This window comes from Trachurus trachurus (genome assembly GCF_905171665.1).
Source record: "Trachurus trachurus genome assembly, chromosome: 24".
In the NCBI taxonomy this organism is placed as follows: Eukaryota; Metazoa; Chordata; class Actinopteri; order Carangiformes; family Carangidae; genus Trachurus; species Trachurus trachurus.
In genome coordinates this window covers 8,695,826-8,767,914 of record NC_139910.1, presented here as the reverse complement: position 1 = coordinate 8,767,914, position 72,089 = coordinate 8,695,826, and the positions used below count along the sequence as shown (strand labels likewise).

General features: G+C 42.4%; 2 protein-coding genes across 2 annotated transcripts; both read left to right on the top strand.

The window, feature by feature from the left end:
- Positions 1-28,385: 28,385 nt before the first annotated feature.
- Positions 28,386-43,624, top strand: tfap2d (transcription factor AP-2 delta (activating enhancer binding protein 2 delta); the record flags this gene model as incomplete). The annotated part of the gene is made up of 8 exons (XM_084000730.1): positions 28,386-28,424; positions 29,198-29,731; positions 33,389-33,449; positions 38,474-38,639; positions 40,404-40,522; positions 40,624-40,765; positions 41,681-41,794; positions 43,408-43,624. The coding sequence occupies 8 exons, from the start codon at positions 28,386-28,388 to the stop codon at positions 43,622-43,624; spliced, it is 1,392 nt and encodes a 463-aa protein (XP_083856856.1).
- Positions 43,625-52,285: 8,661 nt separating this feature from the next.
- Positions 52,286-64,700, top strand: tfap2b (transcription factor AP-2 beta; the record flags this gene model as incomplete). The annotated part of the gene is made up of 7 exons (XM_084000349.1): positions 52,286-52,358; positions 55,021-55,479; positions 57,138-57,192; positions 58,319-58,538; positions 58,809-58,927; positions 59,931-60,072; positions 64,406-64,700. Exons 1-7 carry the CDS (start codon positions 52,311-52,313, stop codon positions 64,698-64,700), a joined length of 1,338 nt encoding a protein of 445 aa, XP_083856475.1. The 5' UTR covers positions 52,286-52,310.
- Between the last annotated feature and the right edge of the window lie 7,389 nt (positions 64,701-72,089).

Here is a 72,089-nt window from a genome sequence, read left to right as displayed (position 1 = left end):
TGGTGCATGATTCACATGATCCAGAGCCGACCTTGCAGAAAGTTAAGACACGTTAGCGTGAATGTGACCGTGTAAAATCACGCATGATGGAGGAAGATTGATTAAACTCCAGAGACGACATCAGTCTGGGCCGTTCCTGGACTGACAGACTTTGTTGTATTCTCAGTATGGATGCACGTTGTGGTGTTTGGAGGTTCAGAGCCTCTTCTTTACATCTCAAATCTTGCAGGAACCTATTTTTTTACGTTATGATGAAGATAACCCGGGCCAGATACAGAAAAATACCTTAGTCACGCTCTTGTGAATGAGGTATCTCAGTTACAATGTGAGGGAATCTCTTCAAATTTAGTACAAACATTAATGTCAACTTGTAGATGAACTGATGCAAGTGTGATGGCACAAAGGTCAAAAGTCAAAGTCATAGAGACCTCACAAGAAGCAGTGATATCTTAGTAACATGAGAAAATTTCCTCAAATTTGTTTTTGTATTGTTTTTTATTTAAGTTTAGTTTAGTTTATTTCAGTCTTTGGTTTGACGCAGCACCTCATTGTGCAAAAGAAATTGCAACTCAACATAAATACAGCAGCTAGACAAGGTCCAAGAAAAGATGACAACACAAAAATAAGCAAATGAAGGTAAAGAAGAAAGAAAGAAAGAAAGAAAGAAAGAAAGAAAGAAAGAAAGAAAGAAAGAAAGCGTTCAATGGACATGCAGACCGGAAAGGTGTAGGATGAAGCAGAGCTTATTTCACCTACAGGTTATGTTACACTATGCATCTACTGTTTCATTTTTATCAATAAAGTCAGAAAAGCTCTTCAGCATAGAAGGCACCACCGTTCATACAGTAGTTCTTAATTATATAAGTTGATCATCCTACTTTTAAGTGTTTTTTTTAATGTGTTTATTGTATTACATGTTTTGGGGTCATTTTCCAGATTATTCCATAAATTAATCTGAACTCAGGGATGAACTGATCAGATTTCTATGGTAAAATAAAAAAAGGTCAAAGTCATCGTCACTTCACAAAACATGAGTTTGGCCTCTCTAAAGCAGCATCTTGAGATCTCCTGAAGGGACTGTGGTACAAATGTTGCCATGGACTCAAGGAGAAAATGCTTTTTTTTTTTTGCCATGACTCAAGACCTCACACATCAGTCATGACAAACTTTCACAGTAATAGTTAATATTTTATGTGATTCTTGGTGGAGCAGGGGAGGGATACAACTGTGAGGAGGAAATTATATCGCGTGCATTGTGGTGACAATGTGGACATGTTTGGGGGTTTGATGTTGAACCTCTTCGTCTAAACTGCTGGCCTGGGAGCAGAAGATTTGGGACAGTGAGGTTGGAAAACAAAGTATCACATCCATCTTTCAGAAGACAGGAACTAATGTCCTTGTTTATAGCGTCCCTCAGCCTAAACAAGGGGTCTTAGTTTTCTAATTTAGACTGTATCATCATTTCCAAGGACAAATATAGTGGAAAGGCTTTTAATACAGCATCACACGAGAAAAAATGAATTTAAAAAAGGGACTCGTCTTGAGTTTTATGCTGGGTTTTGCATCTTATATCAATGCTCTGTGTGGCCATAGGGCTGCAATGTGTCTGGGAGAAAGTGAATTTGAGAACTAAGCAGAAATCTTTAAAAATGCATAAAAGCAGCTCTAAATGAATCTTGGGATGACACCTGTTGTTCCGTCTGCATCCATTTGCTAAATTAAAGATTAAAATCTCCTCATGAACTCCGTCAATAGCTGTGTCCAATAAAATGTATCAGTGGTGTCCAAATGGAGTTCAGATGTTTTTCCTCTCTTGCCTTCTGTCAGCGTTTTCTGTCCCTGCACAAGTTTTCTTTAGCTTATAGATGAAGAAAAGTTTGAAAATGTTTATGAAGAAAAGGATGTTTTTGCATGGCTGCAGAACTGATGAAAGTTATAGGTACAGTAGCCTATAGGTAGCACAACTTGGCTGCCTAATGTCCAAATATTGATCAACTTAAATATATTTTGTTACTATATCGATATTCAAAATCGATCGATTTACATGCAAACTCTCAAGGCGAGTACAGGACTATGGCTCATTGCATGCTCAAGCGTTAGCTCACAGCAGTCAAAAAAGGAAAAAACTTATCGCAATGTATCATATTGTTGCCCCTGTGTCGTGATATGTATCTTATCGCCAGATTCTTGCCAATACACACCCCTAAGAGCGCCAGTAAAATACTTTTAAAGGGGACATATTATGGAAATGTCACGTTTTGAAGGCTCTTTAACATATATTTAGGTGTTTGTCTTGCCTTACGGCCCCAAAAATGTGAGAATTGACAAATCAATCTGTAATTTTCAGGCTCCCTAGGTTGAAATCCACATGGTTTTATGAGCTGTTCCCTCAGTTGTCTTCCAGTGATGTAAATAGGATTCGAATTTGCATAATACCACCCCTAACTGGTACCAGTAGAAGGGGGCGGGGCAAGCAGTGGTTCATTTGCATTTAAAGGGACAGGCTCTGAAACCAGCCGTTCTGAACATGGCTGTTTTGAGAGGATGAAAAGAGCTGTGATGTTTGATCCTTGGGGTATTTTGACCAAAGCATGTCACAGACATGTCTTTAAGACATGGGAACTATGTTAATTTGTGGAAACGGGGCATAATATGTCTCCTTTAAAGGTTCATATGAGATGTCACCTCAGTTGAACAGAAAAATGTGATAAACCTGGAGTTTTAGTGGGGAAAAAAAGTTATGCTTGCTCCTCCATTGATGTGATTGTCTCACTTTAATCTAGCTGTCGTCGTGGAGATGGTTACAAAGGGCCACAGTTTAGCACATCCTCCAGTAACAGCACCAACAGTGTGAAGGTATCAAACTGTGGAGATTGGTCCGTTTATTGATGGTTAAAGGTTTTGGTTCTTCTACCACACTTTCTCTTCCCAGTTGTATTCATAATCATTTAATAATTTAAGTTATAAATGGAGGCTTTAGTTGTTAGTTGTAGGCTTTAGGTGTGAATGTCACCGTAATTTCTGATGCACTTGTGCAGGTACAACAATTAAAGATGCGTCATCTTTCAACTGTCCATGTTGGTGGTGTTTGTCTCACCTGAAGAACTCAACCAACCATCAGGATTTAAAAATAAACTAATGATTAGAATAGTTTTAAAGAACCAGTACTTGAAAAGCAGAAAACATACCAAACTTGGTCTTGGTTTGTCTTCGTGAGGAGAGAAAGAGTCCCACTGCAGGCCCGACTGGAAAACAACCTGTTACATGAAACGAGCCTCGTGCTTCTACACAACCTGTTCACGCTGGATGTCGGTGAATTGCAGCAAATGAAAAAATAAAAACGCTGAAGATATTAAAGCAGCGGGAGCAGCCTGAAGACGACCCAGATGAGGCAGAGAGGAAGAATCACAAACAAGCACCGACTTCAAAAAGCATTGTTGGAAACTATCTGCGTACACACACACACACACACACACACACACACACACACAGTCCGTCATGCAGTAAGGTATGGATCTGGTAGATGTATTACGCCTGCATGTTTAATTCATAACTGTTTTCCTCTTTTTCTGATCAGAAACATGAAAGAGAGAGTTTCGCCCGGAGAAAAAACAAAATGGCTGAACTCATCAATACGCCGACAACACTCGGCTGCCTATTCAGCAGGTGCACGACGACGCAGACATGGGAGACAGAAACTTGTGGACACTTGAGGACAGCTTTATTATTATTATAATAATGGCAGTTTGTGCAATATTGTTGTATTGGTTTTATTTGTGTCGTTTTATCCTTTTATGTCAGGGTTTATGATTACATTATTTTTATGTTTCTGCCTGGAGGAGAAAACGCGGCGAATGATAAAAGCTTATCACAGATTCTCTGCATGCGAACGTCGAAAAAGAAACAAAGACGATCCATATAATGATGATGGATGAGCCAGGTTTTATTCCTGAAGAGGGTGGGAAAAAAAGAAAAAAAAATACCTGTTCATGTTTTGGACAAAGTTTTCTATTGATCATCGTTCCAAAATAAGAGAAAAATAAAGTATAATTCAATAGCTGAGACTCAGCTTCACTGTACAACATTAATACCAAGTGTTTCAGCAACAGTTCACAGACTCGAGTAGAAACATTTCTCAGTCTTTATTTGGTCTTTGCCTGCTTTTAATTCTCCTTATGCATCAAAAACATGAACACAATGTGACTTTAATAACTTAAAATCCCTTATTTATCTCCGCTTTGTCAGATCCTAACATTGTAAAATATTTGACACATTTTAAAGCAGCGATTTCAGAGGCGATGCTTCACATCTGCTTAAAAAAAAAAGAAGAAAAAAAAAAGAGAGAAGAAGTCATCCATTTGCAATCACCTCTAAATAGGTAAGAGGTTGTCTAGTTAATAGGGTTTATACTGCTTCCCACCTCAGGGCATCCGCACTACATGGCTCATTTCTCCTCCTCATCAACATGGTCGTCCACCACCGGCCATAACAACACAGCCTCCTAGAAGATTACCTTTATATATACACACACACATCTATATACGGTTATCTCCAAATACGTCTCAGATCAAATGTAATGTCGCCATTATAGAGAAATGTTTTTTGTTAGTAAATTTGGTAAGTCTAATAATATTAATACTTAATGTGTCAGTAAAACTTCCATATTTGATTTGTTACATGAGAAATATCCCCATAAACACCATGCTACTGTATATTTTATTGATATCAATAACTCAAATGACTTGTTTGGAGTTTGTAGTTAGTTAGTGTGAAGATACTGGAAGAGTGAAGAACAAGTGGCAAAGTGTTTACATTCTAGTCATGTGAGAAAAGTCCAAACAAGTCTTCAGTCTGTCAAAGTCACAGACGAGTCCAGGTCAAGTCTCAGGTCATTCGAGAGAGAAAGTTGTTTTAGAGGCAAATTCATGCAAAACAGCTCATGCGCCGCACGTTCTCATCGGGGGCAGTTTTTCATCAAGCATTCTCTGCATTTGCCTCTAACAACTCATACAGTTTTGTTATTATCTCATAGCGTGGTGAATGTGCAGGTCACAACTTGTCCACCAGAGCGTTTTGGAGTTGTTGGATTGTGTATTTGATGAGTTTGATGAGGGAAACCAAGAAATCCCATTAGCCTCCGTAGCGTAGCTCTGAGTAGCTCACAGCTCTGCTCCGCTGTTCTAAAAATTGCTTGCACCGACAATTAAAGGTAATGAACCTTACTGCTATGACTATAGGGATTATGGCAATGGGCCAATTTGCCAAAAATGTTGAACTATTAAAGTTTAAGTCTTGAGGTAGTTGAGATAAATTTAAGTCCTGAATCCAGAGTAAAGTAATTTGAGACATGTTCAAGTTAAGTATTGAGTCATTTATAACTCCAAGTCCAAGTCCAAGTCCAACTCAGGTCTTGAAATCTCCCTTCTGTGGGTCAAACTCCTAAAACACTAGATCCAATGCTTCTATAATATAAAATGGTAACATCTTTTGTTAGACCTCCCTGAATAACAAACCAAACACACACACACACCTGACATGTAATCTGCAGCCTCAGGAAGCCTCATCTGAGACACCTACAGTACTGTACATGTGGGTAATTTTCTCCTGCAGTTTTACAAATGACATTTAGCCTAACATCTGCACTTAACAGTTCTTCTACATAAAACCGATATAGCTGTTTCTGCTTGACAATCGCATGTCCAACACCTAAAGCTTAAATGTAGGTAAAAATCTATCAGAGATCAGAGCCTCGGCCGTGTTCAGCAGCTTCATCCTCCACACCATGCAGGCTGAGGCCGCTCCATCCTCTCTGATTACCCCGGCGCATCGCCTCCGTTACAGCCGATTAGCAACCGGCGAAAGCCAAAGTGCAGGAAAACTTCTTGGTCGATCTAACTCATCATAGCTCGCCAGCCAGACAGCCGGCCGGCGTTTGGCCTCCATGTGTATGTGTGTGTGTGTGTGTGTGTGTGTGTGTGTGTGTGTGTGTGTGTGTGTGTGTGTGTGTGTGTGTGTGTGTGTGTGTGTGTGTGTGTGCGTCTGGCTGTTATCGTAAAGTCATTAAAAGTTAATCAGAGATGCACCATTGCAGCAGAGAGGGGAAGAATTGCCTCTGTCAGTGGCTCCGGGCACAGGAAATCATACCAGAGGGAGAGAGAGAGAGAGAGAGAGAGAGAGATGGAGAGAGAGGCAGTGATAGAGACAGAGAAACACAAGGAAGCTGACAAGCTGAAAGAGAAAGAGAGAGAGATTCATACTAATGAACCATCACTTCCTTGTCTCTGCCGATGCCCTCCGAATCCCAACATCTGTCCCACCAAACCAAGCCTCATTATGACACCACCCCTCCGCTAACCCCCACCTCACCTCACTCCACTGCACACACACACACACACACAGACACACACACACACACTTACACACACTCACATCCGCGGTCACATCCCGTGGAAACGCATGCAGGGCGATGGTGGGAAAGTCTCTGCACCACTGTAGTTGTCACATCAGATCTACAGCACGACGGCCGAGGGCATATGCATGTGGGGTGTGTGTGCTTAACTCTGTGTGTGTATGTGTGTATGTGTGTATGTGTGTGTGTGTGTGGGTGGTGGTAGTGGTGGTGATGGTTGTGGAGGAAGAGGAGGAGTGGTGGGGAGGGGGGTCTAGGTCTGGGGCTGTGCCTGAGGGCCTCGCCTGCGCTACAAAAGACTCCACTCAACTCCGGTTAGTCGCCCTCACTAGCATATCAGCACTGACGGACTGCACACACACACATACACACATGCACATACTCACACACACATGCACATACACACACTACACTTTAGCTTTAGTCACCCTGATTAACACGTCCCCGCTAACTGATAAGTAGCCACACACACACACAGACAGGAAGTGGCGGCGGCGGCTGCAGAAACGCAAAACGGACGCTAAGTAAAATAAAGTGAGAATCGTTGTGTTTGCGTGGTGGTGGTTTTTTGCTTTTTTGCATGTGTCAATGTGTTATGTGCCACTTTGAGCTGGTGAACACATGGAAAACCGGTGATGAATGTGTGTAAATGTGTCTAGCAGTGTGTATGTGTGTGTGTTTGTATATGTGTGTGTGTGTGTGCGTACTATCACTCTCTTGCTAGGGGTGACAGGTTGGTTGGGGACTAATGCAGCGCGACGGAACTGAATGTGGCCTCGAGCAAAGCAGCTGCCTGCAGCCAGTCCTCATCTGAGCTGTCAGATACACACACACACACACTAGAACCCATTCCAATGGAGAGAGTTTAAGATCCGCACACACGCGCACACACTTATAAACACACTCATGAGCATTATAACCCCCGTCACCCCTGCTTTTCTGCTTGTGTGGCTTCCAGACAGTAATGGCTGTGCCTAGTCGAGGTGCTGGACACGACTTCCTGGGTTCTGGCTGCTGAGACTTCCACTGCTACGCTCGCCAGGAACCACAGCAAGCTGGTGCCATATAGGCCTACCACATGGATGAACGAGTGAAATTAAATGATGAACTACGATATTTGACTCTTTAGACACCTCAAATCTGATGATTACTTGGATAAACATGAGGTTGAACTTTAACTTTACTTTATTTGTTTATTTGAATGGGACAGTGCACATTAATGGACATAACATGTAGGGTAAAGCGGGGTAAGATGCTCCCCTTAAGAACTATGTCCATTTTCTCTGAAAATATAAATCATTTGAATGTCTTTTACACTTTCACGTAGCCTATTGCAAAAAAAGTAGGCTATTTGGTATTTTTCATGTTCAAACTAATAGATCACCCTCCTCAAGACTATCATGTTAACATTTTTAAAAAGTTTGTGTATATATCCTTCCAAAAAAACACAGAGGCTTATTTTTAGCATCAAAATATTACATCAATTTACCCCAATATCTGCTTTCCGGTTTCCCGCCAAAAAGTAAAATAATTTCAATGCTAATAGCAAGGCCACTACGATCTAAGGAAAGAGCTGAGATGAAAATTGTCGCCATATAGTGGTCAGGAGGGAAATTAAGGGGGAGGGGGGCCCTTCTTACCCAGAGGGGCGTCTTACCCCGCTCTATCCACAAGTTTCAGAACGTCATCTATGGTCAAAACCGGAAGCGGGTTTTGCATTTCCGGTGGAATTGTAGCTACGTTTCCATTTCCACGGTTTTCAGTCGTTGTCATAGTTGCGGTAAATGCATGGATCTATTAACGCTGGCTTTTAACACGGATTTGTGTGATATCCATTGTTAAAAGCTGGTGTGATGATCGATTTTGACGTTCGGAAAAGGGTCGATAGCAAGATGCTAATTTCCGTCCGTATTCCCAATAACATAACAACAGTTCAACAGCAGCACACATTACACATAATATAAAGGAGAAAAAAAAGTAGACAACACAAAAAGGCAACAATAGCAATGAAAAACATTGAGGTCCGTCCTCAAGCTTTTGGTCGTTTTAAAGACAACCTGAGACATGAAGATCTCATCTCACAGCTCAAAGGAATAAAAAAAAAACTTAAAAAAGCATTTTTTAGGTGTTATCGGTGCAATTTAAGGTGTCACAAGCCTAAAAAGTTGGCACCAATGGGTAATTGAGTAGTAGTTTCTCTCCTTTAATTTGAATTAGGCTATATTGCCAATAACTCAACAGAGGAAGTAATTTAGCGCTCACAAATAAAGGAAACAGATTAATGTAAGAAAATGTTACTTGAATAAGAAGAATATCACTCAACGCTGGAGCCTGGTCACTTAAATCCCAGAAACACCAAAAAAATAGAAGAATCTGGAGTTATATTTTATATCACACCTTAAAGAATAATGCAATCTGACACAATACATGGCAAGTGTCAGTGTTGAGATACTTAACACAGTATGATAACACTGATGCAAGTATGATCAAATGGCACAAAGTGGAAGTGTTGGCATATCATGAGAAATACTGCAACATAGGAACCTTTTACCTGTAGACAATAGATCACGCCAGGTTTCCTCTGCGTTTTTGAGACAAAAAATAATGGTTAGAGTTAAAAAATACTGAGTTGTTCAACATCTTGTGCTTCATGTGGTTGATGCAACTGGTTGACAGGAAGTGAAGCTGCACAGAAATGACCAGGAAGGAACATACTGTATAACCTGTGAACTGGTTTGTTGTTTTGAGCCGATATAATTTGTCGCAGTAATTGAACTCTCCATCAACGGATGAAAATGGGACAGACTCGGTGTGATTACCGACTCGACGCTCGTGGTGCTCCAGAGGAACAAACGCATAATGAAAAACACACTGTTGGTCACAGTTGCCCTGCAACGTCGCCTCAAAACGTTGCCCATGGCCACCAGCACCTACTCCTCTCTTAGCTTTACACTCTCTGCTGCTGCTGCTGCTGCTGCTGCTCGACCTATATTTATCCCCGGTGGGACCTGAGTGATTATACTAATCTCTCCAGAAATCCAGCGCGCTCTCTCCGCAGGCTGCCAAAAAGTTGGCAGCCGTCTAATATTGTATAACAAAGCCTGGTTCCCTCAGATGTTAACCAGGAAGTGAACGGCTTTGTTGGAGGGTGTGTGTGTGTGTGTATGTGTGTGTGTTTTTTTCTGCTTCTTCTTTACATTGAAAGATTAGAGATTAAAAAGATTTTCCAGGGTGATGGAAACAAACTTCTCTGTCTGTCAGGTTCAAGATGTTTATTTCATCCAAAAGCTTCACGTTGAGGAATAGATGTTGGATTTAGGAGAAAATAAGGAGAACGATTTGATCAATACAGCAATATATTTCAAAATAAATAAATAAATAAAAAATAAAACTATCATTGACCTTCGTTTTAACCCGCACAGTCCGACTCTTCGCTTCTTTAAAGACACAGTGACATTTTTTACACTTTGGTTTGTTGTTGTCTTTTATTGTCTGGAGAAAGAGTGGGGGTTAGAGGGGGGCAAATCTTCTACTTTATTGGGGCTGACGTTCAACTACCCCCATGTTTACATCAGAGCCGGGGTGGTTGCCATGGAGACGGAGTGCCCCTCTTAACTGGTGCACTCAGGAATAATGCATTGTTGAACAGTGCCTGAGGCTACGCACACACACACCCATACACACACACTAATCCTTAACATCTGCTATAGCGTATGTGTATATGCCTGTGTGTGTGTGTGTGTGTGAGTGAGTGAATGAGTTTGTGGTGCATGTGCATTTGTGTGTTTGTGCACGTCCATAAAATGCACATCAGTGCTTCACCCAGAAAATTCATTGATAATCAGAGCTAAGGTGGACTCCATTAGGTTCAATGGTATTAGCCTACAGCAGTTATGTACATATACTGTACTCTCTCTCTCTCTCTCTATGTGTGTGTGTGTGTGTGTGTGTGATGGTCAAAGTCATGGTGGGGGTAAGTGAGGACTGACATTTGTGAGCTTTTTCCACACTACTGGTGCTCCCTCTAGTGGCCGGTGACCCTCACTGCTCACATACACACACATGCATGCACGCACACACTAAAAAAAACCAAAAAAAAGGAGGTAAAAAAAAGAAAAGAAACAATGGTGGACAATTGGTGACCACTCCTCAAGTCGTTTTTCACACCCAAAAAGATTGTACTTGAGCTTGGAGGAGCTGCAGATTCGCCAAGCGTGGTGTTTGGTGAGGTTTGCTGTGGTGGAGCAGCAGCAGATCTCTCCACCACCATCACCATCATCGACACCACTACTACCGCTGCTGCTGACTCAAGATCTCGGCTTATTCAGGAGTCCAGACCGATCCTGTTGGGAATCAGGTTCTCATCCTGAGGCGTTGTACCTGCAATAATTACCCTGCTCTGGAAATAAGTTCATAAGGGACTCACAGCCCCAGCTACAGTGAGAAAGCACCCACAGCAGCAGGGAGGCAGGCAGTCTCCTCCGAGGACACAACCACCCAAGCAAGCACCATTCATTACTTTATAAGTTTCAACTTGATGAGACAAAGTTTGCGTCCACCGACTGCAGAGTGTTGAAGAAAAAGAGAAAGAAGAAAGAAAAAAAAAACTCAATATGAGCAATAAAAAGCTGGTTAAAGAATAGTGAGATGTTTTAAAAGTATAATTGGGGCATCTGGAGCTGTGAGTGTCGGTGTGTGTGTGTGCGTGTGCGGGGCAGAGCAAATTAGAAACCTGAGTCAACCTCCACTGATGGAATTAGACAAAAACAGCAGAAGATTCCTGCACAACAAAAGCTTTTTAACAAGGGTAATTGCTGCTTGAAATTTGCAAAAATCAGATATTTTATGCATGCACGCTACATTTAGGTGATGCATTCCTTGTTTTTCAGCCTCCCAGAATCAACAAAGCTATTTTCTTTTGTGTGTTGTTATTGCTTTGCCAACATTAGGTTGCTCCTTTCATGGCAATGAACCTTGTTTAAATTTGAATGTGAATTTGAATTTTAGAGGATAAATGAGGGAGGGAGAGGAGGGGATGGGATGAAGGGGGGGGTGAGAGAAAAAAAAAGAAAGTGGGGAGAGAGAAGGAGTGAAAGAGAGAGAGAGGTTGTCAGTTGCCTGTCTGTGTTTAATGGAGGTCCCTGGTGTCGCCCTCAGGCTCCTTCACTTCACAATTAATGGAGGATCTCTCTGGGGAAAGCCATGCTTCTCAATAACACCTACACACACACACACACACACTCGTACTTGTACACACATACACACCTAGCAATAAACCTTCTGGTTCAGCTGAACTCTGCACCGGAGTGATGCCAATGCCGACGCCTCAACGTGAGTTCCAGCATCTCAGAGTTTGTGCTGTGGGTCCATGAGCGGCGTCGGCTTTCGGTGTCGGTGCTGGTTCGATTCCCCGCTCAGGCCCCGATGATCTGGGTTTGGTCTGTGGCAGCAGGCAGCAGCATCACCAGGAACGCTGCACTGAAGCTCCACACGGAGGGGAGGATGAAAGAGGGGGTGGTGGTGAGAGATGGTATGGAGATGAGAGGAGGTAAAGGAGGACTGGAAGGAAGGAAGGAAGGAAGGAGCGAAATGCTTTTTCCTCAGAACTCACAGTTGATTATATCTCCTCTCTGATCTGTCCGCTTTGGTTTTTCTCCCAGATCTGCAGCAGAACGGCTCCCGGTGTGGCTCCATGAGTGTGTTTTTATATATATGTGAGTGTGTGTGTGTGAGAGAGATTATATGTTTGAACCACTCCAAACACCCAAAAACACTTTCATATAATAGTGTAATAACAAGACAGATGCTGTTGCAGGGTTAGTCGACTACATTTAATACCCTTAAATGTCTTTAAACTCAACCTCCAGCAATTAAGGACGGTTGGTCTCAACCAACTAGAGCCTGAAATCAACGCTGTGTGAAGTAGAAAAACACTCTAACGCCCACAGATGTCATTCTTGTCACCTCCGTTCATTAGAATAAGGTTGATTTCTCTACTCTGCAAACAACCCCTTAGGACCTCAAATCAAATCTCTGCCACCGCCGCCGCCTCTAGTTTCATATAGCTTCAGTCAAAAATTGAACAAAAAAAACAAAACAATAATAGTTGAAATTCTACTGATGGATTAAGATAATCACCAAAACTGAACCAAGTGACATGTTTCACCCAGATATAAATATGGAGATCCGACGGATACTGACACAGCTTTGTTGAGAAAGAGGAAAATTGCAATGAGAAGGTCAAAAGTCGCGTTGGCCTCAACTTGTCAGCAGATCAATACAAAGTATTTGAGTGATACTGGTTTTACTATTGGGGGAGTTTAAAATCTACAGTAACAACATAGATATATATATATATTACCTTATCAGTCAGCTTCAATAGTTCAATATACAGGCATAAAGCGTTTATTCATTTATTCCATTTTCTACATCTGTATTAAGCCACGATTAGCCAATACTTTAAAGTAGCTATGAACTGAGGGTCTTCATCTAAATCCAGATTAAAATCAAATGCACAATTGATGAAATTAGGAGTAAGAACAAAACACTTGTCTGTAATCCATGATATACGTAAAACTGGGATTAAAGGTCAAAGTTCAGGATTAGAAGTTGTGTCAAAATATTCTACCAACACATTACAGTTAACGTGATCAAGAGCAAACTGAGGTTAGGATTAGGATTATAATGCACGAGTCTGAGGTTTGATCTCAATAAATGCATGTAAGACATAAGTTTAAAGACGGATCTAAATATGGGGGTTAAATCAGGATTTAAAGCTGCAGAATGAGTTATTTTAGTTTAAATAAATCAGGATTTGGGATCATTTGTGATGTTAATGTCTGTAATTAAGATCCCAGCGTTAATGATCAAAACTATATGCATTAATTAAAACCATAACCCTGATGAGCTCCCGTTGATGACCCGAGATGCCACTTCCTGCCACGGCTCCCGCCCCTGGACGTCGAGCGCGTACGGCGGCCTCTGATTGGTGGAGCTGCGGCGGTGGTTCACCTGGACACCGCTGCTTTTTATTTTATTTTATTTATTTTTTATACTTTTTCCTTTTTTTTTTTATCCTCCCACCATTTGCATATTCATCAGATGGGCTCATGAATATTGATGAGCTGGCTGCAGGCGCAGTGGGTGCCCAGTGGCTGCAGGGCATTGTGGGAAATTTGCCGCATCACTAATTGTGATCCGTCGCCCCTCGAGTGTGTCAATCAAAATCAGGAAGGATGATACTTTTGGGGGCACCTGTAGCTCCGAATATGTATGCATGAAGAGACGGAGAGAGAGAGAGAGAGAGATCATCAGGGAAGAGAGAGGACGAGCAAACGCATTAGTGTGTGTGTGTGTTGCGTGTGCGCTCACACATCCAGGGCCACAAGACCACTCCGTTGCCATGGTAACCCCTACCATCAGAGCACACGAGGCTAAGGCCCAGGATCTCGGAGAGAGTGAAGGAGTGAGGCAGAGAAAGGAAATGAGACAAGGGGGCTATCTTTCTATCTATCTATCTATCTATCTATCTATCTATCTATCTATCTATCTATCTATCTATCTATCTATCTATCTATCTATCTATCTATCTATCTATCTATCTATCTATCTATCTATCCATCATTGTGTTGGTCTGAAACAAAGCCTGAGGAAGGTGAAGGACATCCCTGCTGCTGCCTCGACTCCTCTTTTAATGAAGGTTTCTCCTTGACCTCGGCTAAAGAAAACATTGTGGTGTGGAGGCGAAGAAGGAAAAGACACTCTGACACTTCCCTCCATCAGACTGGGTTGACAGCTTCATAACTCTGACACTCTGGACATCTTTGGCTGTTCAGGACATGACCAAACGACCTGAACCAACACAGAACAAGATCCTAGATCTGCTCATGTAGCCGAAACCTAATATACAATAATATCATATCATATTCACTGAGTTATAGCTAATAGCAAACAGCTTATTCACAATCTAGCTTGTCCTGTTTGAGTAACGTTTGCTTAAAACAGGGAGACTACGTAACCGCCCATTTTTCCGACTGCCCATTAATCCGACTTATTCTAGAGGGTTAGGGTTACTTAAGTCGGAGAAATGGGAGGTCAGAGAAATAGGAAGTCGGACAGACGGCCATGCGCCTGCTTAAAACTACAGTGTAAGACAACGCATGTCGTCTGCAAACTGTGTGATCTTAGACATTTTGGTGATGAAGGAACTAGCACTCAGAGGATGTGTAGGTTAAAAGGGAACTATGCAAGTCTGCAGTCGCTTTTTCACCGTTTTGCTAACCCTCCTCCTGGCAATGTGCATTTGTTTTCAATGAAGCTGGCGAGAAAGCAATCAGTATCAGAGTGGTACATAACGTTATTTATCATATGCATTACGATGTGTATATTTGTGGAGTCTTATCTGTCATAAACAAGAGATTACAGGTTACGGGCGGTTTGAGATGCTAGGTGTAAGGCAGAGGGCCAGTCTAAGTCACTTATTAAACCATCACAATTACTCCAAAGCTAAATGTAGCATAGTTTAGGTAAAAATCTTGTGTAGTTCCTCTTTAAAGGGGCCCATTTGTGAATTTTCTCAGCCAACTGATGTGGTTTCTTGCCAAAAGCAGGTGGAAGTGATGGTTGTGTCTCTTTAAAAAGCCACAGGCTATAAAAGCTATAGCTAAGCAGTGCTACAGTACATCCTTTATAGGCGGCTACAGTCAGTGGCAATCAGTGAGAAGGCTATAGCTGGTTAGGATGCCAACTACAGTGGAGAGACTGCAGCTCTTACTGAGAAAAGAAATTAAGTTTGATGATGATGAACTCCTATAGACTGATAAATAAACAACTGCTGATGCTAATTTGATGCTAACCTAAAAACAAGGAGGAGGAAATCATGACTACTTTGAAACATTTACTTTAACTAACTCCTGTTATTTTTGTTTTTTGTATTGGTGGTTGTCATATCCTGTATGCAGCTGTGATTGGCACTTTTATCATACCATATCATATCTTATCGAAAACATTACTGACAATGTGTGAATAAATGACAACATGCTGATGCCGATACTGTCTCTCCTATTAGATAAATAAACATATTGACTTCCTATATTATGAGGCTGCACACAAGAGTTCATATGTGGGACGGGCTGCAGCTCTGACACTTAAGCCCAGGCACGCCACAATAAACAATAGCTACCCTTAAATATGCATGTGAGAATCCCACATGTATTCAAAAGCTATGACTAAGAAGATACTACCATGATATATTTATACCGTACTTTCATCCATATCCCTGTTCCATTCCGGCTGCTCCGCTTTTCTCTCTCTCTCTGCGTGTGAAGTCTGTAATATTTACCCCTCAAAACAAACACATAACAACATATGATTTTGTGATTGCACCATCCCAAATTGTAATAAAAAGATATACACATCCCACAGCGCCGACACAAGACCAAAAAAAAACAAAAAACACATGACATGTGTTAAAGATGTGCTAAAATTACACGCCATCTTGCATTTTTACCACTTGATGTGACGCTTTTCGACATGTCTCTGTGTGTGTATCTCTGTGTATCTGTGTGTGTGTTCAGGGACAAAGCTTTTTTTTTTTTACTACACCTCTCTCTCTCTCTCTTTTTGTAAGTGGAAGTTTCCAGAACTGACTGTGTCTTGATGAATTGCATGGCCCAGTGTTGGAAGTGTAAGATACAAGAGTGTATTGCAGGTGAGTGAAGTCATTAATATTTCCTCTGTATCAATATCACTGGTGGAATGGTGTGTGCGGAAAAAGTGTGTGTGTGTATGTGTGTGTAGCCCAAGTGTGTATATGTGTGTGTGTGTGTGTGTGTGTGCGCGCTTCAGATTGACAGGTGGATGATCTCAGTGAGTAGCGCACCCTGGGATCGACTGCATAATCAGGGAGACAAAGGAGCAGAGGAAGAGACGAAGAGAGAGGAAAAGAGAGTGAGAGAGAGTGAGTGTGTGTTAGTGTGAGTGTGTGTGTGAGAGAGAGAGAGAGAGAGAGAGAGAGAGAGAGAGAGAGAGGGATGAGAGAAGCAGAGAAGTGCGGAATAGTAAAATTCCCAGAGGGGGGAAGGGGTTGTGTGCTCTCGTCTCTGTTTATTTCTCTGCATTCGTTTGAAATGGTTTGTGTGTGTATGCGTGCGTGTGTGTGTATATACGTTTCTGCAGGCCTGTGTGTGTGCATGTGCATGTGCATGCTGGTATATGTAAACCATCAAGTGTGTGTGTGTGTGTTGTGTGTGTCTTTTGGCAGGTGTTTGATGGTTTGCAGGAGTAAATGGGTTCATTGTGAGAACAGCAAAGGTTCCACATCAGGAGACTTCCCTGGTAATTATACAGGAGCAGTCAAGTAACCACACACACACACTCACACAGACACACACTCCTACATGGTTATATCAGTGTTGTGCGGTGTGTTCCCTGTGTATTGTGGTGTGTGTGAGTGTGTGTAATGTGGGTGCAGGTCTGTGATCTCAGGTGTTCACTGCGGTTGACATCCACGCTGGTTGCTGTTGTTACACGGTAAACAGGATTTCTCTCCGGCAGCGGACGACTTAAGAAAACAGCGTCTGAGCTTATGGACGACCAAAAGGCTCAAAGCCGGAGGAGTCTGTTATAATTGACCAACTCTGCTTTCAACTTTTTTTTTTGTTTTTTTGTTTTGTTTTTGCGGCAGCGTCTCTCTCTCTCTCTCTCTCTGTTTGGGCGTCGTTTCATATACAAATTTTTTTCCCTGTGTCAGATCTGCCTCTGCTTCATTTGAGGATAAACAAAAGCATTAGACGACAGCGTGAGGCGGTTGAGTTAAATCGATATGGCTAATGGTGGCTTGTGAGGGACAAAATGGAAATTTCTTGGTTGTGTTGAAAAGGACATATCCATACTTTTTTTGTAATGATTTGATGACAAAACTGTGTTGGTGTCACGTTGTTTAAAGTCCTGACCTGATGGGAGTCAAAATGAAAGATACACTACCCCCTAGTTTGGTGGGAAAACACTATTTGTCCATGCAGACCATAATCTTGCAAGACACCGTTTAAAGGAACATTTGACATTTTGGGAAATAACAGTAAGCTACTAAGAAACTATATGTATAGATTCAAGTGTCGACTTAACCAGGCAAGCAATAGCATCATAGCGGCACTAGCTACATACAGTGATACGAAGTACTTGTCAGGTCTTTGGAGACACTGGAATAGGTGTCTGTATGTGTTTTAAAATTAAGATGCTGTTTTTTTTAAATCTTGTATTGTATGTGTCTTTGTATTGTCTTCTTTTATTTATAATGGACCCAAATCCATAATAAAGACTATCTACAGTGTATATAGAGCCAGCAGCTTGTTAGCGTAGCTTAGCATAGAGACTGGAAACAAATGGAAACTGCTAGCCTGGTTCTTTACTTTCTTACAGCGCCGGCAAAGCTCAAAAATCAAACAAGTGTTGATGTTGATTTTCTTTTTGTTCGAGAGCAGCTTGTCAAAAACCAGTGATGACTCCTGGAAAGAAATACAGAAAATATTCAGCACACAACTCCACAGTGAAGGGTTTTCTAATTTATACTTCAATATTGGTGTGGATTAAACAAAACAAACAAGATATGACGTGTTAAAAAAGCTTTACAAGAGTGAGTGGGTTCCTAGAGGCTAACCATCTCCCCCTGTTTCCAGTCTTTGTGCTATAAGCTAACAAGCAACAAACTATCAATCTTTTCACCTAACTGTGCCAAAAAGTCATAGGCACATATCCAAATATTAGATTTTGAGGGATGAGGTGTTTGACCTCATGGCCGCCCATGTTTCCTCTTTCTCTCCACTTCTGCTGTATTTAAGCTGCTGTAGGTTGTGGGATGACTAGGACTTGAAATATCCAACTTTCACCTGTAGTTGTTTTTTTATTTTTTATTTAATGGTTATGAAACGTTCACTGGATTCAGTTCACTGGGTTCAAATGTGGATCAAGATATAAATAGCACTGCTCTACTCAGACTAACCCTGTCTTTGCGGGTCATCACTCCTGTTGTGCTTTTACTGATTTATTCTTCCTAAAATGAAAACACCAACAATTTTCTGTGATTTAACTTGAGGGTAATAATGAGGGTATAAGTTCAAGTTTCTCCCTGCTGCCAGATAAATAAATGTGTTCATATAAGACAATGGGGACAGGGATCACAGTGAGTTTTTCGTCATTGATTATCCACCATGAAATCTGGATATAACTGAAGACGGCCACAGCTGCTGATGAGCTTCATTAAAGAGACATTTTCTAATCCTTTACAGCCAAAGTTCAAGTCTATGGGGAGAAGCTGAGACTTAGAAATGACACCCAGAAACAAGGAGCATGAGCTGAGGTCACACTGTCCAACCTCTCCATCGTCTAAAAGCTGGACAACAGTGAAGGTTGTATATGATGGATCAGCACCAGAGGTTTAAATCTGGTGGGATTATTTTTCCATCTTAAATCACCATTGTTTAGTTTTAGGCTTTAATCAGACAAAGGCTTTATTTTCCCATCGCAGGGAAACAATACACCGCTACAGCTACAGCACAACAATACCAACAGTAATCTGCCTTAATACAGAAGCAAAAACAGATACTACATCATATAAACAACTGGATTAAAGCCAATTATGTGACTTTGTATGTACATCATGTGATTCCCTGGAATTAGAAAGAAAGACACCACACAAAGCTGAAAGTTAAAGTTCTCATAATCAAGATTTATTTTTGATTTACTCCACATTTAAGTGAAACTATGATTTGCTATTATGCAACAATGGTCACTTACATCACATGGAACATAAAAAGTCAAACTGAGCTATTCGAACAGTAGGCTCTTATGGAAATCCTGCCATAAAACCCTTTATTGTACTGGATTTGGTAGTAAACGTTGATCCGAACAGGACTGGTGTATGATGCGTTTAGGTTCAGATTTAGCTAAGTGAGGAGTAAAAATATCAACAGAGAGGCAGATTTGACACAGACCTAATATCTGAGGCCTGATGAGCTGCTAATCTGGTTAGATTACCACCTCCACTGTCGGTTTAAATGCAGAACAACAGAGCCCGTTCAGTTTAATGGTTGTACTTTCAATACAGAGCATACAGGTGGAATAAAGGAAAAACACGCCACCTTGAACAGGAAGTGTAAAAGAAGCTACTGTGTGTGAAGTCTCTGCCACACATCCATCCAACTGCACACATCCACACAATGGAAACAGAATAGAAACAGTAAATGATGGAGACTGAGCTTCAGTGTCTGCAGCTCTAAACTGTACTGGATTAAAAAAGATGTTTTAAAAAAAGAGCAACTGGCCAGATCGTTTGAATCTTAAAGATTTTCTTTTAGCGGTTGTCTCGGCCTCTACTTCATCTACTTAATCCGATGTACATTACGCTCAACACCACACACACACACACACACACACACACACTCTGGCATGCACACATACAACATACATTCAAACAGCTCTGCTTTAAAAGATTACAGAGATTACACAGGAATTACACGATCAAAGCCATTGAACCTGCGTCACCCCCTTTGCATGTGTATACTTTGCAGCTTTGAAAGTGAGAGAGTGAGCGATTGAGTGTGTGTATACATGTGTGTATGAGTGAGTTAGAGAGTGTGTGTGTCTGTGTGTGCACGCCCTCTCTTTTTTTTTTCCCTGAGACCTGCAGGTTAATCTTCCCTCAGGCTGTTCTGCCAGAGCGGCGCACTCTGCTGGCTGGGACAGGAACAGCAGAGGAGGGGGAACACTTTCCAAGCATGAACAACAACAACACAACTTTAAAACGCCTTTAAATGAGCAGGTGCCGATGTCACACGCAAGAGTTATCACACGTTGTTATAATGCATCTAATAAAATGTAAAAAAGTCGTCCCATTTGCTGCTTTTATTTCTCTCTTTGCAGAAACACGTTGGTTTGAGAACAAATGTGTGTTAAAGACGTGAACATGTCGACTGGTTGAACAGTGTCAGGAGCTGAGAGGAACTTTAACCTGAAACAGAGTGAGAGGAGGAAAAAGTTGGAAATTAGAGATCGAAGAACCTGAAACAGAAGGTGGTGAAGAGGAGGAGGAGGAGGAGGAGGAGGAAGGAGCCTGAGAGGGTTTCAAGAAAATAAATGACCAGTTTATGTGCAAACAGAGTTTCATTGATCTGAAGATAATGTTTATGAGTGATTGGAAAATATTGTTGAAGATTAGATTTGGTGCATTTCACCATAAACAATGATAATAATTAAGAGTTTCAACATTGTGCAGGAGAGGCTGGAAGCCATAAAGGCCAATACAGATCATCTGGACCAGTTAAATATTCATTTTTGTCTCTGTTTTATATTAAAATCACTGGTTAAACTTGTTATATAGCATGTAAACATCCCAACATTTCAGGTTTTCCACCACACCAGTGCCTCAATATGCTTTCAAGTATTTTTTAAAACACATAGGTAATGTTAAATGGGCATTTATTATGTATGTTATTATGTATGATCATAATAAAGTGTAAAAAAAAAAACATTAACATTATAACCTTCATGGCTGTATTTGAAACCTGGTAGAAAAAACATAAATGGAAACTTGTTCCTGTTTAGTAACTTTAAATCTGCTTCCACTTGGCTGTACTGTACTGTATTGTATGTCTTTCTGTTTGTCTGTAATTAACTGTTGTATTAAGTATGAAACAGGCTTCTCTTGGAAATGACTCAATGAGATTACCTATATAAATAAAATAATTTGACGACCTTTGTTTTAGTTTCGTTTCCTAATAATAAAGTGTTAAGTGCAGGTGATGAAGAAGCTGCAGAATAAGGTTGTGACACAAAAACAGAAGATGAACTACACAGTTACACATGTTGAGGCTGCATCATAACGTGCATCATATAGCATGTAGCTCTCTACACCACTGTGTTTCCCTCGTGTGTTTCCACATACCAATCTGCCAATATCCCAATTAAATTAGAGCGTCTTCCAGCCAGAGTTTGACATCAGTTGAATCCGGCTGCAGTGAGAATAAAAGTCAAAGGGTCAACTTGACTCTTGGCATTGAACTCAGCATGAAATAAAAAAAAGCCTCCATTAGAGCCTGCAGCCATAAATCTAAAACAATCACACATGTAATTCACCATCATAGCCTATAGTGTTTTTTCTTTCTTTCTTTCTTTCTTTCTTTCTTTCTTTCTTTCTTTCTTTCTCTCCACCCCGGCAATTATTCCAATAATGTAAAACCCCACAGACACAAAGGAGAGGAAGCCTCAGTCCAAGCAAAACAAATAAAAAAAACACAGTGAGATAATTGATTAATTTAAGAATCACAGCAGTCTGTTATTCTGCTGCCTGTTGCATGTCTGCATTGGAAAAAATAAAGATGGGAGATCTTAAAAGAAATAAAAACACGGAGGAAGAGGAAGAAGAGATGATGAAAATCTGAAAGTACATTTTGCTTTTTCCTCCCATCTGTGCATCACACACACACACAAACACACACACACACACACACGCACAGAGAGAGACAGAGAGAGAGAGAGGGAAAATACTGGATGGGAAATAGTCAAAAGACTTTTAGCTTTCGTGTGATCTTCAGGAGCGTTTCAGAAACTCTTGAAAAGAAGTTAATGAACATCGATCGACGCACACACACACAGAGACACATACACACACACACACACACACACACACACACACACACACACACACACTTGGCTTTACTGATCCAACAGCTGCTGGAGTTAAGTTTTAGGGATCAATTTTATAGCTTCGGTTATGGCGGACTGATGGCTGCCTGCGATAGTCTATTAAAGATATTGTTAATTATTCACCCTTAGCTAATCGATCGATGATTAATCCGCCATCATGGCTCATCGGTTTAATCTCTTCACTTCTTTTTAATTTCTTTGCCCAAGAACGAAAAGTAATAAACTCATGAACCAGAATTGTTGTTGTTGTTATTCTACGAAAGTTTAGATGTTTAATCAAAATCAGAAGAGACACACAAAGACAAAGACAAAGGCCGTGATCTTGTTGTTTATAACTATTAGTCCATGTCCAGACTTGAGGATTAAAGTCCACACACACACTTATATATAGGTCCAATATGTCGGTGTGTGACTGTCCGTTGGCAGCAGATTGGCCTTTTCTTCAGTGTCCTCGCGGCAGCTGACACGTGTCTGCAGCACTGAGCCGCTGCGCCTTGACTCCACCAGTAATTACTGCAACAATTAAACGCGCTAATTGGCAACACAAACCGGCGATGATACCCGGTGGGCTGGTCAGGTACACGACCCCATGTGTTTTATTAGCTTTTTCTATTATTATTTTATTTTTTAAATCTTAGTGTTTCCTGGAGGATTACTGAAGTATCTGGGACGTCCTGCAGCTCTGCAGGGCTGAGGGAGGGGCTGCTGGGAATAATAATAATATATATGACTATATATAGAAAAGTTGATAACACTTTATAATAAATACACACTATTAAGCATTAGTTAAGCATTAATTAACACTGAATTCTGCTTTATAATGCAAGTATGTAGTTTATAAATAGAGTTAAAGCTTATCAATGGTGAGTAAAACATTTTAACTATGTTTATAAACTACATAGGCTACTAATGAGTATTCATGTGTTATAAATGATGAATTCAGTATATAATGCATAATAGTGTGAACTTATAATAAAGTGTTACCGAAAAGTTACTATATGGATGAGTAATCCCGTGTTTTTGTGTTTTTTTCTCTCAGTCTGGATCGACTGTGACTCTTCGTTTCGCAGCGACCACCTGTTTCCTGCCCTCTCCTCTCTCCTCACCTCACGCACTGCATGGGGAGAAATTAATTTACTGCAGATCTTGAAGGGGCTTAAACAAGGCAGTGACGCCCCCCGGACCCCCCTCCTCTCTCTATCTCTCTCTTCTCCTCCCCCCTCCTTCTCCTCCTCCGCAAACCGACAAGTAAATCCCCACAATTAGCAGATCCATATTAGCATATTAACCTGTGCTTCCTTCCGCGGCGCATCTTCTATGTAGGTCAGACACCATTTTCTTAATTGCTTTTGCTGCTGATGGAGGACAAACATCTTCTGGGCCGTTTGTTATGGTTGCCTTCATTATGCCAGTCGTTATTTGGGCTGGAAAGGTGCAGGCCTTACACACACACACACACACACACACATACACACAGACAGATACATACACACACACGCACAGCTAAGGCTAAAGCACCGAGTTAACGGACGCTCATGGCCATATGAGGTCGGTGTCTGACGGGAGCTGATTAAAACCAAAGCAGACTCATAAACAAGGCCAACACATGTGCACACGGACACACACATTGAGCAGCAGACAGCACAGTTGTGTTTTTACTCCAACTGAAGAAATGAACCCACTCATCAGCAGCATTAGTTAGTAAAACAAACTACTTGCATCCATGTGTTTGTATCTATATTTATATCTACATATGTGTGTGTGTGTGTGTGTGTGTGTGTGTGTGTGTGTGTGTGTGTGTGTGTGTGTGTGTGTGTGTGTGTGTGTGTGTGTGTGGGCCCATTAAGACTCAGCGGGGATCTAAACACACCCACTAAACACACCACCGCACTTGCTCTAACTGTTGCAGTCTGACACAATATAGTGGCCTTAAAGCCTATAAGGGGATTACCGTTAACACTGGTAGCAATGGGCTAAATGACTGCAGGCTATACAGTGATCTGATACAGGCTAAATACACTGTGGCTCACTGAAGCCCTTTAAACCAATCAGATCTGATGGTAAACAAAAGAGGGGAGGAAGGAGACGGAGAGAGGTGCCTTCCCACTCGGAAACACGTGGGAAATGTAGTTCTTTTATCATGGAAAAGTGGAGTTTGTTCATAATTTAACTGTTAAAAACTGATGAGTTCATTTTTTCTGTGAAGATAAACACTGTTTTTATGAATGAAATGGCTTTGATTTGCAGGATTTGGTTACTAAATCAAGTCTTAACTGCTTCTAAACATGATTTCTTTTTTTAAAGATGTAAAAGTAAAAGGTGACATTATTATTACTCAGGTTGACTATCCGCTTAGATCCTGTAATCTTCTGCCTCCGTGCTTTCTGACAGTATGACACCAGGAGCAGCGGTCCGTCCACAGACCTTGAGGCTGATCTAAATTCTCGCCTCTGGGCTGGATGGATGGACGGACTGTGCGGGGGTTTTCGGGGCCTTTCCCTGCCTCGTCAGGCGGCAGATGGACTGGCTCCTGTCCGGAGATCAGTGCGCATCTGGTGCGGCGCTCCGCAGCCCCCGGTAAAGAGCGAGGGGCTATAGCTGCTCATCGGCATTAGAAAAAAGAAAGAAAGAAAAGAAAACCCCATTAGGACATTAGTCTACCGTGCAACTGGTGCCTCGGGTTTGGCGGCGTATAACGGTGGTGGCTGTGTTATTGCCTTGTGCATACAGACCCACAGACATCCAGACACTGACACGTCTGCTGTCTCATGCAGAAAGCAGCAGCAAGAAAACAAAAACAAAAACACAACCTCCAGACATAAATAAACCAGATCTGACGTAGCTATACGCGCTCACAGATGTGTCAGGACGCTGGTCTGAGGAGTTTGGAGGGAGAAGCTTTATAAAGTATTACAGACGAGCTTCCTGTAACTTAGAGAGGGATCAAAACAAATTAGGAGCCAGGTTTCATATTTTTTTCTACTGCAAAGCTCAACTTCCGGGTTTGAGATGATCTGACACCTGACATGTAGACTCTCAGGTAACGTTTCCTCCTGATAATGATGCGACAGGAAACAGGTGGAGGCCTCTGGATGGATGGATGGATGCATCAGCAGCAGCATTTCCTGCCCAGAGGTGGATCAACTCCTCCCACCTTCCTTCATCCCAAAACAAAAGATAAAAAGTTCAAATCATCAAATTTACACCTACACTCCTTATTTCCTGCCTTTAAAGTGCAGTTTTCTTGTCCAAAACAGAGAAAACCACCATCATACGACCACTTAAAGCGCCTTAATTGACACCACAGCTCTCTCCATCTCTCTTTGCCTTGTGGCCTTCCCCATTCATCCCCTCCTCCCTCCCTCCCCTCTCTCTCCCTTCTGCCTCTCTCTCTCTCTCCTTTTCCTTTTTTTTTTTTTTTTTAATACCTGGCGCGCGACAACCGGCCTTCACCGGTCTCGTCGTGCAGAGGTTTCACGTCGAGCCTCGAGGCAAAACAATCGGTAACGGTTAATTAAAATATAAAAGGCCTTGAGAAGTTTTTAAAAGGAGGCTATTCATCGCGTATATAGCTGCCCCCCACCCCCCAACCCCACACCTCCACCTCCTCCTCCTCCTCTTCTAAGAGTCTCCACTGTGCTCCTTTATGAGGACTTTTCAGACTTATAGGCTAAATTGTCTTGATCCAGAATAAAGAGGAAGATGTTGAAGAATATTTAAGATCCTTTTAGCGTGGGGGGGACATATTTCTCCAGCTGTATGATATGTGATGACGTGGAAATGGCGACATATAAAGAAAAATCAATAGAAAGTCGACTGTCAAAAGAGCAAAAGTGACATTTTCGATCATAATGAATGACATTATTAGTATAATTACTATTATTATTGTTATTATTGTATAAGGGGGTGCAGACAGGGAAAGAGACGCATGCAGTAACAGATGGGAGGGGAAATAGTTGCTTAATTAAAGTGCAGAGTCAATCCCGGCGTCTCGGCGTCAGCGCGGTCACAGTCTGCACTTTAATAATATCATGGAGTCGCTTTGGTTACAGTTACAGCTGAGCAGGAAAAACACACACACATGCACACACAGAGAGACACACACACACACACATCCAAAACAAGACTGATTAGGGCTTATCTGAGCTGTGGGTTAGTGCTAGTGGTCTCTCTCTCCCTCTCCTTCCCTCCCTCCCTCCCTCTCTCTTTCTGTGTGTGTTGGCTGGTTTGTTTTGAATGGCAGGAAATCTGAGAGACAGAATAACTCCCCTCTCCTCCCCTTCTCCTTTATTTCCCCTTGCTCTTCTCTTCAGGCTGTGACCACAAGCTCTGGCTTTTGCTTTAACGCTTTTTCATTTTTTTTTTGGTTGTTGTATTTTTTATTATTTTATTTCTGTGGCTTCCCGGGTGGCCTAAGGGCAAGGCAGCAGCAGCAGCAGCAGCAGCAGAAGCAGGCTGTGTGTTTGTTGTGAATTTATTCTCATCATATAGACTGGATGTTTTGACTGGAGCTCACTGTGTGGGTCTCTGTAGCTACACACCTGCTTCTATAGATGTCGACACTTTGTTAGCAGCTCTATTAAATATCCACAAACGAACGAAGCAGCCAGTGTTACAGTGAAGACACCTCTCCTGCTTTTATTGATTTTTTTTTTTTACCCCCACTACAGCTCATAATAAAAAAAGGCAAGAAAATTAATGTAAACAGCACCAAAACAAAAACAAAACCTTCCTCTATATTACAACCGCCACAACAGCTCCCGTTCAAGCTGGGCAAGGACCACCCCGAGGGCGCGTGCTCAGGTGAGTTACAGCACGAGGAGAAAGACAGAAAGAAAGAGAGAGAGGAAGAGGGGAAGAGAGAGGGGTCACAAGGCTGACCGACTGACCGAAAAAAGTCCAAGTCCTCATTTACCACCACCACTCATAATAACAGTAATAATAATAGCTAATAGGCTACCAATAATAGTAATAGTAATAATGACTATAAATGTACTAATAAATCCTTCCATCCAATCATGCACACATACAATGCTGTTTTGAGAAAAGGTCTGATGCTCCTGTAGGTTTTTCACAAAGGCAACACATAGTAATGACCCCCCCCCCCCCCCCCCCCCCCGCTCCTCCATCCCCCACCCCCCTGGAAAAAGAAAAATTAAATAAGCATCAAACGCTGTTTTCCCCACATGCATTAAAAAAAAATACAAAAAAAGATAAATTAATATAAACAGGATTAAAAGTTATTGATTTAATTTAATTTGGCATCGAACAGGAAGAAATCCAGATGGTTGTAAAAGAAAAAGAAAAAAATCAAATAAAGCTATTTTAATTCATACTGATAATATTTCTCATCGATCTCGCTGTGGTTACATCGAATACAGGTGCAGTTAAAAAAAAAAGAAAATGTGCACACGTGTGTGGTGGTTGATTCATGGTGAAATGAAATCGCCATGTTTACCTCCCATAAAACAACAAGAGGAGGAAAATGCAGCTAAACGCGGGCGCTGCTGCTCCAAATCCTCCCGATTCCACATTAAAAATCCTCCTGGAAGCTGCTTCAACTCATCCCAACCTCTGCTCTGCAAACAAAAGACAAAAAAAATCCTGCTATTTTTTATTATCATTATAGTATTAATACCGCTGGTAGTAATCGAAATTAACTGGAGAATATTTCAAAATGAAACTTACATTCCCGTCGAAAATCCGAATATTTTTTGTTATTAAAAAAAGAAAAAAGAAGAAGCAGCGACTTGAGCCGAAGTGAATAAAGCGAAAAAAGAATAATAAGACGACGAAACGGTGGAAGAAGAAAAAGAAGAAGCTTCTCAAAAAAAAGAAAAGGTGAAAATGTCCACAAAAAGCGTAGAAAATGTTGAAAGAAGCACTTGGTTCCTTATTAAGGCGAAGATACAATATTTATTCCGTGTCTCCTGGGATGCTCCGCTCCGTCTATTGTCCTCCCATTCCTCAGTGCTGATGCTTAATTTTCAAAACTTCTATATTACCAAGGGACCTACGACATCAGCCGAGAAATACCCTGCAAGTACAAAATCCGTGAGCCAGCCCCGTCCGTGCAGAGGGGAGACGCTCGCGTTCCGCCAGCTTTCTGCCGTTATACCGAGAGCGCGCGAGGTGGGGGACTTTTCCATTTCTCTCGCTTTTTTGAGGATTTTAACGCATTTTTATTATTATTATTATTGCTATTATTATTCGATCGGGCCAGAGAGGAGAGAGAGAGAGAGAGAAAAAAAACACGGGTTACTTTGGAGAAAGCACAATGTCAGCGACCTTCCCCGGACTTGTCCACGACGCAGAGGTAGGAGAATTTATTCACTTTCTTGCTTCCTTTAATTATAGGGAATTACAGCAGCGAGCTGGAGGAAATGTAGTTTTGCTTTAAACTGAGAAATGGAGGCATTTGGAGATGGAGTCTCACTGCAATAAAGGCTACTACTGCAGAGCATGGATTAAGAAAAGGAAGAGCGAAAAAAAGATAGCCTATATATATATATATATATTTATATAAATATATGCATGGAGGGAGAAATGAGGAGAACATCTCACTGGAGCTGCCGGTAAAAAACGAGGCTTTTTATTAAGTGTGTTGAGGCAAATGAGGCTCGTGTGTGAGCCGGTAACAGTGTGATTAGTAACATTTCAGGGCGGAACTCTCCGCTGTGCCTCACTCTGCTTTACCTCCCCATCCAGAGAGCTGGGACAGTAAATTTGCCAGCAGCTCGGTAATAATAATAATATATAACAGCACGCCCTTTAAAGCGCTGCAAGCAGAGTGACAGGCATGCCAAAGGGAGGAAGAAGAAGAAGAAGAAGGAAAAAAAAAAATACCGATGGCTCCTGTTGCCGCGCGCTAGCTGGTTCCCCTCCCGGGCGTGTGGAAATGACATCTCCTTCAGGTGGTTTAAAGTGGGAAGGGAGGAAGAAAAAAAAACCGCTTTGAGTGTGAGAGTTGTGTTTTTGAGTGTGTTTGGGAGGCAGAGAGAGGAGAGGAGACACCGGCTGCTGCTGCTATAACTAAATGACACTGCTCATATATTTCACCGTCTCTTTATTATCATCATCATCTTGTAGATACGTCACGACGGATCAAACAGCTACCGGCTCATGCAGCTCGGGTGCCTCGAGTCCGTGGCCAACTCCTCGGTCGCCTACTCCTCCTCGTCGCCGCTCACCTACCCGGCGCCGGCGGGCACGGAGTTCGCCTCGCCCTACTTCGCCTCGGCCAACCACCAGTACACGCCCCTGCACCACCAGTCCTTCCACTACGAGTTCCAGCACTCGCACCCGGCCGTGGCGCCCGAGGCCTACGGGCTCAACTCGCTGCACTCGGGGCAGTACTACCAGCAGCTGCACCACGGAGAGCCCGCGGACTTCATCAACCTGCACAGCGCGCGCTCGGCCCTCAAGTCCTCGTGCCTGGACGAGCAGCAGCGGCGCGAGCTCGGCTGCCTCGACGCCGCGTACCGGCGCCATGGCCACGACCTGTCGCTGATGACGTCACACGGCTCCCAGGGCCCCTACGGCGTCGGCATGCACCACGCGGACCAGAGGCTGCTGCCCGCCGCCGGCCTGGGCCTCGCGCCGACCGCGGCCGACGACCTGCAGGTATACTATACCTACCGGAGCTCCGAGTCTCTACACACACACACACAGACACACACACACACACACACACAACCAGCCCCCCACTCCCACCTCCACCCCCCGTGTCCTCCGGCTGCTCCTCTGGTTTATTAACACTGAGATCAGATCAGACATAAGATATGACAGGAGAACAGAGCTGAGAGCTGCCACCAGGCCCACTGCCCCACTGGCCTACTACTGGAAAACTTTCCCCCCACCTCACACACACATACACACACACACTCACACACACACACACAGCTATATCCACACACACACAAAAATATTGAACAGAAAGACAGCAGCAGATGTCTGTCTGTCTGCTTCATGTGTCTGTTGTCTGACATGGCTGCAGCAGCTACATGTGTCTGTAGGTTATATGATCCTACTGCTGCTGCATGGAGAGTAAATAACTACTGGATCATCTTCATCATCATCATCATCATCATCATCATTGTTGTTGTTATGAGAGTGAACGTGACTGTACAACAGGCTGCATGGCTGGGTAAATGTCAAGTGCAGCGGCTGGGAGAGGCCGGCCTGCTTCTCAAGAGGTTAATTGACTGGAGTCTATTATTCAATCCCATTGTGAAAGACGCCCTTTATTTTTCCAAGAGCCGCACGTGACCCAGATTTTACATAATTCTTTTCGATGTAAAGAAATGGTCGAGATGAAAACGGATTCGCACGGTGCTTGAGCATGTGTGTGTGTGTATTGAATGTGTGTGTGTATATAAGTGTGTGTGTGTGTGTGTTGAGTGTGTGTGTCCGGCTGTCTGTTGAAGCAAAGAAAAGCCGCTGGTTGCTCTATTCTCCGGTAAAGGGCGGATTAACGGATCGGGGTTCAGGGCACAATGCCCGGCTCGAGCGCCATAAAGCACCGTAGTTTATCCAATTACCGACTTAACGTCAATCAACTTTGTTGCTTATGCAGCGACATCTGAGCCGGTTAAAGCACCACGGTCTCTAGTTAAACACAGTTTAACACAGTGACACGTCATTTCAGACACGTTAACTATTTACCAACTCCACTCCGCTTTATTTAATGTCATTATAAACAAACGATGACATTTACACTGGATACGTTTATTTAGCAACAATTATTGGCTCATATAGTTTTATTATTTTAACAAAGACTAATGAGTTTTTATTATTATTTTCACATATTCTTATAATTATTTAACAAAAGGCTAATTCACTTTTCTTTGTAGTGAATTTATTTTTACTTTATTTAGAGGGTGTGGCAGTTTGGTTTAATGATGTGTTATAAAATAATAATATTGATTGTAGGTTGTCTGTAAATATAGCATCAAATTAAGGGAATTATTAGTGTGAATGCACGATTTTATAAATTGTTTTACTTTTGATTTATTGGCTAAATTTTTTTAATATATATTTTTTTTACAGTGAATTAACTGATAATTTGAATTCCTTGATACATGCATTATAATTTATTCTGCTAACATTACCATCATATTTTATATTATTATTTTATTTTTAGCCATTGGGCCAATTGCTACTTATATTTCCAGACCTGTGAGGCTCGTGTCTGATCGTTGCTGTGGTGGCAGGCAAACATTAGATTTATTTTAAGCTGTCGGCTGAGTTGAGTTTACATTCGGCTGCAGGTTTGACCTTCTTCTATTGAGCCAGAGAAAGAGAAAACAGGGGGGGGCCCGTGAACCTGAGCGGATGCATGAACGGGAACAGATGCGCCCATGTATGGTCCCGTGCAGCCCCGGCCGGTCGCATCTTTGAGCGGCGCTAAAGAGATTTTCATGCCGAACAAAAGCAGCTGCCACACCTTTCTCCCGCCACTAAGCTAATTCATGCAAGGGCTCTGCGTTTTGTATATTGATTTTATAATCACTTTAGCTTCGGAATAGAAGAAAAGAAACAGAGCAGGAGCTGGTTAAGAAAGAGCTGCAACAAGCTCCTTTTTTCTTTTTTTTTACCAGTTTATTTTAATCAGGAGGAGGAGGGTTAGGAAGGTTTTTACTGCATGGAGCAGGCCTCGAGGCTCGCACGAGGGATTAAGTGTTTTCTGAATAAAAAGCGCGTGTTCTCCTTTCTTGATGACATTGTTGATAGCACGCGAGTCTGATCTGGAGCAAAATGGCGGCGGTAACAGGTTCCCATATATATAAATATATTCTGCCTATATCCTATAACACAGCTGTATTAGCATTAGCTGTAGCTCTGGCCAACCACCTCCCAACAGGTTGGTGGCTGCTGCATCCTTTTCTGTCCACCTGAGCTGATTCTTTCTTTTGTATAGATATAGGCTATATACAGTATATCGCCTCAAGCCTTCTCAAATGAAGCTGGTTTCTGGCCCAGAGCCGTGAGCTGCATCCTTTATTGTGCCGTGGTGCCCTATCTATGCTCGCTCCTGCTCAGCCTCATAAGTGATGTAGGTAGGACACTTACTTTCTAACAAAAAGGCTTTTTCCACCACCACCGACACTAAACTGTTGAGAGAGAGAGGGCGAGCAGCGCAGAGGAAGAAGCTGTTTGGACTCTAATAGGTGTCAGGGTTATTGGGATTTCTTCACACCATCCATTTAATTTACAAGAAAAACATAAACGATGTGGAAACAAACAGGGTTCACGAGGTCACCTATTATAGACAGAGGTCACGAAATCAATGATGTGATAAGATGATGATGATGTGATGAGAAACATTTTCATGTAGGCTAAATACATGGAGTTTTATTATGATGTTATAGCCTATGAGCTATTTGCTGCTGCCACCTTTCTGTTTATCCTGTTGTCAATGTGGATTTTAGTTTTATTAGCCTCAACAATTAAAGATGAAATTCAAGCAGTTAATATCTCACTATATCAGTTTAAGACGTAATAAAACCAGTTAAAGACGGAATTTTACCTGTTATGTTGCGTCTTTTATTGGTAAATTGTGTTTTTAACTGGACAAATTCCGTGTTAAATTGGTCAAATGATGTCTTTAAATGTTTTTATTCTATTTAACTGGTTAAATTCCGTCTTTAACTGGTTAAATCACACCTTTATCTGGTTTTACTCCGCCTCAGTCTGGATTCATTTTTTCATCCAATCTTGAACTGCTAAATTAACTGTTTTTATTTGGTAGGCTATTTAACTGTTCTAATGACATATTTAACTCGTTTTATTTGGTATTTAACTGCTCCAATGACATCTTTAATTGGTTTTATTTCATATCTAAATTCTGTATTTGACTGGTATAGCCACATCCAATTTCTAATTGGTTGTATATATCAAATTTAACTGGATCAATTCGGTCTTTATCTAGTTATATTTCACATTAAACTCGTAAAATTCAGTTTTACACAGATTTAATTCAGTCTTTTTCTGGTTAAATTCCGTCTTTAATGTGCATCTTGGATGTTTTTTTTTGTTCTTTGTTTTGTTTTGTTTCTTTTCCCTGTGTTGCGTTCACTGCTCATCAGACGCCCCAGCTGCTACAGTTGTTATCATTGTGTTGTTGTTCCACCTGCAGCCTGACAGCTGGATGAACTGAGCCTCATAGCAGTGTGAAGTGAAGTAAAAAAAAAAAAGAAAGAAAGAAAGAAAGAAAAGAGACAAACTGCGGCTCAGGTGATTTCACCTCCTTCTTGTCCTAATGAGCGCGTGTCTCCGCAGGGCTCCGTGGAGGCGCAGTGTGGGCTCGTGCTGAACGGCCAGGGGGGCGTCATCCGGAGAGGTAAGACCCCCGGTTCTCTCTGCTCTGCTCTCTGCTGCTGTTGATGCTGATGCTGTTATAGCTACACCACCACTACAGGCCTGAAGCCGAGGCGACAAGACGGGAGAGCAGACAGACTAAAGAGGCGGAAACGCTCCTCTCTTGTCTGCTGTCAACACCGCGTGCTCCCGCCTGTTTAAACACTAACACACTGTTGAACACGCGCAGAGACGCTGCTCCCGTCACTCACACACACACACACACACACACTAGACACACTCCTACACACACACTCACACCTAGCCTACCAAAGCAGTCAAGAAGAAGCCTCTGAGTTCAGCTGAGAAAATTAAACAAAGTGTCAGCAACACATTGAATTAACTGCAGCACTGATTCAATATAGACTCTCTATAGTGCTGAGATCTACACACACACTTATTATACACACACACTATGTGTCACAGAGCAGCCACGTTGCGACACACGCTTCCTGTTTGAAGTGAAACCTGTAGGCGACATTTGAACAGCGCAGACTGACGGCTCTCACAAAACAAACAGACTACTGTTAATGTAATATTAATGTCTATTTACAGATCGTAAAGAGGTTATTATAATGCTGCAACATTGCTCATCATCTCATCTCCTCTGTAATAACATTTAAACGGGAAAATAAGGGCATTAAATATAATATTTTATGTAGACCTAGCTGTATAAAAACAAACAGACGGAAATAATTTATAGGCTAATGTCAAAAAGGGGGACACGTGATCATTAAATTATGGCTCCGTTGTCAAAATAAATAACATTTGTAAGGATGGAGGTTAATATATGATAGCCTATAATAAAAACAAAAAACTAAATATGTTAGTTAATGCGTAAATTAAAAGAGAAAAAAATATTCTATAATCATTTTTATTTTAATTGAGGCTGTGGTGCGTGTTTCTATTGTTGTGTTATGTGATGAAGAAGAGCTCAGGTGCACTCCTCAGGTGATGATGAGGAAGAGGAGGATGTGGACTCGGTCTTCTTCTTCCTCCTCCATCATCATCACCATCACACCGGCCCATTTCCTCACGAGTGGGTTTAAAACACGCTGTGTGCATCTGCTTTGGCTCCATCAAAGCTGCTCCTGTGTTTTTTCTCTCTCTCTCTCTTCCTCCGTCTTCTTTCATTTTTTTAGTCGGGACTAGTGTAGTTTTCCACCCAGAGAGGAAGGCTGTGTCTCGGGTTTAATTTTTCATCAGCTCTGCCTAGGTGTTGGGGCTTTTCTCTCGGATTGACGCGGGAATCCCTTCGCTATCACTTTCGGTTAATGGTGCGCCATATTTGGCCCTGAGCTCAGCCGCTGCAACCATCACAACCAATAATCTTTGCTTTACCTCCCGCTCCCGTATCGATAGCTTCTCTCGCCTCGGGCGGACGCTTTGATATGCTAATGCCGAGCGGGGCCCCGGATTCAGCCGAGATCATATTAATGTTGTTCTTTCTGACTGCGGCTTTGGCGGCATGAATATTCACATAACCTTTTTCAAAAGAAAATCACTCAAGAAACGCGGATCCTACTTAGGAGGAGTCGTCTGTGTTTTTAATCACCCTGCTATCCCTCTTCCAGTTCAGCTCCAGCAGCAGCAGCAGCAGCCGCGCACATCAAGCTGATCTGTCAGACGCGCGCCCTCGCCACTACACTACAGCCCGTGAACGCGCCCCCCTCTCTCTTCTCTCTCCCTCTCTTTTCTGTCAAGACATTGGCTGCTTTTTTTCTTCTTTTTCTACAGCTATAAACATTGTTGTTAAAATATGAGGAGAATGACATTTGGCCCGTGTCTCTTTTTCTTTAATTTTCGTGGCAAACTCGTAAAAGGCGCTTGATTCCGCGTGTGATCCCGCCCGCCGCTCGCGCCGCAGCCCGAGGCTACTCTCCGTTGCTTAAATACCGTTATCGCCTCTGGGCCCGCGCGCTCCACTGACTGCACTACCGGCAATAGCTCTTTTCGATTGCCCTTGGCAACATAAAATACAAACTACTTTGAATCAAAACATTTTTAGGGGAATTAATATGATGTGAACCCGCGGCTTTCAGAGACGCGCGCCCCTGTCAGAGCGCGTGAGCCTGACAGACAGGTCTTGCCCGGTTTGTGTCACACATGGCAGACACCGGACTTCACACGCGCACACTACCACTACTACTAGCTACTACCACACACACGCACACACACATACACACACACACACACACACACTGAGGAGCTGAACCAATAGTCGACCTATCAATCGATTCCCTCTTCCATTTTTCCTGACAGCTCTGACTGAAATACAACTCCCATACTGCCCCTTGTTACTTAAGCGCCAACCACTGGACTACACCTTTTGGACTACACCTTTTTTTCTTTTCTTTTTTTACGTGTGATGTCACAGGTGCTTTGTGGGCACGTGCCGCTGTCCGTGGTGCTGAAAACGTTTCTGACGCTACAGGTCGCTGCGGCCTGCAGAGAGAGGAAGAACAAATAAATAAAATGGCGCACAATTTATTTAAGCAACATTTCCAGCAGCTTATCACAGGAGAGATAACATTACGCATCACATTAAGATACTTGTGAAGCCTAGAGCTGGTGGCTAAATAGTCCAAAATGGCCCCCACAAATAAAGAAAAAGAGGAAATCTTCGCCTGCAGCGGTGCTGTTTTCGGCCTAAATGTCGTCGCCTTCCTCTTCATTCCGTCATAAGCAGCGCGGCCTGGCCTATAATAATAACAAAGCGACACACCCTGCTGTTAGATTTGATAATGAGGCGGATGAATAATAGAATATAGCCTACAGTACATCAGACGGAAAACCTTGCGCGTTTCAGCTGCTTGAGACGTTAGTTCAAGTGAAAGTTTAATAATAATAGGCCTGCACTCAGAGCAGTCGATATATTCCAGGAGGATCCAGAGTGACTGATTCAGATGCAATTAATAATGTGAAAGAGCCTTCACTATCACAACCACGCTCATTTATTCATTCACACACACACACACACACACACATACACACTCAGGAACCTCGAGTACACAATGAAATCAAGTTGGTGGAAGGTGATTAAAGGGAAGGTTTTTGTTTTTTTGGGGGGAGGGAGGGAGGGCTACTGGGACCAGAGCAGATAGTTCATACTTATACAGACAAATATTGAGCTGAAACTGAAATATAAATAGGCTATATGTACATAGTAGAATTAAAAAAAAAAAGGAATATTTAAGTGGTGGAAAAAGGGAGAGTGATGAAGTGCTGATATGAAGAAAAAAAAACATTGATCAAGCCAGTTTTTAGGATTAATGATAGTTGATCATATGTATTATTATTTATGGGCCGAGTTTCGCACTGAGCTGCCATCACAATCCCGCCTGGCTTCAGATCAGATCATATTTAAACATATATACTGTGTTTACTGTTGTACAGTGGAGAGTGGGAACTGAAGACAGGCCTATTTTATTATCTCGGTTAATTTCTAAGGCAGAAATGTGGATTAAACTACCATTTCTAACAAAAGAAGGAAGATAATCACCTTTTTTAAACAAGTGGAAATGCTTCAGTAAAGTTTACTTCCTGTTTGCTCTGCTCTCCAGACCCAGACTTGATTTTTCTTTTTTTTATTCCTCCCGTCTTTGCCCTGATATGTGCAATTGTTTGAAATAAGAAGCAGCGAGACCTCGTGTTAAAAAGAAGAACCACCCTCCAAGAACAGAGGTGCAGCAGAAGCAGCCTCGTGCCCCCCACCCGACCGCCCGCCCCTGAGGCACGACTCACCCAGGGTTCACACAACTGCAACTTTCTCCATGTAACAACAAATTAGCATGTTTTCCCACAAAAAAAAGCCCAGACTGAACTGAACAACGCACAGACACAGACGCCGACACCCGGGGGTCGAGGTCGAGGACACAGTCAGACTTTAATGTTTTTTCTGCGACTCGAGGCTTTCTCAAGGTCTAAATGGATTTTTATTGGAAACATCCACTAAAGACCTCAAAGTGCCTGTGCGACGAGTGAAGAAAGGGAGGTTGAAAAGAAAAAATAATAGGCTACTTCACCTGAGGCGGCAGTCACACACCCCATAATACCTCTCATACTTTCATTTATCAACACTACAAGTTCCTCCTTAAAAGAAAAAAATGACTAAAATGTATCATTGTTATAACTACATTGATATCTTTCTGTTGACATCTGTGTAGAACTTGAGGAAATCCTTGTTTTGTTGATTCATTATTGATCCGTTTCTAATCAGCTTCATCTTTAACTAAATGTCTTCAGTGTTATAACTGATGTTTATGGCTGTGTGTTGTATAGACACATGGTTTACAGGCTCTGAAGGAAGTCTGAGGTGAGGTTGGTAAAAAAAAAAAATTACTTCAATATATGTTTAAATCCATATTTCTAAATATGAAGAGATGAGTTATGCATCCTAAAAATCTCAAATGTTGAAGTCTGCGCTGTTAAAAGAAACCTTTAGTAACACTTTCAGCATTCATGGCCCTGCAGCTCTGCACAAAACACACGCACATGATGCTACATGTGGACTTGTAGAGCCAAAACACTGATAATCGATCAATAAAAACCATAAAGTATAGGTTGGAGATCAGCTTGATTGATCCACAGGTTTTTGCTGAACAATCTGCAGCAAGTGACAGTTTGTTCAGTTCCACTGTTTCAGCTTTGTTCAGCTTTATCTTGTTAAAAAACGTCACACAGTGTCTCATCATTAGAGACGTTGGTTTCACTCTTCATAACGCAGCTTCCTCGTCACCACCTGAAGAAGTTATTTACAGCTCTGTTTACTGACACTGTGAGTTTAGCTGTTGCTGCTACACACAAACACACACACAAACACACACTCACACACATAGCTCCAGCTCTTCCTGTCACACCTCAACATTTCCTAACCGTGCTGCTGCTGCTGCTGCTCCTGTTTGGTTGTTATTGTTTTGTATTTTTTGGTTGTTGTTGGTGCTGGGGGAAAAAAAAGGAAAAAAAAAACTCGCTGTAGCAGGTGTTGTTGTTGTCGTTTGTGCGCAGGGGGGACGTGTGTGGTGAATCCTACAGATCTGTTCTGCTCGGTACCGGGCCGCCTGTCGCTGCTCAGCTCCACCTCCAAGTACAAAGTGACCATCGCCGAGGTGAAGAGAAGACTGTCCCCGCCAGAGTGCCTCAACGCCTCCTTACTGGGCGGCATACTGCGCAGGTCAGAACAAAACACACAAACACGCACAAACACACTTCATAATGGATCTGATTTGAGGACTTATCTGCTGTTAAAAGACAGAAAAAGCTTCTGTTACACTGTAAAAATATTCCTGTTATTCCAACACACGCAGACGAGACATGCAGCTCTGTAAAAAAAAATTAAGAGACCACTTCAAAATGATCAGTTCCTCTGCTTTTACTATTCATAGGTATGTGTTTGGGAGAAATTTTCTCAGTAGGTTATAGAATGAAACAAAAGTGCTCATTTTACTCAAAGTGGAAATGTCATTTAGAGCATTTGTTTGCAGAAAATGGCAACAGGTCAAAATAACAAAAAAAATTCTGGTGTTTTCAGACCTTGTATAATAATGCAAAGAAAACAAGTTCATATTCATTTTAAAACAACACAACACTACTTTTTAAACTTAGGAAGAGTTTAGAAATCAAAATTGGTGGAATAATCTCAATTTTTAATCGCAACAGTGTTTTTTTAAATATCTATTTATAATCTTTCTTCCTCATTAAATATGATTTGGTTCAAGTAGAGTGAGGTGTGCTTGTGTTGGAGTTCAATAGACACTGGAATTGATGGCTACCATACATGTAGAGATAAGGCTGATTTATTAAGAACATTTTGGAGTAGTGGTCTCTTTATTTTTTCCAGAGCTGTATGTGACGAGTGGGGGAGAGTAAAAGTGAAAACACTGATGTTCACCAGTCAGATTCATGCTCAGAAACCTGAGAGCGAGGCCGCCTGAGTCTTTATGAAATGGAGGAGATATAACAGCAGCTCCTCACAAAGACTATTGTGGGCGAAAAACGAGGAGGCCGGGGATGGGGGTGGGGGTGGGGGTTGGGGTTGGGAGAGGAAGGGGCTGCACGCGCCCGCCGCCATGCCCAGGGAAGCCAGAGGGAGGCGAGACCAACCAGGCCAAAGCATGCCAGGATCAGAGGAACCAGAGGAAAGCAAGAGTTGCCAGCGCTGTATTATTGATGAGGTGGAGAGAAAGGGAAGAGAAGAGGGAGAGGGGGAGGAGAGAGAGAAAGAGAAAGAGAAAGGAAAGAGAAGAGAAGAGAAGAGAGGGAGGAGGGCATGGCCGGTCCTGGAGGAGGGGGATCAACAAAATGAAAAGATGAAAATTAATAAGTGCAAATAGAAGGTGATGATCCTGGATCACATCCACGTCACAGAAACTGTTTGGAAAAGTATAAATGTGCAGAAATTCATCCTGAGAGAAATGGTTTCAGTTTTCTTTTTTTTTTTAGTTTTTTTTTTTGACACAATGATAGAAAACCGTCACTAATTTCCTCCCAAACTTCTCCCTAAAGGATCTTTAAAGTTTCACAGGATGAGAAGTTTGCACATACGGTTTGTTTTAAGTTGAAGTCTGAAATGACAGGAAGTGCCGTTCCTCCGTTTTCCAAAATAGAAGCTCTCACTCACTGCGTATAGAGACACATCAAGAAGTCCATAAAAAGGAGGAAACTCGTGGGAACCAGTGACCAGGAAACAGTTTTAAATCCATAATGAGTTGACGACGTGCGTTTTTAATTATACACTCTTTGATTTTTTATGATTAATTTTATGGCTTTTGTCAAAGCAAAGCAGATCTATATCCAACTTGATTAAAACACACGGCTCTTTGTAGAATGAGCGGTTCTGTCACTATATGCAATTGATGTCATTGTTTTAGAGATTTATATTTAAAGATATGTGATTGTTTGATGAAGTAAAGTTGTATTTATTTCCCCCCCCCTACAGAGCGAAGTCTAAGAACGGAGGCCGGTGTCTCCGGGAGAAACTAGATCGTCTAGGCCTCAACCTGCCGGCAGGACGGAGGAAAGCCGCCAACGTCACACTGCTCACCTCCCTGGTGGAAGGTGTGGCTCGAAAACTTTTATACACTAGTTTTATTTTACATATCAACTCTTTTCAAGCTTTTTGTCTCATCTGTTTTTTTGTTGTCTCTTTTTACGCTCAGGTGAGGCGCTCCACCTGGCGAGGGACTTTGGCTACACCTGTGAGACAGAGTTTCCCAGCAAGGCGGTGGGGGAGCATTTGGCGAGGCAGCACAGTGAGCTGAAAGAAACCAGCGCACGCAAGAAAATGGTTCTGGCTACAAAGTAAGAACACAAACACACAACACACACAGATTCACCACACACGTGTTTAAAAGAGCGAGGAGAGGCCTCCTGGAGCCGTTCATGGCTTCAACTGTTCTCGGCGGGATGCAGGATGTTTTATTCTGAAATTATCCAGATGTTTTTGTTTTCCTGTCGTGGTAACAGCGTTAAAAACTTCTAGGGCAACTTAGTTTAGGGGAGAATCAACATGTAACATTTTTAAAGTTAATTTTCTGCTCATTTACACCACTACCGTCCATCCTGAGGTCACAGTTTAATGATAAAAACTAAAACATCCTGGACCAACATGTTTTAACACACGAGTCGAACCCCAGAGAAACTGTTTAAAGGTTCAGGAGCAGAATGATAAAAAGTTTTTGTTGTGACTGTTGGGACACACACACTTTTCATGCATAAAGCATGTGTTGCATTTAAATTTTCAGATATTGCACATTACAGGGCTCATATTTATTTATCAGTAGGAGCTATATTTATATTACACCCCTACAAGCACTGCTGCACAGCGAGCGCTCCGTGTGCTGAGGGGAAACTGCTCCCACTCTTATTTTTTCTTTTTTTTTTTCTTTCTTTTTTTCGGTTAAAGTCGTCCTAACAAAGATTTTGAAGACTTATGACTAAAATCCAAAACGACAGCCCCGACTTTACATCTGCTGAATGTTTGGTGTCGTGTTGTGAGAATGTTTTGCTTCTGTCTGCACCGACGTTGAACCTTCAGTCGAGCGCTAAGAGGAAGTAACTTGGATTTCTGTGGGGGGTTGATTGAAAATGATGATGATGGGGAACAGAACAGGGAAGGAGAGGAAGGAGAAGAAAAAAAAGAAAAAAGAAATAGCAACGGTTTGTGTTGGAGACAGATGGTAAACCCTCAGTCCCTCCCTCCTTCTGTCTCGTCAGGCAAATCTGTAAGGAGTTCCAGGACTTATTGAGCCAAGACCGCTCTCCTCTGGGCTCCTCCAGACCGACCCCCATCCTGGACCTGGACATCCAGAGACACCTCACACACTTCAGGTAACACACACACACACAAATACACACACATACACTGCTCACGTCACAAATGGTCAACAGCCGCTCAGACGTGAACTTGCTCGCAACGTTTTTTTTTTTTGGCTCTGACCTCTTTTGCCATTTTCGGGAAAAAAAAAAGATGCAGCTGTGCAGTTTGTTGTTTGGCACCAGCGACAGAGGAGGAGGAAGAGGAGGGAGGGGAACGGCGGCTTGTTAGCAGAAATGTCACATCTATGGCGTCATCCTTTGCAGAATATACAGAGTTTTTTTTTTTGTTATCAGACCTCCAAAGGGAAATGTTCTGTATATGTCGAGCGTCGGGGCCGAGATGCGAGATGCGAGCCGAGGGTCGTGTCGACGGGGAGATGACAGATTGAACAACAGTGTCCCTTCTGGCACTTTAACAGCCTGGTTTGAAAGGTGACCGGGTATCAGGCCTGGAGGAACCTGCCCCAGGACCAAACCTGCTTTATGGACATTTATGGTTTAGTGTAGCCTACTCCTTTTTTTTTTTTAATCCTGCATCTTTTTTGTGCTTTTAATTTTTTTTTTTTTTTAGAAAGAAGTGCACTTTAAAATTTGATTTGGAGGCCAATCATATAGAAACAGCTGTGTTCTCCATGGCAGCATAGATTGTATAAAAGTCTATATACATTAAACACCTTTAAAATGCTACTGCATGTTTTAAAGTACGACACCAAAGGCGACGATTTAATCTATTAAAAGTGCTAAAACATTTTCTTAAACCTTAGTGATGTCTTAAAATGCCTCTTTCCCTCGACAACCGCCAAAAACATCTAAATATTCAGCTTTCTACTCCACGACTTGGACATAAATGGGGACATTTGTGCATGTTTGCTTGAAAAACAATGGCTTTTACACATATTGATGAACTCATCAGTAAACTGAGAGATTGTTTTAACTCTGTGTTTAATTTGGTCAAATGACAATATTCAACCTGAGATTTTTGCCAAAACTTGAATATCTCCTCATGAATTTAATGGAAACACCATCACACAGGACTTTTATATACGTGCTCTTTAATAAAATCTGATTGGAAAGTTGATCATATAGAAACGGCAAAGCCACAGTGACATGGTAGCATAGATAATATAAAAAAACATGGCTGATTATCTTTGCATTAATAGCTTTACTGTATGTATATTCTATACTCACTGAGAATAATAATGCTTTAAAGACTTAAAGCTCGTAATGATGTCATCAAATGCCTTGTTTCCCTTGTAAACCACACTGTACATCAAAATATTCACTTTACCATCCAAGAACCTTGGAGATTATGGGAATATTCTGCATGTTTGCATGGGAAATAATGAGTTTTACTAATCAGTAAAGTAGGCTATGTTAATACTCAGACCCAGATTGTTGCTCAGTCTTCAGTGTTTCCTTATCACTTCTTATGCAAACACCATCTGAGGACATTAAACTCCTCTCTGACAGGGCTAGTCCGACTAAAGGAAACTCTTTTAGGAGGATTAGAAGCTCCATGATGCAGAGAGAGGAGGAGCTTTTCACTGAGGGGAAGGAAACCTGCAGCTGACTTGTTATTTTTGGTTTTCTGACTCTTCCTGTTCTCTCTTCTCTCCTCCTCACAGCCTGATCACTCACGGCTTCGGCACGCCGGCGGTCTGCGCGGCTCTCAGCACCTTCCAGACGGTCCTGAGCGAGATGCTCAACTACCTGGACAAAAACTCGAGCGGGAAGACGGGCGGGCCGACCGAGCAACAGATCAACAACAGCTCGGAAAAGTCGCAGCTCCGGAAAACAAGCGAGCCCCAGAGCAAAGACGGGAAAACAGAAAAGACTGAGTAGCCCCCACCCACCCGGTCCCCGTGCCTTGGAGCGCTGCATTTAGGAGAGAGAGTGTGTGTATGTGTGTGTACAAGTGTGTGTGTGTGTGTGCTGAGACAGGATTGGTCGACTCCCATGCATCACTGCGTCTTCATTGGGACATTTCATATTTATTGTCATTTATTTATCTTCTGTTGAAACGTAACACAAACCTGAACCGTCCCAGAGACGACGACGTGCTGAGGTGGGAGAGAAAAGTAGCACATCCTGTCTACCTGTGTGTGTGTGTGTGTGTGTGTGTGTGTGTGTGTGTGTGTCTGTGTGTGTGTCTGTGTGTCTGTTTGAGTGTGTGTGTGTCATGACAAGGAGGAGCCTTGCCATGGAGACGGCTGTGACTCATCCAAGACTTTTCTTTGTTCGTTTGTTTATTTATTAATTTTTGAAAAACAGGAAGTAAACATGGACGTGTTGACATCCAAGTTCTCCAGGACAGAAAGGAGAGAGGGGAGGAGGAGGAGGAGGAGGAGGCAACACACACACATACACACACACACACACGCAAAAATTAAATGTTTTTGAGTAATTTGATCTGATTGAAGTTGATTCATGTCCATTTTTTTTGCAGAAATGTCCAATTTTATCTGTTTTACATTAAATTATTGAGAAAATCCAACTATAAAAGTTCAAATTTTGCTTTAAATTTTCCATTCATTGAATTTAAATTATCTAATTGACTAAAAAAAATACATCTGTCATACATGCACACACACAACACACCTGTACCTGTGAGAGCACTTGAACGCACCATTCATTTCTTTCGTTTTATTTATTAATTTATTTATTCATTCATTCATTAATTTATGTGTGTTTACGCTCTACAATCAATCAGTGCCATAGCAACCAGTGTGTTTATAACGTGGACGACACACATACACACACACATAGAGACTGTTTTCTGGATGTGAGACTTGCGTGTGTGAGTGACAGTGCGCGAGAGTGAGAGAGAGAAAGAGAGAGAGGTCCAACTCAGCCATTTTGTAAAAGGTGACTTTGTCGGTTGCCGTCGTTCCTCTTCCCTGTGCATGTCTATCTTTGTACACCTCCCATCCTTCCTCCCCCTCCTCTCCTCCCCCCTCCTCCTCCTCAGATCGCAAGTTTAGCCGACACGAGCTCTCTTGACTCGCTCATGAACATTTGTAAAGATATATATAAATATTTAAATTACTTTTCTTGTAGGCTTTAACTATATATATGTTAAATCCCTACCTTCTAAAAAAAAAATGCTGGTGTTCAATAAAGACAGTTGCTACGTGTTCTACTATTTACTCTTGGCTTGAAGATGTGCAAATACACACGCACGCACACACACGGCATATATAAACATACATAGCTGCTACACACACACACACACTTATATACACACACACACAGGAGGAGGCAACAGAGCAAGGAGAGACTAAAAGAGAAGCCGCGCAGATCAAAGCTGTGACTGTGAATTATCCATATGAGTTCAGAGTGCTGAAATGAGAAGGAGGCAGAGTTGCTCTCTAATGTTGAGAGAGGAGGCTCTACCTACAGAAAAGTTCAAACGCCGCTTTTGTGTGTTTTCTTTCAGTTTGAGCGACTTCTATCAGGTTTTCTGCTTATTTATATTTCAAAAAAAAAAAAAAAAAAGGGGGGGAAAAAGTGTGGTGGTTGGTGGTGATGATGATAAAACAGAGAAGAGGAGCAGCTGCCTGCTGGCGTCTCCATCCGGGCTCTGCAGGTTTCTGTTTACTCTTTAATATTCCAGTCGTTTAAAAAGGAGGTCACGTCCACCGACTGCACAAACACACACACACACACTGATAAACACACACACTGTTGTAACACAATCAAACAGGATGCATTTACCAGCGATGCCCTCGCAGCGCGCGCGCTCTGAATTAATGCAGGTGAAGCCTCAGGTGGAGACAAGTAGTATAATTCACAGTGATGTAAAGCAAAGGAAGTGGATTCAAGTGCGACGCGGTGTTGTTATTGTTATTGTTACTGGTTTTCTTTGACAGATGACAGATTGTGTTACAACGTCTCCTTCCGCAAACACACACACATAGGCTACACACATACACGCACACAGTGAATGTTTTATGACGCTGGGACGAAGCTGAGTTATTGGTGCGTTGCAAGATATCCCAAAAAAATCCACGATGACAAATAATAAATTAGGATTTTCCTTCAAGTAATATTTAAAATCTTTAACAGGGATGCAAAAAAGGAACATTACAACCATTAACCTCAGTAATGACACTAGACCTGTATCCACCTGTTTCAGCCAATACAGGATGTAAATAAAGGATGGTTATATTTACATAGTACCTACTGCCATCAAGCAATAATTACATCTGAGGTAATTGGTTGAGGACTTGACATGAGGAAATAGAAAATGATCTATCATAAATTCTCTGTTGCCTCACATCGCCTTTTTTAAACAGTCGTTTACAAAAAATGATGAAACATTAACTTTTTTCCACCACTCATGATTAAACCAATAACAGACAGTCTAATCCAAATATTAGTCAATCAGAACAGTTGTCTATATATGAGCCTATAGATGTTCATATAAATAATGAACAGGCTAATTTCCTTCTCCGCTGTTTCTTCTGCTACGTTCAGGTTTTGTCAAAAGAATCAGAAAAACGAGTTTTATAAATAGCTTCACTGTTTGACTCAGAGCATCTTTTAAGATTATGCACAAGAAATTATAGTTGGAGTGGCAGAATCCCGGATATATGGAGGTTGGTTTGATTTAATTTAATCGCCATTCACTCAGTTGCAGGAATTCCAATGCGACCTGAACGCAGCATTTTGATTAGCCTATTGGTTATCTGGATGGTTCGCTCAAGTTCACGCTACTGTAGATGGGCTCAAATCAAATTAGGAAATAATAATAATAATAATAGGCCAATCCCATTCACTTTGAGGTTGTTGCTAAGCTACAAGATGCATATAGATATGTGCAGATGTGAATCTTTTGATGCACTTTGTTCTGTTGTTGTTTTAAAATGACGTGTTTTAATCAGCGCTGCTCCACCGGCGTCAGTCAGCTCCTGTGGAGGAGGAACTTGATTCATATGGAGGAATCGGCCTGGTGGTGTGTGTGTAATCAGACTCCATGTATCTCCACTAACCAGTGTGTGTGTGTGTGTGTGTAGACCGAGTGATGTGTATGAAGCCAAGCAGCTCTCTAAATTGGCTCTTTGATGGTTGCTGCATCTCACTGGAGGGTATATATGAGCAGCAACAAATGAGCACACACTCACATGCAAACATACACTCAGAGAGAGAGAGAGAGAGAGGAGAGAGGAGGGGGAAAAAGTAACTTAATCTCACTTTTTGTTGATTACCGGCGTGATAAACATGTAAAGGCCTCCCTGCTGACCCTGCATTAGAATAATAAGCAGCCTGATCAAAATGAGCTGGAAAATGAAATCGATACATCGCCTCTCTGCTGCTGCTGCTGCTGGAAGAAGAAGAGGAAAAAAATTGACAAACGGACAAGAATGAATCACAAGTTTGACATCAGCAAACGCATAATGTGATGGAGCGGCCGATGCATTATTCACACATGGCTATTGATCGTATTACAATGCAACGCTTCTGTTATCACCGCATTAAGCATCAGAGCTGATTTTCTCCTCCACTATGCTCGCGTGCAATATTATTGTTTATTTTATTTTTATTTTTTTGGAGGGGGGAAGATTTCTCGCCCAATTATGTGTGTGAGTTGCTTCAGCGCAGTCAGTCAGTCAGTCAGTCTGTAGTGCAATATATTTAACCATGTGTGAGTATGTGAGTGCAGGTTTAACATGCAGAGCAGAACACACAGGGAAAATGAAGCTCTTCAAACATGCAACGACTACTGCCATTTATATAGAAGTGAATTAAACAGAGCGGGTCTCGGTGGGACTATAACTCCTGCTGACTGAGCCCCACAGTCACGAATACCAAACTCTGCCAACTTCTAAGCCCCCCCATCTCTCCAGTCTCTCTCCTCTGAAGCTATAACCCCCTCTCCTCCTCCTCCTACCTCCTCCTCTTCCTCCTCCTCCCTGGCTTCTCTGCTAAAACCTCTTCCTCCTCTGTCCTGATCCCGCTCACTCCCAGGAACATTCAAGGCCTTCAGCCGCCATCCCAACTGTCCCCGTCACTCATTTCAATCCACACACACTCACACACTCGCATCACAGGAGCTATAGGCTGCAAAAAAAAAAAGACAGGAACAACCTGTTCTCCGTTTTAGTGATCATCATCATTCTGCTTCTGTTTCCATCTGGATTATTGGATCCTGAGAGGGAAAACCTGGATCCTATGTGCAATTTATTTAGCAGCTAAAGTAGCATAATAGACTTTAGCTGGCATGATTCATATGGATATCATGTTTTATTCAGGCTTTATTAATGTAATTTTAATGTTTTTGGAAGCTGAATGCAAAGCTATATAGGATTTTGTGGCCTCATTATTATTAGTGGGTTTATCTCATTATCTCTGTGACACATTCAAAAAGCCCTTAAAACTCTCAAAATATATTTCCCTCAATGCATCCTCAGGTCTCATTATTCATGATTAAAAGCTTCAGTTTCGTGTTGAGTCAGGTCTCCATGTTATTCCCTCCTCACTTGGTCCTATAATTCACTTTCTGTGGTGCTCTACTGCGGCCTAGTGGCCACCGGCTGAACTGCAGCAGCAGCAGCAGAACAGTCAGACCTCATCATTGTGGCTGCTGCTTCCTCTCAGACTGCATCAGGTTTGATAAGGAAATCCTCATCAACATATAGAAGGAGACAGAAGCTGAAGGTGTTATCATACTTGCTACATTATAAATGAATCATGAATTGTCATTAAAGTCCAAAATGCTGCATCTTCAAAGACAAATTAGTTAAAATCAATGAGATAAATATTAAAAATGTATCGTTCTATGCCAATTGGATCATATAATATATGTAGCCTACTGTATATGTTCTTTAAATAGTCCAACATGGCTTCTCAAAAGCTTTTAAGACATTTTAAAGGACCTGTACAACATTTCAGGGTTTTACTGTGATGATACGAACCTGTCCTACTGCCGCTATCACATTCATTGTACTAGTAATTCATTGATTTCTAAACCCAAATTGTGTCTGTGAGTCTGTTTCTGTCGCTTTTTGTCTGCACTTGTGTCTCATCACTTATAAAAGAGATAATGAACTGATTATTAAAGGATTATTCCACTGGTTTTCTGCCTCATGTCTTACAGTATTATTAAAAAACACTTATTGTGCTGCTTTTTCCTAGAATATCGTCTCTTATTGTGACGCAGTGAGGAGATGAGATCCTGGGTGTGAAAATAACTAAAGGACCAATGCAGCTTGTGTCTCTCAGTGAAGGTGGAAGTGGAAGACAAAATTTGTGTCATTTGCAGACGGTCCCTGAACAAAAGGCAGGGAGCAGAGAGAGCAGCATTAGTGTGACATGTGTGTAATGTATGCTGATACATCGTGTGTCAAAGCCCCTGCAGGACAACAACCACAACCACGCCTGCAGACTTCCAGACTTTCAGGACATCTGTCATCGCTGACAGTCATATGCCTCGCCGTGTGTGTGTGTGTGTAAAAGAGAGAGAGAGAAAGAAAGAGAAAAAAAGAGAGAGAGATGGGTGAATCTTTGGCAGTGGGTCATTCCAGAGAACTTGGGAACAGCCGTGTCTCTTAAACATTCATGTCTGGTATCCTCAGTGGCAGCTTTCTCTCTCTCTCTCTCTTTTTTTTTCTTTTTTGCATCAAACATCAAAAGGAGCTTAATGATGGCAGCAGCCATGTCAGAGGGAACATATGACAGTGTATGAGCAGAGATACACAGATAATAAAAGAGCTAAACCATCGCTCTGCACCAGAACTGAAGCAAATCAGTACATTGATTAAATATCCTGAAGCCAGATATATAAACATAAGTGCATTTCTAATAAAATTCATCATGCAACAATGTGGAACTCTTAGTCAAACGCACAGCTTTTTCCATATAAAGATATATTTTAGGTTGCCATCATATCAAATAATCTAAAAAGTCCCTTTCTCCATTTAAAACTGAAGCCTTTTGAAGTGGAGACAGTATGGCACAATGTCAATATCTATTTTGTGATGGATGCATTTATTGTGTTGTGACACTAGGGGGAGCAGTTTACACACACTTGGAAGAAATCCCCACTGAGAAGCATGAAGGGCTGTTGGTAAAGCAATGTGATAGGCCTGCTTATCAAATACACATGCTTTCTATTTATTATAGATTTTAAATTGGATTTTTTTTTTCTGTGCAGCTTTAATAAATTATCTGAATCTGCGTCCTCTGATGTGCTGATTTTTCAGATAAGAGATAAAAGAGAAGGAAGAAGAACAGTGCAGTTCAGGCTCAGGGTTTAAAGATGGAGGAGGGTGAATGAATAAAATGTGCAGAGGTTTATTTGTTGTGTATGTCTGTTTCATTCATTTAAAACAAGCTGCATGAAATGGATGTAAGTCTCTCTCATATACACAAACACACAGTGCATGTGCAGAATGTAAGTATCTTATTTTAAAGGGAAAGTACGGTAACCTACAATCTGTCGTGAGATGCATATGAAGCCGTGTCATGAATTAAACAGCATCACTTAACGTTTATCTGCTAATGCTACAGAAATAGGGTTGACAGTTGTCATGGCTACAGGAAAATAACTTTTTCTATGTATAAAAAACATTAAATTTATTGTTAAAGCAATAGTTATATCTTCCGACAGCAATCACTTATATACAGTGTTTGGTCTGAAACAAGGGTCTGTCAGTCACTCTGCTCTGCTGTAAGCCGAGGAGAAAACTTTCCTTGTATCCTACAACCTTTATCCAATGAGGAGAGAGAACGGCATAAAGGGGCAGTCCTCTCTGTGTGTGCAGCCAAGGGATGCGCGTGCATGTGGTGATATAGGGACGAGGGCGGGGACTGCTAACTCCATCGGCTGACAAGAAGTTAGCCAAAACGACCGGATTGCTTACTTCTGCTTTAAGATCAAGTGTTATACGGTTTCAAATGTCATCTCATATTAATGAGGTGATGTTGGCCAGATGCTTATTGCAATATTTTGTCTGTGTGCTACAATATGATGCATCATGATCGTAGAGTATTTTAACGCTGAGCCATCAAAGTCACATTCAGTATCACCACACTGAGCATCATGTGATAATGTGATATCATATCATGTATTGTGCTGACATTGCAGCAGTGTTTACATGCACCCTGCACATATAATAACACAGACCCAGTGACACTTCACAGGTATCTATACCATAGCTGTAAATTATGTATGTGTTGTTATTATCATGGTAAGCCTATATATGATGCAGTCGTAGTGTGTACATATATATGCATTTCTGCATAAGTCAATGCTAAGTCAGCTTGTGGGTGTAATGCAGCACCACACACTGTGTACTGCACTGCTAATCAGAATAATAGATCAATAATTAACCCATAATCTGATATTCTGATTTACAGATGCACTGTTTTTAAATTCCATTCATTAAATGCAAACACAGTCTCATAGTACCTGCTCTCTTCTTTTTGACATCAGGACAGTTATAAATGAAGGTACGGGCATTGTATTGCGGGCGGCGTTAATGTACCAATAGTTTTTTTGCTTGGTTTTAAAAAAATATTTGTATCATGCAACAGGGGCTTTAACCCAAGAAAATGTACATACAGGTGACAAATACGCCTGTGAAAACGATGCAGATACCCACAACTGGGCGACACTGAGTGGTTTTGTATGTTTAAAAATGGTTTTATGAGTAAAAAGTGACCTTAGTGGCATCAAAACTGACCCGAAATAACAGAAACCTCTATATCATCATCAAAACAACAACTAACACTACTTCCAGTATATGAATGGTGACTCTCATCTGTCCTGCAGGGATTTAGACTTAATACCAACAAGCAGCTGAAGCTTTTCCTCAGGCTGATGATGGACCAGTGCAGTAATATTCAATAATATTTATAATAAACACGACAGCTCAGACTGTATCAGGAATCCTCCACACTGTCTGTTGCTGCTGTTTATTGTACCTCAACCATCTTTCATCAAGACGAAAATATAAGAATATATGACCTTAAATCTAATGATTTACACATAAAACAACTTTACTGACAGAAACCCATGCTGTTGCTCTAATACATCACCTGTACAGATGAGTTTCATGTCATGTCACCTATGTTACCTTAATAATAGCCTATTTATATTCACATTTCATTTGATTTACATCTTATAGGTTGTTGTCAGTAGTGACCAGAAGGTGCTCTATGTATAATATTACAGCAATATCAAGTCTTTTGTTAAATTATTGTGCTTTTATTTTGGGAACTGTAGCCACTTAGAATAAATAAAACATGTACTGTATTTCCTGTTTAGTTTTTTCTTTTTTCTTCCTGATCCTGATGCTGCTGCTGCTGTTGTCATCCCGCCCTAGCTGTCTTCACACAGTAGTGGAGGCTTTACAGGGGTTCCCCATTCACAAAGGCTGCTGCCTGACTTTACAGAGGGCGGAGAGAGAGAGAGAAGGAGAGAGAGAGAAGGAGAGAGGGAGAGAGAGAGGGAGGGAGGGAGAGAGAGAGTTGAGACATCCCTTCTTCACTTGGCTGCATTCGGTTTACCGACACCGGAGAAGCGACCATGCTGTGGAAACTAGTGGAGAATGTCAAGTATGAAGATATTTATGAGGTAACGTGAGCGTCCAGCTGTTTGTGTGTTGTGGGATTTTTTAAATTAGACTCATTAGACTAAAAGGACAGATAGGAGATAATGTTTTGTCTTGTTTTTTTGTTGGGTTTTTTTGGCTGATGGTTGAGTGAAGGTGTTTTTTCCAGGAGGCTCAGCTCAGGCCTGTTGTTGTGTGATGTGCTGGATGTGGACACTTCATTTTATATTATCTAAATATTTTGTTCAGAGAAAAAAATAATATATAATGCACTTGGATCTGTGAGGTTTTGTTTTATTATATTATTATAGACATGGTGCAGGTCCAGTAATTGTTTGGATTATATGGTTAAAAAAAAAGGAAAAACGTAAGAAAATATTTGACATTGGATATTGATCATTTATTTAGTATTAAATCCTCTTTTTAGATCTAATTGACAGGTTATTTTAAATATGGCATGTGCTGGTTTTATTTCACTGGATCCTTGTTAATAAGCAACATAATCTGGAACTTCTTGGATTCATGTCTGAGGATATTTACATTGATAATTAAAAATAATAGTTTTTTTGTTTTGTTTTTTTAAGAAATAGGCTTTAGTTTATTTTTTATATTTAAAAAAAACTGGTAGAGAAAGGCTGGGTCAGAGCCGGCTGTGTGTGAGAAATATGTAAATCTTTTGGCTGTGGTCCCAGAACAATCTTTTATTTCCTGGTAATAAAAATAAAAAAGGGGAGCGAGAGGCGGTAAAGTGGAGAAATACCGCCGCGCGCGCGGGGGTGACTCGCCCTGCTCCGGCCCCGGCTCGCGCTGAAAAGGTCTCGAGCAACAAAAGCAGCAGCGAAAGGAGAAGAGGAGGAAGAAAGAAAAAAAGGGCAGCTCGCGAGGCCCCTCGGCTCCTCAGCCCGGTGGGAAGCCTCTTGTCTCGTGCCGCACATGGCTCTGCTCCCACGGCGCGAGGGGAGGGGAGGCGCTGATGTTGTTAAACAAGTCGGGCGAGAGGGCAGAGAGGGGCCGCGGTGTCCACGGAGGAAACTTTAATCGCTGCTTTTGACTCCCGACACCATTCACGCGCCCTGTAGTGTCTCTATAGTGCAGTGGTTCCCAACCTTTTTTTGGCTTGTGACCCCATTTTGACATCACAAATTTCTGCTTTTTATACGCTGCATTTGCATTTTGAACTCGATTTATGTTCAAGACAGTGAAAGTATAGAATAGGCTACAGCTGTTTAAGATAATGTGTGGTGTTTTAGGCAAGGCAAGGCAATTTTATTTGTATAGCCCGTTTTTACAAACAGTTTGTCTCAAAGGGCTTTACATGGCATGGCATTACATGGTTTTAATCACAATTTTAAAATAATAGGCAAAAAAATATTTTTATCAGTAATTTTTTTTTAATCAATTACTAGAGATGTCAGGCGACCCCATTGGAATTTCAGGCAACCTCACGTGGGGTCCCGACCCCAAGGTTGAAAAACACTGCTCTAGTGTGTGTGTTTAGAGGGGCAGTCAAGTCAGGCAGCAGCTGCAACAACAACACGATTTTCCAGGAGTTTAATAAATGTGTGAGCAAGTGGAGAGAAAATACATCAAGTGTGAGGAAAATGAACTTTTTATTTTCTAAATAAATGAGCGATAAATGGTTGGTTTGAGTGTGTCCACTGTGGGAATCGAACCCGTGACCTCTCGGTGCTGTCGCTGTCATGTTGAAGAAGCTTTTCACAGTCTCTGTTATACAGTATACTATATCCACAGTGTGAGTTGAGTGTGTTGGTTTTAACTGCGACAGGAAGAGTTGGTGCAGAAGATTCCTGCGCCAGACTTTGCCCACGAAAGGCCCCACAGTGACGGGGGGTTGGTGGAGGTGTGTGTGTGTGTGTGTGTGTGTGTGTGTGTGTGTGTGTGTGTGTGTGTGTGTGTGTGTGTGTGTGTGTGTGTGTGTGTGTGTGTGTGGTGGGGGTCCCTCTCGGCTCTGGACGCCCTGTTCGCCTGCCCCCCCTGCACGAACAGAGTCTCCCCTTTCTCTCTGTCTCCTGCTGTTCGCGCGTCGCTTCGCCTCTTCTGTCTCCACGGAATTTAAACGTCACTCACGGCTGCGCGAGACCAGAGGCTTCACGCTCCATGTGTCGCCACTAGTCCCCCTGCCTCGCGCCACATTAATATTCCTGTAAGTCCCAGTCATGAATAACAATTACACCACCACCGCCGTATACCGGGGGTAGTAGAGCTCGGTGCTCACACTCAGAGCGGCGGCGGCTCGGGGCGGAGGAAGTTCAGAGCGGAGCTGCAGAGTTGTGTGTCCGTCAACGTCTCTTCTCCATCCAGCTGTTTTACCGCGAGCCCGCCGCACGTGAGACCCATTCCTACAGAGGGTTTCCAGATGTTAGTTCACTCCTACTCCACCGCGGTGAGTTTCTCTGCTCCTGAATCCGCCGTTAGAGTTTCGCTGTGAGCTTTTTTTTTTGGTTGCTAGACATTTTAAATGAGGCTGTAACATTTCCCCCCTCCAGGCTCTCGTGTGCTTTGTGTTCAGCAGGTTCGATTCCCTCTCTCTCTTTCAGGCTACAGCACCGGGGGCGCTGCTCTGAGCCACGCGCCCTGGTCCTGGTCCTGGTCCTGGGCCTCCGCGTGGCTGTGGATCTAACTCTGCAGAGAGATGATTTTTATTTCTCTCTTCTCCTCTCCAAGGACCGGCATGACGGTGTCTCGAGCCACAGCTCGCGTCTGTCCCAGCTGGGCTCGGTGTCGCACGCGGGACCCTACTCCAGCGCGCCGCCGCTGTCTCACGCGCCCTCGTCGGACTTCCAGCCTCCGTACTTCCCGCCGCCGTACCAGCCGCTCGCGCACTACCAGAGCCAGGACCCGTACTCCCACGTGAGCGACCCCTACTCCCTCAACTCGCTGCACCAGAGCCAGCAGGGCGCATGGGGCGCGCGGCAGCGGCAGGACGCCGCCGGGGACCGGATGGAGAGCTCGGCCCTCCTCGCGCAGCCCCGGGCCTCGCTGCCGCAGCTGTCCGGGCTCGACCCCCGGCGGGACTACGGGGTCCGGCGGCCAGATGTGCTGCTGCACTCCGCGCACCCGGGACTGGAGCCCGGGATGGGCGACGGACTGCTGCACGGGCTGCACGGCATGGAGGATGTTCAGGTGAGACAGAGGTCACGAGGTTAATGTCACAGTCTCCAGGTTTAATCATGATGGTTTTTTATTTATTTTAAACTAATTTTAAAGATGTTGTTTAGGACCAGAGGGACATGAAGCTGCAAAACGACTGACAGCCAGGAACAAACATCTGCATTTCTGTTACTATTACTAAATATTATCTAAATACTGCTACTCAGAATAATCACATCAATAATTAACCCATAATCTGATTTACAGATGACACTGTTTCTAAATTCCATTCATTACATGCAAACACAGTGCTCTCTTCTTTTTGACATCAGGACAAAATGAAGATGGGCATTGTATTGCAGCGTAAATGTACCAATAGTTTTTTCTTTCTTTTTTTAAATATTTGTATCATGCAACAGGGGCTTTAAAGCAGAAGTAAGCGGAATATTTGTGTTAATATAAGTCATATATATAAGTTATATCTTCCGACAGCAATCACTTATATAGAGTGTTTGGTCTGCTTTAATGCAAGAAAATGTAGTCTACACACAGGAGACAAATCACAGGATATACACCTGTGAAAACGATGCAGTTTATCTAAAACACACATTTACCTCAGTCGTATGCACAACCCTCAGCAGCCTTCTTGGATGCAGTTATTTAAAAAAATAAATGCTACATCTAAATAAAATAGAGAAACGGGATAAATAGTTTGGACAGAGTCGCAGAGACGCAGCGGGCTGGTAATTGTTGACAGCTGTCTGCTCCGCTGCCTCCGCATGTTTCCCGCACCTCTGGAGCCGAGGGTCAGTGACCGCGGAGCAGAGCAGCTCCCTCAGGGCTGCAGCCTGAGCCGCAGAGATCATGGCCCAGAGCGAAACTACTAGAAGTGTCTTTAAAGAGACTGAGGAGGAGATGGACTGATGCTCACATTAAAATTAACTGCCACAATGATAAATATAATACCATATAATTCATTTTGACATACAGAAAATTCATTATTCTCATTTATTTTTATTTTTATTATCAAAACCATATCATAACTATTATTTTTAGTATTATATTTCGTGTTCATGTGGTCGATCTAATAGAGTTTGAAGGCTGTCGTTTCTCTTATAGATTTTTTCTGTGTGTTGTTGCTGCCACACACTTTGGTGAAACTGACTTTTACACCGAGCTGTGTGTGTGTGTTTGGTGTTAGTGTGTGTGTGGAGGATTTCATCTTCCCCTCTCTCTCCCCCCTCGGGGCACAACCATCACGAATCGTCTCCGCCATTTAACCTCCACAATAGATTCTCATTTCTTTCTTCCCGTATTTTGTGTCATGCGTTTATTAACCTCCATATAAATTTGTTTTTTAACGAATTATTCTTTTTGACACCGGGTCCTATTTATTTGTCCGGGTGATGATGAATGAGATTGATGAATGAATGAATGAGGCCTGCGTTTGTATTGTTATTGTCATCATGGATTTAAACCAGTGGATTATAAACTACATTTGTTTTGTTTTTTTGCTGTTTGGAAACAAAACAACTTTATTCCTCTTATTGTGTTTTGGATTTGTTAGACCTGAGCTTCCTTTTGTGTGTGTGATGACTGAATTGAATTGCTCGTTAAATGTCTTATTAATGTGGACGATGATGCAGGAAGCTGTCTGTGATAAACATGTGTATTTATCTCGGTTCTGACAGACCATTGAAGACACCAACGGAACCAACATCCTGGATCAATCAGTAATTAAGAAAGGTACATACACACATACACACACGCACACATCTGCCAAAGCATCCTTTTATAGGCGGACTATAATTTAATTTCTCATCTGTTCTGTATGAATTATGGTTTATAGAAAGCAGGGAGGTGGTTTGGATCTAAATGGGACCAGGCAGGAAAATCACATCACCACGAGCCCATATTATTAATAATATTATTAATATTATTGTTATTATTATTTTCTTCCCGGGGTGCAGGGTGAGGGGAGAGAGGGGGGTCGGGTTAACGATCCCGGTATATTGACTCGCAGGCAGTGTGTCGCTGACAGGCTGCCACGCTGCTGCCGCTCTGATGATGTGCGGTGATTTAGTTACGGGATGTTGAGTGACTGAGCTCCCCGCGGGGCATTTAAGCCGCTGATGTAATAAATGGCACCGCTCACGGAGATCTCGTGAGCTCGTTTAGAGCTAATCTGCGGTATTATCCCCCGTGGAGCTATCAAAAAAAAAAAAAAAAAAAACCTCACTGGCCCCTACGCACGCATGCTTCTTCTCCTTTTTTCATTCTCTCTTCTCTTTTTCTTTTTTTTAAACACCATTAACGCGCTGGATGAAGGAGCATCCAGTGCTGCTGGTGGGAGTTAAACCGGCCGTGGAGGAAAGACGGGGAGGTGGTTAATGCGATTTGGGAGCGCGAGCCAATCAACAATCGATAATATTGTAATGAGAATGTCGCGCGACATTAAATAACAGCAACTGCCCGGCGCGTGGGCGCCTCATTAGGCCGGGGACGCCCTCTGAGAGCGCGCGGTCTTTACGCACGGAGCAGTTATATAGACGCAGGAGGCGGAGGTTTTTTTTTATATATATATAAATTAATATCACTATTATTATTTCAAAGAGGCTTCATCAGTTCATGTAGCATCTGACCAGGTACATGAACTGATGAAGCCTCTTGGATGAGAGGTGAAACGTCTTCCCAGACAAATAACCAAGTCCAGTTGCTTTCGATTTAACCTCTTTGAGATACTATGACCTGGACAAATGAGAATATGCACATGCCCATCATTATTATTATTATTTTAAGGTTTGATGTTGAGTCAAGAAGTTTGTGATGCAACACGTCCACTCATCCCTCCTCTTCTCTCCCTCTCTTCCAGTCCCCATGCCGCCCAAGCACATGGGCTCCCTGATGCTCGGCAAGGACGGGCTGATCGGCGGCATCACCGTCAACATCAACGAGGTGTTCTGCTCGGTACCGGGCCGCCTGTCGCTGCTCAGCTCCACCTCCAAGTACAAAGTGACCGTAGGGGAGGTGCAGAGGAGACTGTCCCCGCCCGAGTGCCTCAACGCCTCCCTGTTGGGGGGCGTGTTGAGAAGGTAGCTATACGAGGAGGAGGAGGAGAGGGTTGACGCACACATAGAAATAACCACATGTGCAGGCTGAGTGTGTGTGGAGAAGCCTGTAGCAGCAGGATGTGTGAATGAGGCCCTGGGCTCTGAAAAGGCCTCTGTCACTTTACACATAGCTTGAAGACAAACTGCTTTATAATCAATAGACTAACTACAGTATAAACCAAATGTTCATTGGGACTTAAGTCTAAAGTTAAGGTGCAGCAACATTTGAACCGGTTTCTTTTGTTTCCACAGAGCAAAGTCCAAAAACGGAGGCAAGTGTCTGAGGGAAAAGCTGGAGAAGATTGGACTGAATCTACCTGCTGGGAGGCGTAAAGCTGCCAACGTCACGTTACTCACATCTCTAGTAGAAGGTGACTGAACAAACACAGGCCACTTCATAAATACTGAGTGTGTCAACAGATGAGCAGCCTAAAGATTTGTTTCATCAATTGACTTGGAGAAACATATACACCATCCCTCCCTCTATAAAAACACAAGACAACAATATATTTATAATTAAAGAAACATGGATTTTGTTCCTCTTGTATTCAATTTACCTCTGAAATAAGCTTCGGTTTCACTATAAACAAAATTTAGGTCTGAGCACAATATGTAAATCTGTAAAGGTCATGACCTCCCAGGCTTGTCAACCTCCCTGTGTCCATAAAACTGTGAGACAGAGACAACAGGAGCCATGCAGGGACAGAAAAACACAGTGTGTAGAGAGCAGGAGGAGAAACGATGTGATTTGCTAAATTAATTTAATTAATGAGTTGATTAAAAGTGGAACCTCCCCCGTTGTACAGCAGCGTTTTAGCTGCAGGATAAAATATTATTTTGCACATGGGGCTTGTTTCTCTCTCACACAGCTGATATTAATTCACCTGTTCATTTGAATGAAGCCAGTATTTTATATACATTTAGTATTATTATTATTATTATTATTATCTTTATTCTAAGCTTTAGGGGTTTTATAGTTTTAAGATGTGTTCACTTCCGCCTGGAAAAATCGTATTTTTTAACAACCATGAGAATAAACTCACTCTCATATTCTTAATTTTTCATAATGAAGTTTAATTATTTCCAAAAATGCTTTTTGTTCGTTTATGCGTAAAAGTGCGTAAAATGATTACGCGACAACGTGTCCTTTGCTGGACGCGCAACCAGGAAATGCGAGATAATTAACATTAAGTAGCTTTTTTTATTTTTTTAAAGCAAAATAAAACACGTGTGTTTGTAGGGGGCGGAGTCAGGAGCCAATAGTCTGATAATCTAAGTGAAAGTGGCGGATTTGACAGACGCTGATCACTGTTTACAGGCCTCTATTATATTTACACTGACATCATGGCTCCCCTTCCCCCTCCCCTCCCTCAGGTGAAGCCGTCCACCTGGCCCGGGATTTCGGTTACATCTGCGAGACGGAGTTCCCCACCAAAGCCGTGAGCGAGTACCTCAACCGGCAGCACGCGGACCCCAACGAGCTGCACACGCGGAAAAACATGCTGCTGGCGACAAAGTGAGTTTGATGGACCGTTTGATTAGATTCAGCTTCCCTCGCAAGTCTTTATGAGGTGTTTGGTTCCTCTCATGGAATATATATATAGATATATGACACATGTCTGCAGCCATGGAGGCTCAGGGAGAGTCCTGTGGTTAAATGTGGTTGAATTATTTACAAATATAAATATGAGTTAGGATTTGGATACATGCAAACAGAGAAAGGTCAGGGCAAACAGAGGTTTTTTTTTTTAATTATTATTGTTTTTATTACATTTAAATACAGAAATGCAGCCAAATATCCTGAGATATTTCCACTGGCACATTTCAAATCAGATCCAAAACACATGTTTGCTCAGAAACTAAACTCCTCATGTGACGTGGAGCGTTTAGGTTTTTAACAACACGCTGGCTGGCTGGCTGCACACAGGAACAAGAGCAGCCTGGAATATTTCTGGTGAATCAGATTATCCTGAAATGAGACTCTCTCCCATTTTCCTGGGGCTCCTTGTGGTGGTGGCCCCTCTTCTAGAGCCCCCCCCCCCCTCTCTTTCTGCCCCCTGAGGCTGTTGCGAAAGCCTCCCTCCATAGGCCGCTCTCTTGTTTTTACCATCCCAGCTCACACAGTGACATTTGAAAACGACAGGAGGAGATTTCTGCTAATGAGCTCAATATTAAATCTATAAACCTGTGATGAAAACTGCTGATTGGGGGAAAAATTGTCACCGTGGAGGAAAAATTAAAGCGTTTAAAAAAAAAAAAGCGTTTATAAGAAATGAGCAGAAATCCACATTAAAGCCCAGAGTCGTCATCGTCGTAACGATCGAGCTAAAACAGCAAAAAGCGTGACATAAACCTTTATTTTAAAAGCAGATGTCAGACGCAGCAGCTCGGGGATTCACAGGACAGATAAACCTTTCACAGCTCGAGTGTGTTTGATGCTCTTTATGTGGCCTGTGCAGCTCTCACACTCACACACACATTATAAAATACAAGCTCTGAAGGTTGTGAGAGTGTGTGTGTTTGACCTCTTCCTCTGGTCTTCCAAGCAGATCCATTTTTACTGGTTCTCATCGTAAAGTTACTTATATTAATCCATTTTTTATGGCCGTTAAACTGTGGAATTGAATCCAGGATCCTGTGATTACCTTCAGCAACCGAGCTGGATGGTTTCTTTTTCTTTTTCTTTTTCTCTCTCTCCCTCTCTCCTTAAAGAAACCAGGGCAGCGCCGAGCTGTGATGTGGATTTATAAAATGTGGATTAAATCACAGAAGCACTTTAGATTTTTCCTTTTTTTTTTTTTACATGAACAAAATTAGTCTTCAGGTAATTAATGAGCAGCTCTAATCGACGTGCTTTTACTCCTCTGAATGTGAGTTTTTGTGCTGTGAATCAAACGTTTTGTATTTTTGAGCTGCTATCTGCTGGACTGGCCTGCACTGCATAAACCATCTGTCTCTATGTGTGTGTGTTTCGGTGGTGGATGTTTGATGCTGCAGATTCAAACCTGTTCCAATACGGTGGTGGTGTCGGTGCTGCCTGTTAGAAATTCATTATTTAGCAGTGAAGTGTTTCAAGTCGCCAGAAAACAACAGCGAGAGCCGTGAGTGTAGCCCGGGGTGGCGGCTTCTCCTCTCTACTCCCCTAACCCCAGCTGGGCTCGGCCTGCACAGCCTGTCACTCATTTGCTGGAGCTCTGCCCTTAGGCCGCTGACTGTGTGTGTGTGCGTGTGTGTGGATGGGGCGTGCAAGCGAAAGAGAAAGAGAGAAGAGAGAGAGGGATGGGTCTCTTGAATATAAAACATGGGCCTAAAACCAGAGGATAATTTGCTGAAATGTAACGAGGAGAACGAGTTGTAGAGGTGATTCTCTCTGTTTCTCACCGATGCACCTTTCAGTGAAGAATGAAGATGCATTCAATGACCTCTTTTTGCAAAAAAACAGGCTTAATAACAATTTAAAAATTCACTATTTTGCACAGAGGCCTCATTTACTAGTGTTAATTTTGCCGAACAATGGCGCCGTCTGATTGCCACGGCAGGAAAACTAACAAGCTTTAGATTAAACATAAAGTGAAATTTAAAAAAGTGTACATTTTGTGATCTCAGAGTGTTTTCTCACACACTCCTTATACTTTTCTATTGAGGAAGAAAAAAAAATTGCTTCCTCTCACCACATACAACAGCTGATTGCATCAGGTCTGTGAGAGGTTCCTCTCTGATCGCTTTCCAAAGGCATTCTGGGAAACACAGGGAATCACAAAAGGAAAGTAGATGGAAGAGGACTGAGGGAAAGTAGGCTTAAAAAAAAAAAAAACACACACATACACAATGAAACTGCTAGACTACATCACACCGAAAGGCCCGAGGTAAAAGAAGGGGATACAAAAGGGAGATTTTGCCTTTGGGGATACATTATGTCATGTTAACCTATCTGGGGAAATTAGAATTTCTTTGCATCTGCATTTTATGAATTAGACATAAACGCCTCCTCTGTAAAGGCAGCGAGAGTATCTTGTATAAACACGTTGAATCTTTAGAGGGAAGAGGGTGAAATAAGTGGAGGAAGGTTTCTTCAGGTGCTTTTTACACCTCGTCCTGTTTAGCACAGACCTGATGCAACAAGCGTCACAGCTCAAAGTTGAATAGTAGCAGGGTGGGGTCACACTGCTGCTGCTGCTGCTGCTGCTGCTGCTGCTCCTGGAGCTGCTCAACTACACCTGCAAGAATTTCATCAGGCTGTGGTTGCAGTGATGGTCTGAGGGCGAGGGCTTTTTTTTCTCTTTTCTCCTTCTTCCACCTCTTTATAACACGGCTGCTCTGGAGGAACGGCTGCTTTCGCTTTTGTGCTGCAGCCTGTGATCCAATAAATACAGAAAACATCCTTTTTAACACCGAGCAGGGGGAAGAAAAAAAAAAGCAGCGTGCAGAGACAACTAGTGGATTACATCATATTTTTTCTCCTCCTAAGATATTGCACTTGAAATTCTTTTTTAAAAATCCAGTTACACATGTTTCCATGCTCTATAAAATCTAATGCACTTTCAGTTTGTGTTGCAAAAACATCTGCAAACGTCTCCTTTACCACACTGGGCTGAAGTGGCTGATGTGTTTGCACGATTACACAACTCAGACTGTGCACTGGTTTGATGATGAGGTCCATACCATCCACCCGTTGTGTTTGGATTTAATGCTGATTAACAACAAGAAATGGTAATATTCATGCTTAAATTCCCAATATGTTGCATTAGTGCAGTGTTTTTCAACCTTGGAGTCGGGACCCCACGTGGGGTCGCCTGAAATGTCTAGTGTTTGATAAAATATATAAAAACATTTTTTTAACTAATGATTATTCTTTTTAAAATGATGATTAAAAACACCATGCACAATCTTAAACAACAGTTTTCTATACTTTCATGTTCAAATCGAGTTCAAATAAAATGCAGCATATAAAAATATCTGAGCTGGCCCATCTTGATTGACGGCGTGGAGTCGCCAGAAATTTGTGACGTCAAAATGGGGTCACGAGCCAAAGAAGGTTGGGAACCACAACCACTGCGTTAGAGGGTCTCATGGCTGGATTATATCTGAAGGAGGGGGATTTTCTATAGATTCTGATACAACAAGATTAGGTGTCTTGTTTGATCCACTGCTGCATATTCCTTTAAAATGAATCAAACTCAAATCAGTTTATGTGCAACTCATAACAGAGCTGTCCATTGCCACTTGATGATTGGAGCCTCCTGGGTTTTAGTCGAGAGGTTTTATTGAAGGAAGGGAAAAAAAGAAAAGATAAATAGACGAGTGGTGTCCACTGCTATTTTACTCGTTTGTTTTCTTGTTATTATTATACGTTTCATCATCTTTCATTTTTTTAAATAGAGTATAATATTGGTGCTGGTAGTAAGCCAATGCAATGGGCTCTATGCACAGCTCCACTACTTCCTGAATTTAAGGCAGCTCTTTTATTTCCTGTCTTACATTATTGGACAAACTGATTAATCCAGATGTGTCTGAGTAGTCACAATGGTCAGACACACCTGGATTAATCAGTTTGTCCAATAATGTAAGACAGGAAATAAAGGAGCTGCCTTAAGTTCAGGAAATAGTGGAGCTGTGCATAGAGCCAATTATAACTATAGAAAGGGGCAGGTACCATAAGTTTATCTTCATCCTGCTCCTTTGCATTCATGGTGACTATGTGTACATTATGTTAATATGTGAAGTATGTATACCATGAATGGAATAAATCAAAATGAAGTGAAATTGTGTGATTTTGTGTGAGAATAAAGCTTTAAAATGTCAATGTCTGCTCCCTGACGTGCTGTTGTCTTCCTGTCCCCCCCCTGCAGACAGCTGTGTAAGGAGTTCACAGACCTGCTGGCCCAGGACAGGACTCCGCTGGGCAACTCGAGGCCCTCGCCCATCCTGGAGCCGGGCATCCAGAGCTGCCTCTCCCACTTCTCCTTCATCACGCACGGCTTCGGCTCGCCCGCCATCTGCGCCGCGCTCACCGCCCTCCAGAACTACCTCACTGAGGCTCTCAAAGGACTCGACAAGATGTTTCTCAACAACCCTTCCAACAACCGGCACGGCGGCGACGGCAGCAACAAGGCCGGCGACAAAGATGAGAAGCAGCGGAAATGAAGCAAGGGGAAAGAAAGAAGAGAGAGCGTGAAAGAGGAAGAGAGAGAGAGAAAGAGGGGGAAAAGCCACGACGCAGAGGCGTTACAACGTTAAACTTCTAGCTTTACACCACTGCGACTGACCTGCCACACACTGAGGAGGGCTGAGGAGGAGGAGGAGGAGGAGGAGGAGGAGGGAGACGTTTGGTGGAGAGGAAGACGACAGCCGTGGGCCAGTGTCAGAGAGCACAGAGGGATTTTTCATCTGTGTTACGTTCTTTTCATTCCCCTGAGGACATGGTGGTTACTGTGTTACATCCATTTTGCTCCCCCTGCCTGCATCCTGTGAGACTGAGACGCTGTGAGCAGCCAACAAACAACATTGTGTGTGTGTGAAATGTGAATGTGAGTGAGTGTGAGTGTATGTGTGTGTGTGTGCGCTTGTGTTTGTCTTCACACAGAAAAAGCATTGTTGTGGGTATGAAAAATTTTGGATGATGAGCATTTTATCTGTGAAACAGGTTTGTCTGGTTATTGAACACGAGGATGGACGAAGGAGGGAGGGAGGGTGTTAATTTATGTGTGTAAATATTTATTTATATTAATTTAAATGGATGGTTGTGTAAATAGGTGCACCAGCTATTTTGGGAGTAGGCCTATTTAAATCTGTGATTCGACCTTTTGTGAGCCGGCGAGGAGGTGGAAGTGGGGACGGCGGGGAGGAGGGGAGGGGCAGGGGCGGCAGGACTCATCCAGTGTTTTTCTGTTCTTCTAGAGCTGTTGTCATGGTGCTGATGATGGGTAGACATGCTTCTAATTGTCCAGTGATTTCATTTCTATCACACTGATGATAATAAACCATGTGTTTTATTATGCGAGGTGTGCGGACTGCGCCTTTTCTCCAAAAAACAACAAGAAGTCTCTGCTCCAGTCCCAGTCAGGGCCGAGGACGGTCAACGTTCACCTGTAAAACATGGATCTTCATTTGCTTTAACTTTAATGAAATATGAATGAACAAAGTGAAACAGCGGAAAATGCAACTTTGGTAACACTTTATAAGCATTATTTAAGCATTAAATACTGAATTCTTCATTTATAACGCATGAATACACATTAGTATAGTTTATAAACAGTTAAAAATGTTTTACTCATCATTGATAAGCACTAACTGTATTTATAAACTACATACTAATGAGTATTAATGCGTTATAAATGAAGAATTTATGCTTAACTAATGCTTAATAGTGAGTACTTATTATAAAAGTGTTAACGCAACTTTCTGAGTGATAGAAACTGGAAATTGATTTGAATCCAGTGTTACTGTGTGACAGTGTGTGTCCATCACAACATTAATGTCCTGCTGGTTTTGGTTCAAATGTTAAATCATTACAACCCGCTCACTGTGCCAGCGACACGAGCATTAACGAAAGCTGCAACTGTGTTGGTTCTAATTAATCGAATGGTAATTCATCAAATCAAAATGAATATTGTTATCACAAACTAAGATTTTGTAACTTTTTCAGATATTTCTGTCACTCAGACCGACTAGTTTTCTTTCCCCCTCAAATGTCTTTTTATTGCTGCCTCTTCCACAGAATATACAAAGTTATCTCAGGTTTATAGGTTCAACCATTTAGGCTTCCTGCAACAAAACAGAAAATCCAAAAAGAGGCACTTGTCTGGCGTGTGGCCTGCCTGACATTTAAAAAGGCACAACCATTAGATTGAATGTAAACATAAAGGTAACTTGGCCACTACAATTCACACAGACCATCTGGACACTTACCACCCCCCTCCCCCCCAAAAAAGAAAGATAAAAAAACACATAATGATAATAAATAATTGTAATAACCTAATTAACAATCTGTATTTTCTGATGCTGTGAAAGGTATCTCCCTCCCACTACAATTTGTAGACTGAAGCAGGTCTTTATTTTGAAAAACAATGACCTAAACCTATATTCAATGTATGAATCAAATTTCTTTAATTTTACACTCTCAATAATTGTGGGCTGTGTGACCAGACTGAGCTGTTGGGACCTTTAAATAGACCTACAATGGTATTATTGGCGAGGGATGAAACCGTTAAATATGATATGTTGTACGTCATGTCACATTATCATTATGATTATGAATACTGTCACTACTATTACTATTACTTTTATACTCTAAACCTGAGCAGAGCTATTACAGAAAGTGCCAGTGCACTGGACTCCACATAGCCTATTGCAAAACCCCTGAAATGAATAGGCTACACACACACACACACACACACACACACACACACACACACTGATGGATACCGTCTTATTCCAGAGAGATAATTGGCTGCATTTTCCAGCCAGTGAGGCCCCTCGTGCTCTTCTCTCTCCCTCTCCCTCTCTCTCTCGCACGCGCGCATGGGGGAATAGACTCGTGCCTCGCGGGCCCGCTTCTGCGGTGGGGATCTACCGCCGGTGTGCTAATGACGGGAGAGCGCGAGACACACAGAGAGAGCAAAAGTAGAGAGAGACAGAGGAAGAAAGCTAATGAGAAAGAGAGAAAGAAAACAGGGGAAAGAGTGAGAGACATAGAGAGAGACCAGAGAGAGAGAGAGAGAGAGAGAGAGAGAGAGAGAGAGAGAGAGAGAGAGAGAGAGAGAGAGAGAGAGAGTCCCGCGGGCTCAGTTGACCCGTGGAGCGGAACACCGCGTGACGCAGGTGCAGAGTTCAGCACCCGCATGTCCGCGAGCGATTCCCGCTCAACAAAAGACAAGAAGCTGCCGAGCATCAGTGGCCACAACAAAAAAACAACCAACAACAAACAGCAACAACGACGACAGGTTGGCTGGAACAATAAACAAACAAGCCAACAAAAAATAATAATAATGAAATAAGCAAAAACCAACAAACAACTCGTAGGCCTAATTAAATGACAGCATCATTTTAAAGGAACTATTTAATGATATTTTAATGTTAGCCTAGCTTAATCTCTCTGTTGGTGTTTAATCAAACCGAGTGGAACGGTTCACTCAAGATAAGTCATGCTATTGAAATTAAAATATTTTTGTTGTTTTTTGTGGAATTAAAAATATTTAGGCCTACCCTCTTCTTTAAAAAAAAAAAAAAAACCTTGGTCTGTAAACAAGAACCTAGCTTCAGTGTGCACTGGTGGCCAATTTAAATCCAAGAAATCATCAGTAACTTTAGTTTAAGAATGTGATTAATTCATTTTGCAGCAGCTTTATTCATGCACAAACTCTAACACATTATTTTTCATTTATTTAGGATTTTATTTTTTTCCATTTCACAAAATCTAAGAATGTAATGGGCTATTACCTATAATAATATTTAAAAAATTAAATGATAAAGAAAAATTTAGCATAAATAAAGAAGGCACTATTTGTCTGTGGTAAATCAAGACATCAGTGGCTGCTGAAGGAATTCTTTCCTTTGCCAAGAAATGTTTTTTTTTTTCCTTCTTCTGCTCTCAATTCTCTGTGCGGAGCCTCAGGCCTCTAGAAAATGCTTCAGTCAAGCCTCTGTCTGTGCAGAAAACTACCTGGTGGTGCTCATCACAAGTGACAGGATTCCTCTATGCAACTTCATGCAAATATGGATTTGGGAGGGAGGGAATTTCCCTATAACATCTTTATGTGTAGGATATTAGAAATATTACAGATAATAAAGGCTATATTGCACATTTTGTAAGGCACTCACAGAAAAATGTGCAGTTTTAACACCCAATTCATAAACCTATTTTCAAAATTTGCAAAAATTATAGCTACTTAACTTTTAATATTGACTTTTTTTAATGGTGTATGCTAGTTTTACAGACATTGCACTTAACCCAGGTTGAATAAAATCAAAACACAGCGTTAGTTCATTTTGCATTGCTCCCATCTTTAGTGTATGGTTGCATGTGGTCTGTAAAATATCATGTGTTGTGTATTAAAATGGCTTTGACTGATAGGAAACCGAATTTGACCTGATCTGTAGCACATGTGACGAAATGATGAGTTAACTATAGCATGGAAAATGGTTACAGAAGGGTCATAAATGAGTCGTATTTAGCAACGATCATTGATTGATCAGTGTTTTTCTTATACACAACAATAAGAAACAGAGCTGATGAACAGATCACAAATCAATACAAGCTAGTGTGTTAAACTGCTCACGGTTTTATCCGCTGCTGCCACTGAATCCCACACAACAAACTCTTAAATTAACAAATAGCCTACAAGTTAATATGAACGGAGAGTAAGAGTGAAAATGTGTCCTTGCAGGAGAACAGAGAAGTCGGTGCAGCTTCACTCTGTGTGTCTGTGTGTTATAACACTAACAAGACGTTCACTCGCTCTCGGCTGCTCTGAGTCTCTGACATGGAGAAAATATTCCAACTTCTTCTCCGGCTCAGACGAGAAAACGTGCGGACTGAGGAAAGATGCGTCACAGAGCTGAGACACAGTTCCCAGATGTCACATCTATAGACACATCTGGATTATTACAGGTGTGATTCTCCTCTATTTTGGTCGCCATTACTTGTGGAAAAAGTATTAATTCTGCGTCTGACTTTGAGATCATCTGTTAGAAGTTTGTGTTTGTTGTGCTGACATCACTTCCTGTGCACGATGCACCGAAGAGTCCAGCTGCTGCAGCTGCTGCAGAGCGTCCGAGCAGCTGGATCTCATATGAATCACTTTCACCGTCTTTGATGAATTAGTCTTAATGGGGAGCAAAATTTATTTTTATGAAAATGTCACAGGTTGTTACTTTAATGAGAAGACCAGAGGAGGGTTAATCCGGTTATGAGCGTGGACTGAGCTCATGGGGACAATGAGAACATTTGATAGATGCCAAGTGTGAGGGAAGTGGTGGCAGTCATCTTGTCTGTCTGTCTGTCGTTTGGCTGGGAAGTGAAGGAGCAAACCCCCATCAGCAAAGCCCCTCAGCATTCTGTCACGCAATGGGCTGTAAAAATGCTTATCCAACACACACACACACACAGACACACACACACAGGTTGTGCAGCACACAGACAGCCGATTGCCGGTCTGGAGTAATTCCTGCTCGGGGCACTCTGCTCCAGGCAAGGCAGGCGCGTGCTGGATATTTCATTATTCATTAATTTACTGTTTAACAAATCCTGTCATTACTGAGCCCGAGCCAAGTTCACACACATACACACATGCACACACACACACGTGCACACACAAAAACACACACTCGCAGCAGTGGGTGTCAGGCATGGCAAATCGGCCTGTTTGATCCCGGCCTCCTCAACAAACGGGGAGAGAGCCATGAATAATAAGAAACGTGAAGCCTCGCCGGAACGAGGGAGCGTGACACTGTCTCACAAAAAGCCCTTTAGCGTGGAGCCGAGCTCCGCCGGGGCCTCACCGAGGGCCCAGGGTTCATTATATGAAAAGACAAAACAAACAGTTGGCACGACCGTGATCGATATGAAAAGGCAAAAGCTCCCACACACACAAAAGGCAAAAAAAAGAAAAAAGAAAAGTGAATCAGTCTTGTTTGACAAAAGACGGCGTACCGTTTCCCTTTTCCTCCGCGCGCATGGAGGAGAGGAGCGCGGCTGCTGTTTAGCATTTCCACCACCACCACCACCACCACCACCACCGAGTCCACTAATGGGATCAGGATTAAAGCTGTAAATATGTTCTTGGCTCATCCATCCCCCCTGTTTTTGGATCAAATCCCCACAAAAACAAAAGGAGCAACTACGTGAGTTTCCCATGAAACAGCTGAATATACACACACACACGATGAAGTCAGACACGACAATAATGACTTTTCGCTTTGCCTTTTCAGTCTAGTTCACTTAATTAATTAACAGAGGAAGCCTCCAGGCGACAAATATTCATTATTTCAGAAGGGAAAAAACATGTATCATAAATATTATAATGATATATTTGAGTTGTACAAGTACATTTTTTTATTCCCAATCACTCTGTAACCAAAACCACCAAGTCAGAGTCGACGGTGGTGGTGGTGGTGCAGGTGACCAGAGACATGATGACAACAGGGAACAAGAAGGGTTAACGCCTCCGAGTGCTGGCAGCCAACGCCACGGCGACAGAGGATAAGGCTGTCGCTTTTCCAAGGAGAAAACGCCTTTATTTCTCGATGTGCTGCCCCTCCAGTACGCGGCGTGCATGGGTCTGTGGGTGGCCACGGACTTGATGTCATTAACATGTGACATATGTAGAGCTGACTGGGAGTGGCTGCAGGCCAGTGTTTGTCTTCACCCGCTCTGCACCGCTCTGCTGTGCTGTGTCTGGCGGGGGCCGACACATGCAGGGGGCCGGGGCGGCGGTGGGCTGAGGCTGAGTCTGGGCCTCGTCAGCAGTCAAGAAGTGAGCCACGGCCGCCGTTGATAGTGCACACGGTTATCAGTATGCATGACGGACAGCGTGCATGAGTGTGTGTGTTTGCTGTGGTAGCTCAGGGCAGGAGTCATGGTGGAGGTGGAGGGTGGAGGGTGGGGGTCTGGCTGGGTGGGTGGGTGGGGGTCCTTGCTGGTTGTGGTTGTGCGGGCAGGGACACGGGCAGTCCGGGTCCCTTAAGGTTGGGGCCGAAGACGCTGAGTTGAAGTGACACAGCTGCTGCTGCTGCGGCGGCTGAGGCGAGGCTGCTTCTCCAGACGGGTCAAGGTTACGCAGAGGAGGACGAATCTCTGCCACACGGCTTCTCATGCTCACTTACACATATCAACACCCACACACACACACACACACAGAGCAATGCACACACACTCAGCACTCAGCAACACAAAGCAAAGCTCCCTCTGAGCCGCCAAGGTCAAAACCCTGCAGTTACTCATCCATAGCATAAGGAGAAGCTTCGACGTCTTTATACCGGAGCTGTCAAAGTTAATGTGATGTTAATGCACTAATGCAAATCCCTTTTAACACTTTTGCTGGTGCACTGTTGCACATTTACAGCATTTCTACGGTCGACTGATATAGAAGAGTGTCTACGTTAAAGCAGAAGTAAGTGATATATTTGTGTTAATATAAGTCTTAAATAGTTATATCTTCCGACAGCAATCACTTACATAGAGTGTTTGGACTGAAACACGGGTCTGTCAGTCACTCTGCTCTGAGCCGAGGAGAAAACATTTATCGTATCCTACAGTTTTTATCCAATGAGGAGAGAGAACGGCATGCAGGGCTGTGTGTGCAGCCAAGGGACGCCGTGAATGTGGTGACGTAGGGACGAGGACTGTTATGGTGCGTTCAAGGAAACTCGTAACTCGTGTTTTTCCGACCTGTGAAGTCGTACCAGTTCGATCTGGTACGAGTTCACCGGTCGGAAGTTACGAGTGGCCGTTATAGTGACTTTCACAGGTAAAACAGGTCGGAAAAACACGAGTGGGTTGCCTGGAACGCTACAAAGTCGTAAATTGTGACTTGA